Source organism: Carassius gibelio, chromosome A15 (assembly GCF_023724105.1).
Source record: "Carassius gibelio isolate Cgi1373 ecotype wild population from Czech Republic chromosome A15, carGib1.2-hapl.c, whole genome shotgun sequence".
NCBI classification, from domain to species: Eukaryota; Metazoa; Chordata; class Actinopteri; order Cypriniformes; family Cyprinidae; genus Carassius; species Carassius gibelio.
The window spans coordinates 20,064,724-20,136,812 of NC_068385.1; the positions used below are offsets into that span (position 1 = coordinate 20,064,724).

The 72,089-nt window shown below is 39.0% G+C and overlaps 4 protein-coding genes across 10 annotated transcripts in view; 1 reads left to right on the forward strand and 3 right to left on the reverse strand.

Annotated features, from left to right (window-relative positions):
* The window catches only part of LOC128028712 (transcription factor Dp-2), a 39,901-nt gene extending 24,136 nt beyond the window's left edge, over positions 1-15,765 (reverse strand). Inside the window, exons 1-3 of the mRNA XM_052616026.1 lie at positions 15,609-15,765; positions 6,181-6,253; positions 868-928 (exon numbers count right to left, since the gene is read on the reverse strand). Coding sequence (XP_052471986.1) covers positions 868-928; positions 6,181-6,195 — 76 coding nt within the window. The 5' untranslated portion in view covers positions 6,196-6,253; positions 15,609-15,765. The remainder of the gene's footprint in view (positions 1-867; positions 929-6,180; positions 6,254-15,608) is intronic.
* Positions 15,766-20,371: 4,606 nt separating this feature from the next.
* Positions 20,372-35,479, reverse strand: LOC128028716 (E3 ubiquitin-protein ligase rififylin). Of its 5 annotated transcripts, none has more exons than XM_052616036.1 (8): positions 35,218-35,479; positions 34,654-34,723; positions 31,400-31,588; positions 26,362-26,736; positions 25,304-25,369; positions 24,556-24,766; positions 24,372-24,395; positions 20,372-23,270 (listed from the first exon to the last, which is right to left on the reverse strand). In XM_052616036.1, exons 3-8 carry the CDS (start codon positions 31,574-31,576, stop codon positions 23,089-23,091), a joined length of 1,035 nt encoding a protein of 344 aa, XP_052471996.1. In that variant the 5' UTR covers positions 31,577-31,588; positions 34,654-34,723; positions 35,218-35,479; the 3' UTR covers positions 20,372-23,088. The 5 variants fall into 5 exon arrangements, with proteins under 5 accessions (XP_052471996.1, XP_052471994.1, XP_052471995.1 ...); XM_052616034.1 differs by having other exon boundaries at positions 31,400-31,585; positions 35,218-35,478; XM_052616035.1 differs by lacking the exon at positions 34,654-34,723 and having other exon boundaries at positions 35,218-35,478.
* Positions 35,480-38,292: 2,813 nt separating this feature from the next.
* Positions 38,293-52,727, reverse strand: LOC128028727 (eukaryotic translation initiation factor 4H). 2 transcript variants are annotated; one of them, XM_052616054.1, is made up of 8 exons: positions 52,563-52,727; positions 45,167-45,360; positions 44,893-44,957; positions 44,296-44,389; positions 43,016-43,087; positions 42,020-42,178; positions 40,617-40,732; positions 38,293-39,534 (listed from the first exon to the last, which is right to left on the reverse strand). In XM_052616054.1, the coding sequence occupies exons 1-8, from the start codon at positions 52,712-52,714 to the stop codon at positions 39,529-39,531; spliced, it is 858 nt and encodes a 285-aa protein (XP_052472014.1). In that variant the 5' UTR covers positions 52,715-52,727; the 3' UTR covers positions 38,293-39,528. The 2 variants fall into 2 exon arrangements, with proteins under 2 accessions (XP_052472014.1, XP_052472013.1); XM_052616053.1 differs by lacking the exon at positions 38,293-39,534 and having other exon boundaries at positions 40,578-40,732.
* Positions 52,728-58,996: 6,269 nt separating this feature from the next.
* Positions 58,997-61,957, forward strand: LOC128028735 (uncharacterized protein C11orf87 homolog). 2 transcript variants are annotated; one of them, XM_052616064.1, is made up of 2 exons: positions 58,997-59,213; positions 59,679-61,957. In XM_052616064.1, the coding sequence occupies exon 2, from the start codon at positions 59,792-59,794 to the stop codon at positions 60,212-60,214; it is 423 nt and encodes a 140-aa protein (XP_052472024.1). In that variant the 5' UTR covers positions 58,997-59,213; positions 59,679-59,791; the 3' UTR covers positions 60,215-61,957. The 2 variants fall into 2 exon arrangements, with proteins under 2 accessions (XP_052472024.1, XP_052472023.1); XM_052616063.1 differs by having other exon boundaries at positions 58,998-59,217.
* The last annotated feature ends 10,132 nt before the right edge of the window (positions 61,958-72,089 follow it).

Below are 72,089 nucleotides of genomic sequence, written 5' to 3' on the forward strand. Positions count from 1 at the left end.
TACACATGCAAAATGAGATGTAGCCTGTACTTCAAAAGGCTATGGTTTAATTGACTAAATATGAGCGCTCTAAGTTTCAAAGCCAGGTGTTGCGCTGCTTTGTTTACTGCGGTTATTGGGAAAATGGCTATATTTCTGCCGGAAAGCACCAACTGCTGTCAGAGACTGAATTAGCATTTTTCAATAAGTCCTTCTGCTCTTTGTTTTACACCGAAACCAGAGACGATGCAGAAAACATGCAGTTGTAAATGTTCAAATGTAAAAAACAAGACAACGAATTATAAAACTCTAAAGATGTAGCCTACTGTACACAAAGATATATTTCTGTTACTAAATGAATATTGTTACTAATGCTTTTTGTTACAAATTTTTTAATATAAAAGTAATATAAAAATTGTTACTTTTGACTATGATTTTGGAAAAATACAAATCAATATTTCACAGTATTCAAACAGTTAGTACTGAGGGAAAGTCTCAACACTGTCACTGTTAATTTGCCATCACGTGACATAATGAAACCTAGGAGTCTCAATCAGTCACTTAATGCTCGTCTGTGTAGTGCAGTTAGACAAGTGATTATTTCTTGAATGTCTATTGTTCAATGCCCGGACCCCTCTTTTTCACTTTGAATGCAGATGTTTGAAGACACTGGTATGAAGTGCATAACAGTTTACCTCCTTATAGTAATTGAATGCATTTTATTTTACTGCCAAACTGAAAAATGAAAGCATAAGTAAATGGTTTACTGCACTATGAACCTGCACTTGAAGAACCAGCCCTTGTACTGAGATAATTCATTAACTTGTTCATTTCTGATCTTATATTTATTTGCAGACACATCTGTGTGAAGTATTTGTTATATTTTACCTTTGGAGAGGTTTTGGTTCAGAAAAGCCTTCAGATCTCCACACAGAGCTGCTGCGCCAACCTGAGAGGAGAAGAAAGTAGGCAAGAGTTCAGATGAACTGAAGTATTAGTTTGAAATAAACAGGGACTCCAGAAAGTGTGTGTATAGTTAAGTCCAATGTTTAAATGTCACTGTATTTGGTAGCAAAATATCAAACCTATTAGTTATTTACTTCAAAGAAAGACAACACCTTTTAAGTAACACAAAAACATGATCACTTAATATGCGTTCATGTTTAATTTCCCAAGTTCAATGAAGGAAGAACACTGTCTAAGTAAGCTCCAACTCATGAGAGATGATTTCAGGGACGGTGTCTGTGAGACAATAAGGGTGTGCAAGATATCCCCGAGCCCTACAATAATATTGTAATTGTTGTTTAAATGATATGTGATTTGACATGGAGTATACTGCAATAACAACATGCCCACATGCACTATGAGATGTAGCGTAGACAACTGCACAAGTGCACACTTCTACTCTGTGATTTAGTTTATTAAAATACTTCTAGAATGTAATCCATCAGCTGCTTGAACGAATCGATTGAATGAATGACTCACTCACGCAATCATCATTTTCCTCAAATCACTTCAAATATCAGAAGCCTATTCAAGTTTTTTTTATTTAATTTACTCTTTTTTTTTATTTAATTTTTAACTAGATAAATGCGTTTGAAACTACATTTATTCTCCTGCATTAAACGGTGTCTGTAAATGCCACTTCAGATGCAGATTCTGTGCCACCTCTGCATTACAGTCACACATTTTGTGGATACGGATTTCATTTATCAGCTATCTGAACTCATTGATTAAATATTAGAATCTGACACAAAAGCTGATGCATACATTTAATTAGGGTAGAAAGAAAAATGGTTTTGGTATTGTTATTGGTATTGTTATTGGTTGGCAATAGCCAAATTTAACAGATATTCTGTTCAGATATTCTGAATAAAAGTGTCTGAAACCTTAAATTACACAATAATGCACATCCCCACATTGTATAAACCATCAAACCACGTGGCATCTGCAGACAAATGATGTTAGGCATGTTCTCAACTAACTGTGGATGAAGTCAGTTCTCCCCGCAGGTGTCTAGCAGAGTCACCTTGAGTAGTTCACCACATTAATAAACAAGATCCACGTGTTGATTCTTTTCTTTTCTTTTTGAACAGCACATGAAATCTATTGTTTTATCTTTTTAATCCAACACACATTTTTTGATTAAGTTTTTCAAATTACAAACTTGCATCCAAGGAGAAACGTAGAGTTTTTTTTTTTCTTATAATTTGCACATTTGTCTGAAGTGTCAGTACTGTGAGGCTGACAGGCAAACTGTATTTGGTTTCTGAACTGATAGTGTGATATCTCACTGCAGCAGCTGCTTCTGCAATAGCTCACAACTTTAGAGAAACTCCAAGCTCCAGCATATAGGACACATTTGACTTCATCCACCTTTTCCTCAAGGCAGAAGTAAGCCTATGGGTGAGACTTCCTTTTCATTAGCCGCTACAGGTAAATAACGAGGAGAATAATGTGCAGAAAACGGTAAAACTGTTTGCAGTATAAACCAGTGTGTTCTTAATATAGATAACAGATTCAAATAATATGATAGGACACATCAATTGTCAATATCAAGCAGCAAACAAACTTTTTTGTACAGCTAAAAATAGCTGGAAGCAAATGAGACCGGAAGCTACACCCATAGAATTGACAAATGCGACGCCTATTTTAACGTCAGGGAAAAGGTGGATAAAGCAGAGAGTTCCGGTCCTTGATTCTGATTGGCTGAGCCACGTTCAAAGCGGTTGTAATTACCTTTACAAACACACACCTTTGTTTACTTCTGTGTGTTGCTCAGCAACCAATCTGTTGGAACCACAACTGTTTCTGAGGAACTACATTGTTTGGTGGAAGAACACGGTTTTTATTCAGATCGTTCCACTTCATTTGCTCCGTTTTATTGTGTGAAACCTTACTTTGTGTATGGAATAATCGTTTTATAAAAGCAATAAGCCAAACAATGGTCCTTAGCAGTTATACAATCACCATAAACCACAGCTTTTTGGGGCTTATTGCTTTATTAAACTGGCTAAATCCAAAATTTTTTGAATGATTTCGTTACCATGTATGTGGCACCATTAAAACAGTCGGTCGGAGGGCTACATCAAATCAGTAGTGTTAGCCAGTGAAAGACTGCCCAAATCTATAGCATGAAAGGCTTTAAACGGACAAGTAAACAGATGTCATTGGAGTTTACCGAGACGTCTATTCAAAGGGGTCGGAGGTCATGGAGCATGTCACCATGATTTAATCAACAGGACATCACTGAGGCATTTAAACCAAATGAGAAATGTTCTCTCAGGGAGCACTAGATAAAGGTCAGACACAGTTTCATACAGGTCGCTACAGTTCCTTGTAAAATCTGAGTGAGATCTGGAAATGTTTTGGAAAGGAAACCTTAATCAATGATCTGATAAACTGTTCTAGCGCCTCACATCTCATGCATCACACGTAGTTTAACAGAAGCAGATTCTCCTAACAGCAGGGCTCTAATTTGTGACTAAATGGATGCATTTTGCAAACCTTTTCTCTACCAGACTGAAGTGTGTTAGACATCACACATGTGCCACTATGGCTGGGTGGTATGATGGTATATATCGTTACTGCGGTACAAAATGTCAACTGTAACAGATTATTTTTATTCTGTGTAGAGCCCGACCAATATGGGCTTTTGAGAGCTGATTCCATTACCGATATTAGCAGGTAAAAAAAAAAAAGGTTGATATCAATATATAAGCCAATATTCTTTGTGTGTATATTACAACACAGTATCAGTCAAACATTTGGACACTTTCCCATACATGTGTCCAAACTTTTGACTGGTATTATACAGAATTATATAAATATTATGCGTGTTGCGTGCGGTTAGGACAGTTAAGACGATTATACTCTCTCCAAGAACGCACAATAGCTGAGATAAGACTGTTATCTGAAAAGGCTCAATATACGATCACACAGATTTAATAAACTGTGCATCAGTATCTCTTTCCTTTGTGCTTTGAACTTCTCTATACAGAGCTGCGCGCTGTAACTCAATGTTGCTTCAAGCGCATCATTCTGGGCACGGGATGCACATAAGCACTTTGTGCCTCTCTCTATTGGAGCTTTTCATATTATATAATACTTTTGCGCAATGACAGTTTCTTGTTTTGTCCTATAACTCAATTAACAATCTAATGTATAGCACAGTAATGGAGGCAGATAGGACTCCTCTATCTATCATATGTTGCTGCCTTCATTGTCCCATAAAAGTCCTACACTATACGTGTCAATCGATGGTCAGTTCAGCACTGGAGTTTGACACGGAGTATAAAAAAAAGAATGTAAAATAAATGCAAAAAATTATTCAGAAACACCTTATTTCAAATGTAATTGCGCCTGCAATTTGCATTTAATATTGATCAGTTGGGGGCAGTTAATCTAAAAGATGAGTGTTTTAATTTAACCGTCACCCGGTCCCGTATACGGGACACCTACATTTACTTCACTATTACAATTAGATCTGTGCAAGTTTGAATCGTGCACTATAAAGTCTATGTTCAAAAATGTGAGTGACAGTTAAGGGGTTAAATAAATAACTTCCCAAAAAAAAAAATCAGACAAGGTGAAGTACTTTTCATTTCTAACGTATGAGTTTATTTATTATATAAAGTTCATTTTGTCAATTTTCTAAATAACTACATGTATAAATAACTATATTGTGAAATATATATAAATGATTATTGTTAAATAAAATGAGTCATACCGTGAATCAGAATCATGCCGACACCCCTATTTACCACTACCTATGTGACTAACATAACACGTCTATTTCTATTGCATGATTTATTGCCATTACATGGCAGACGGGAGCGAAACAGCGCCACTCGTTTAAAATGCACCACTCTGACATATATTAGCTTGGCACAAAATACAGCGCAGTGCGACCTTACAGCAAATGCATCTCAATCATGTGACCATAATTAAACAGTACTGTGAGAACCAGTATGAAGTTGGACTGGGCGATATGGCCAAAATCAGTCGATATCGATTATTATCACAATACATTTCAAATCTTTCAAGTTTAAAAGGCAGATGTTTCGCTCCTAAGTGAAAGCTGTAGAAACCAGACTGGTAATTGTTGTTTTAAACTACTCTTTAAGGTCAGAACATGAAAAACACTTCACGTTTTTGAATTATTATTTTCCAGTCATTTGTCATTAACATAATGAATATATTAATAGAAATAAAAAATCTTAGTTTCTGTATGAGTGATATTTTTCCAATCATGGAACAGCTTTGTGCTGCTCTTGATGATGTGTATCTTCAGCACAGTTTGCAGTGCAGTCTGCAATATTTCCTTCTTGTCTCACAAATACACATTTGTGACCTGTGTTGGCAAAATGAGTCGGAAAGAGCAAATTAAAAAAATTGTTCTCTTCATTTTCACTTTCTACATTAAAATGCCTTCAATAATAATAATAATAATAATAATAATAATAATAATAATAATAATAATATAGCTTCTTGTAATCTGGACAAAAAATGGCTGAGCTAAAGCTGTTTGAAGGCGATAGAGTCAAAGTCAATTTTGAGAAAAATCGAGTTAAAGTTCTCTGAAGATGCCAAAACAAAATCACCAAGCAACTTTGCATATTTATTTTCTTAATAATAATTACTATATTATTAAAGCACAATATAGCTGTTTTTTTTTATCTTTGTTATTAAGAATAAGTACAGACTGTTCCCCAAACATTAACTAAATGTTCATGTAAGACGAAACCGATCATGTTTGTGTGAATCTCGCCGAGACATATTTTGTAATAATGTACTTTATAGGGAAATCGTGCGCTGTTGGAGAAATGCGTCTTATTCAAGCGATTTGCAAATTTCAGTCAGAGTTTCCATAAGCATGGGTTTGAGTTTCCATACAGTATTTTACTTGTTCAGACTCAGGTCATGCAGAATTCACTATGAATATTCACAAAGCTGGAATGATTTGCAATAGCATTATTAATATCACAAAGTGATAATTGTGTTAGTATTAGTGCTATATGAGAGCAGAATTCAGCACCTCAAAAGCCCATTTTCAGAAGAACTCTTCTGCTTTTTTTTGACAACAGTGGAAACAAAGTGGTTTTAACATGTGGACACGCGCCCTGTAACAGACTTGACAAAGACCTGAATGTCCTTTTAATTATATAACTTAATGTTCACATGTTACCAAAATGCACTCACCGTGTTGGCCATCATACTGACGATGACGGGCTGTTTCTGGTCAGATCCCCTCACGCTCCGAGCTGCACGGCCCCTGTGGACACACACACACACACACACACACACACACACACACACACACACACACATAAAGGTGGTCAGGTATGTGTGCACTGTGGCAAACACACACATTCAGCCTGTCCTCGTGGCCATGAAGAAGACTGTTAGAGGAGAGGTGAGCTCTGGATGATGATGATGATGATGATGAGCAGAGATGACAAAGACAGAGAGGATGGAGGAAGAAGATGGAGAAGTTTTTCCCCACTGGAAAGTGTGTGTGTGTGTGTTCTATATAGTACTGTGGCCTCATGGGACAGTAAAGTGTCCATCAGAGGCACTACTTCATTGGAAGTAGTACGACATCCAGGTACATTGTTTGGAGATTTCACTTCAGTCATGAGTATTGAGGGTGGGAGAGAGCTCTGTTCATTCACTCCCCTCCACCTACAACTCCTGCTGACACGGAGACTCGAACCGACGACCTTCAGGGTAACTAGTCCAAGTCTCTAGCCATTAGGCAGTGTATATGACAATACTTTTATCAAATGAACTGCCAGTGAAGTGTCTCTCTGAGTTCATGAGTAATCTCCATACAGCGAGACGGAAGCTGCTGAAAACATGAGCAAGTGAAACATAACCCGTTCATTCACACAGAGACACACCTCAGTCCTCAAGGGGGATCAGATGGATGCGTTATTATCTGACCAGCTGGCTATAAACATGTTGATAACTTAACTTCAGGAAGATTCAAACTACTTCACTCCATCAATATAGATGCTACTTCTATTATATTATATTTTCTCACTAACACGGCCCCTTAAAAACTTGGTGCTTAAAGAAAGTTTGGAGTTTCCCAGTCGTAATTACAACACCGTGGTAGCATCAATCTGCGTTCAACAACTTGAATACAGAACGTACTGAGCATGCTTGTGTAGTCTTATTGCTAAATATTGCAGTGTTACACCAACATACTGGAAGCATTTCTTGGCACCACTAGAAACCTTCTACACTAGAGTTCTTATGTGTGTAGATAAGGGCTACCTGTGATTCTCTAATGATCCCAAAGACATTGATAGAGGCTCAGGTGTGTTTGATCAGGGTTGGAGGGCAAGATCTTAATAGCCCTGGTGTAGATGAACGCAACACAGTTGCCAAAATAAACCTCTTCAACACCATTCACTTTTTTTGACCCTATATAGACATTGCATTATATATGACTTGCATAACCGTGACAAATGTTTATGCAAACACATTGGCGAAAGTAAACCAATGTTTGCAAGTGCGCAAAGGTCACACCACAAATTGAAGGTCAACCACTGTGAAGGCGCTTTGATGTTTCTGTAATCATGCTAGATGCACTCACTGGTCACCTTCATGCAAAACAAGTGTGGTTTCCGTCCATACCCGTGCACAACAATAATATATCTGATGCATGGCTCCATAAATCTCCTTTAAGCCTTGTGTCCAATAAGTATGCTAATGCCTGCGCCCATATGATGAGTGTGTGTCTTTGTGGCCGAGCTGGAGAGGCGTAGAGAGACAGCTGGTGAGCCTGGCTGTGGTGGAGGGGCTGAGGCAGAAAGGACCGTGCAGATCAATAGAAGAGGGGGGGGATCTAGCCCTGCCGCCCACCGCCCCAGTCCCACAATACCCCCTACAGCCCCCCGCCTGAGCCACATAGAAAGGCCTTTTGTCCCACGAGGGAGAAGCCCGACACAGGAACCAGAGAGAAGCTTCAAAGTGGCTGGAGGTCTCTGCTTTTCTGGGTCATTTGGCCTCCCCCAATCTTATTTCTCTTTTCCTGGGGGAGGGACAGGCCACCCAGTAAATGTAAGGGAACTTGGGTCACCGTGGCTCCGCACATTGCTCTGGTGACATGACACTAAAGAGACGACTTGTTGCTGAGTAAGAGTAGACGGGAGTGGAGAGGGGCAGAGTTCACTTACGCACTGTAAATCAACTCATGCTTTTACCCGTTTTGTGGGATGTTCCTCTTGAGATCTCGGGCAACTTATTGAGGATCTTCCTCAATGTGCTTTATCACCCTCCATTTAATGAAACGCACATGCCTGTTCTCAATCAGAACAAATGGTTTGTTTGTCTAATTTGTGGTGCTTGCGAAAAAAAAGCTTGACCGTTTATAATACTCATACTGGAGTTCAAATTGTTCAAATGTTTAACCCTAAGTATTGAACTTAAGTATAGACAAGAACGATGCTGCAAATCAAGTGGCGCGCTGATGAGAGCTGTGCTTTTTGCTTTTCTAAGCAATCTAACTTCCACATATCTAAAGACACACAAAACACAAGAAATCCTACTCTATCATATCCGATACACACTTTTCTAAAGTTAATTATTTTAGATTTTTCTGGTTAACCACTGTATCAACACCATGACCATCTCTCCTCCCACTAGTGGGCGGTGTCATGTTACAAAAGTTACTACAGTACTCAAGGTTCCATAATAGTTTCCATATTTTGTGATAGAAGTCATATTGTGACAAACGTATAGACTTAATCCCACAGGATTTTTTTTTTTATCAACTTCAAATTTGGAACATAACTTAATTATATATATATACTTTTTTTTTTTTACTCCAAACAGTTCATCATTTACAACAATTTAAGGATTGTGCATTTCAAAAAGGATTTCTTAATTGGAAAATTGAGCAAATAATATTAAAGAGACTTAAGATGGGCTTCTTTGACTTGGGCCAACAAACAGCCATCTAGAAAGCACCATACAACAGCCTGACAACTGTATACACTACACAGAAAACTTTAGCAACTGCACAGCCCTGGCAACCACCAGTACAGACTACATTTCCTTCAAAATGTAAGTGTTAAGTTCTCAATGCACCACAATTGCCTCAAACCCATAATCAGATGTAACAGCGTTTACACATGTTTGAAAATGGCACTGTAATTGCTTCATGTTGATCTTTTACAAGCTCTGATCACTAGGTTGGATTAGGTATTCGTCCAAACTATCAGTCAAACGACTCTCGTCCTATCTAATTGAACTTTCTGCATTGCTGTGCTGTTTTCTGCACAGTCATGTTGTGGTTTCCACATGTTTGAACGCGCAGCAGCTAAACGGTTATGTGCAGGGCAGCGTGATGCACTGAAAGCAGAACACTAAACAGATGAGGCGGCATTTAAATGTAAACATGCATATGCATCATTGCTCTGCGGTGTTGAGATGCATCACTGAGAAAGCACACAAATGCCACACAAAACACAAATATGGATTGCATTCTGAATGTAAAATTCTCACCGTCACCGTTAGGGTCCTTTTACTTAGTAATAAACTATGACCAGGCTGATCAATCAGATCAAGACCTTGCAGCATTACCCTATGTGTCAAGTGTACAGTGTCAAGTTCTGCATGGGCAGTATATAAACATCTGCATTATATGCTTATCATCCTTCAGTGGATCTCTGCTAGCAGAAAACTGCAGTTCTTCCCATCTTTAGACAGTCACCCTCCCTGACTCCTCTCTATTGTCATCCTCTTCCGTCCCTCGGCTGGCCTGCCATAAATCCCCAAGCTCTTCATCCGTCAGCCTGACCTCTGATTCTCCCGTCTTTCATCCTCCTTTCTCTCTCTGCTCGTCACTCTCTTCTCTTCCTTCTCTCAAACTCTGTCATCGATAGACTGAAAAGCACTGACCTGGAAGCGGTGATCCAGTCTGAGACTCACGCAGTAGTGGGGGGCCTAAAGAAACAGGCTGGCTTTGATAGTTTTAGGGTAGTTTAGGGGGATGGGGTCATCGACTCAAGAGTATGAGGTTTATGAAGCACAACAGATCACACTTTTGCTGTACTCCAGGTTGCATACATGTTCCTAAACATCTGTTACTCAACAGGACACAATGGTGCAGGATAAATATATACAATTTTTTTTTCTTCCTTAAAATAAAGAACGTTTCTATCAAACGATACCAACCTCTTGCCTCACCTTGCTACAGTTTTGGGAGTTAGGAGTCATTATTTTTGTGTACGTCACACCTTCAGGGTCAAAAATGCCTTTTGGGCTTAAAAACAAAGATGTTCCAATGCTGTTTAGTGCTAAGTTGAGGAAAAACACAGTTTTTGCATTGCTTCCTTCTAGAAGTCGACCGATATATCGGGCCGATATTTGTCATATTATATATATATATATATATATATATATCGGCAGATATCCGTGTTTAGTAGCTTAACTTGCTCTATTCTTTTATTTTTTATTCTATCTGTTTTCTTTTTATTTATTATATTATTTAAAATCCCATGCTACGTGTACTGTGTTAACCTAACTGAGACTTGTTATAGCACTTATATATCATTGCTCTTTTTGTTGTTTTTGATTGCTTTCACTGTCTTCATCTGTAAGTCGCTTTAGATAAAAGCGTCTGCTAAATGAATAAATGTAAATGTAAATGTAATGTAGTAGTGCCGATTTAAAGAAAGACACATCCGCGGGCAGCCGTGTGGTTTTTTTTATTGCTTGATTAATACATTTAATAATTGATCAGTTTATTGATTTGTTTGGTTAACTTTGGATTTTTTTTATACTGTGCACAAAATTAAGATTTGAGAGATGGTTCAAGTCAGTGTTCAATAAATGATGAAGATAAGTTTAGAAATGTTGTGCATCCACTTATTAGTGTGACATTTTAGCATGCAAATGAAGGGGAAAACTTCAAGATATCAGCCGACCCTGACCTCTAAACATCAGTTATAGAAAAACCCATATCGGTCTCTCTCTACTTCCTTCTGATCCCAACATTAGGAAAGAGAGGATGAAGTTTATTTTTAATGATGTTCCAGATCGCGTCAGTAAGAACTCTGTAGATTCATTTACAAACAAGGCACAATTTTATCCATTTTTATTTGTATGTTTTTTTCAGAAAGACTGAAACTAAAAGACAATGCTGTGTGAATATATTGATTCAGACAGTAATGTCACATGACAAGTGTGAGTAAAGTAGATTTTATTATGTGGACACTGTTGTCTTGTCTGTTATTAGATAGCTCGTATGGTACTGTGTATTTGGACTGGTCCTGTCACGTCAGGACACTTTTACAGGGTGGGTTTGGGCTATAAACTTCAAATGCCTGTCCAGACCTGCAGAGTCCTGCTCAAGGACTGGGCTTCACACTGCAACAGCCCTCGCTCTTCAAGGACTGGGAAAGTGCAAGTCACAATATGTTGTGCTGACGGTATTACATGGGTTTAATTAGTGGTTTACTGTTCAAGTGAGTTCAGTTACGAGATCTGCCGAGCTCTAATCCACCAGCACAAGCCGCATGTTTCACAGATCCCCTTTACAGGACTTCCCAATGGTGTGGTGGGGGTCTGGTGTCCTCGAAGACAGACGTCCTCCGTGACCCCTTCCATCTGTCACTCGCGCGTCTCCATGGCAACAGCGAGGTCATCCGCCATTTATTGTGGGACGGGGACTGAGAGGAGCACAGCGGCTAAGCAAGATGATATTAACGTCCCGAGTACAAAATAAGTTTGACAGCGCAGATCTACATCCCCCATCAGTCCTTCTGTCAAAGCTGTAAGAGCAGCGCTCTCCAGGAGGCCTCCGCGGCTGATTAGCGTGGGCTCCGCAGAGGACAAGAGGAGGAGGAGGAGGAGGAGGAGGGTGACATTTGGTCTTCTGAGGGAGCGTTTGTGTGCCTGAAATACAAACAGCCCGGCTCATGCTGTCATGTAAGGTCACTGAAAAGAGGAAGCACTCACAAATACACTGTGTGCCGCTATATTCACCGCACAGGTTAGCCCCCACGAAACACCGCCTCTATTCTTGAACACAAAGAACTACAGGTGTACAACTACACGATAGCTGCACAGCATCACTGAAGACTTCCTCTAAGGTCAGTGTTTGTCAAGTCTACTACTGTAATAGGAAAAGGAAATAATACATCAAAATAAAAAATAATACTACCCATAATTCATAAATGAGATAAAATATTGTATTTTAAACATCTGCACTGTTCAAATACAGTAACTTGATTTTTTATTCATGTCAAACATTGCATATTTCAGATGCCGAGGATTCCTATAACAGGAAATGCAGGAAGTTCTAGGCTAATTAGTGTCTCCTTCATACAAACACAGTGTTCGTTAAACTTGTAACGTTCTGACAGAAACATATCGACTGCTTATGTGTTTATCTCTTGGATGAAACATGCAGGAGAAGTTCTGCAGAATGTTCAAGATGCTCTTTTCCACACAACAAAATCAAAGCGTGACCACAGGCGGTCAAAGATGCAAGCACATCTGTTGAAGCCATTTGATTCACAACTAATTACATTGAAATGTATTTATGTCCATGATGGATCTCTATGAGTTCCCACATTCAAAGTTCTCCTTTCTGTGGCCCACAGAAAAAAAAAAGTCACACGGGTGTGTAACAACATGGGTGGGTACACAGACTTTCATCAGATTTGGAGAAATGTAGCATTACATAATTTACCCACTAATGGATCCTCTGCAGTGAATGGGTGCCGTCAGAATGATAAAAACAAACAGCTGATACAAACATTTCATCAGTTAACATCCTGAGAAGCCAAAAGCTGCATGTTTGTAAGAAACAAATCCATCTTTATGACATTTTTAAACTCAAACCGTTGCTTCTGACTAAAATACTCTTTCCAATAATATTGCCTTCTCCAGCGAACCAAGAGAAAAATATACACAGATCAAGAACCGTTTACAAGCAAAAACAGGCTGAACCAGTTCAAGACAAATATGTGGGTAGAGTCTGACATGAGAGGACAACGGACAGACTTTTTCACTGGAAGAAGCATTATTATGGATTATAGCTGGAAGCCATGGTTTGGTATTGAAAACTCACTGATGGATTTGTTCCTCAGAAACATGAAACATGTTCATATTCAGAAACCAATGAAACAGAAACTAAACAGAGCGTTGAAACAGGAAGTGAAGTAAACAGAAGAGAGGGTCAAAATAAGGGTCCACATGACAGACATCCCAGTTAGTTCTGATCCCCCGACTGGACGAGAGTGTTTCTGTCCATGTTTCACCTGTGAGCTGTAGACGGGCTGTCCGTCAGTGCCGTTTGTTACGACACAAGCTGAAATCAGTTTAACTTTGAGCACCACTTTAGTAAGCTCAGCTGACCAGCAATGCATCGATGCCATGACAGAGGTTTCACTTTCCTTGGACATGACCACCTTTTTCATGAATATGACTCGACCTGAAGGATCTGTTTAGGATTGTTAAACGCAAATCTATGAAGCCTTTGCTCAGATTAGCATGTTACACATGCGTTATAATTACTAACTTATTTGATATTCAGTACACATAGACGAAGTGTAAAACGAGAAGGGCATAACCTTACATAAACACGCAAATATCGCGGTATCGCATTTAAAATGGCATCATGCTAGATTTCTCCAAATCTGTTCTGATGAAGAAACAATCTCAAATATACTGTAAATACACACATACAGATACATGTTTGAAAACATACAGCTTTGTCATGAATGATGACCACAGAAATAACCAACAGGTTTTTTTTCAACATGTGCCTTTGAATCAAAAGGACTGAGATCCACCGCCTCACTGCTCAACTAGTGAAGCTACACATGAAACTAAATGTAAAAATAAATTCTGACATGAAAAAGTGACTCAATCCAAAGTTGGAATAACTTCCTGTGAATAAATGCATCCTTGAAGCGATCCAGAAACCTGACGCTGTGTCTCCAGCTTCCTAGAATGGAAAGTGCAGTGCTGCAACACTAATGGAGGCGGTTAAGTTTAGTCTTCCAACACACACACACACACACACACACACACCGGCGGAGGAGCGCGGACTGTACGAGCGTCCCGTGGGACACGTTACAGTGACACTGAACACACACCAGAGAGAAAGACAGCTGGGAAATGGCACCAAAACGGATCGGCGGTGTGTTTTCTCCGTCCTTCCACTCTCTTTTGTGCGTGTGCAAATGCAAACACACAAAGACGTGACAGCCGCGTCACAACAGAGATCAATACATCTGAACTTCACACTCAAGATGCACGGCTGCTTCACTAGCTGACGTTGAGTTTCTCTCCAGCAGAGATGCAACCACAGACAGAAAAACAAACACACAAAAGCCTCCACTCCTCACACACACACAGGAGAAGTTGTTTGAGGTGCTGAATGGCACGGGGACACCTGTCACAAAAGCTGTGAGCTCTGGGACGGGGGTCTCTATGCCTCCTCCTCCTCTCCTCTGGAAGGATTAAATATCCCGAGCGTTTGTGCGGGACAACAGATGTCTGCCTGGCCAGATCTCTGCACACCAAGCCAACAAAACCCCCACGGCTCTCCAGTCCACGCACTAAACACATCTCTGCTTCAGCCTCTTCTTGCATATTTCCTTCAATGTTTACGTCACAACCGAGTGAACAAGCCTCAGGTGTTTCTACACAAAACAGTGCAATGCACTACAAAAACAGACCGTCTCAAAGGAGAAAGAAACCACAGACAACAGAGTGTTCAAAAATGCTAAATATTCTCAGAAAAGTAACTAAAGTAAATGGTACTGCTATATTGTGTTTCTGGACCTGTACATTGCTAGTACCGTGTTTTTAAATACATGTTACCATGGCAAAATTATGTTTTGTTTACATTTAACCTATCAATAAGATGATTTTTAGTACAGTATGGTGCATGGCACATGATTATTGAAGTGTCTCATCACCTGACACATCACTTTACCATGGTACTCCTCTTTAGTTTCACAGTTTGGGAGATTATTTAGAGGATTCTCACCGCACTGTCGTTATATTTGATTGTTTTACTCATAAACACACGTTCAAATGTCTCACTGACAGGTAACTGTTATATAAACACTGAGGTAAAACCGCCCTGACATTTTCGCCTAAAGGCAAAGGTTTTATGACGCACCTGACTATACCTAAAACCTTCATTTGAAACGATGTTAGAAAAAATAATAATCATTATGAAGTACTTCTCATCGAAACGCGACGATGTTCTCGCCTGAACCGAGTTTTCGGGGCAGCGGAAATGTGCAGAAATCTGCAAAACAAGCCCGAAGCACCACAGACAGACACTTCACACGCTTTTGAGCTTCGGACGGGAGAACTACATACTATTCTCTACAGTTTATTAGTTGATATTATACTTCTTCACATAAATGTTTCCAGCAAACTACATGCTGCAGTCAAAAGACAACGCTTTGGGGGTTGTTAACTGTCAATTCCTCAAACCTAATTATGAAAGTGAATAACAAAAGTACTTTCTAAGACACGTAAACACTTGTCAGAATATGTCTACAACGCACTTAATCATGATATTCTTCAAGTTCAGCGTGTTTTTAGTCACACATTAGTAACTTATCTCGAACAGGGGAGCACCTTACCTTAAACTTCGGGGCAGAAAGCGTCGAGCTGCTCCGTCAAAGTGAAAACAAACCGTTCGTGAGTGATGATGATAACCGCTCGGCAGCGCGCACTTCCTGACTGCCGCTCAACTCCGCACACAAGCTTGGCGGTGGCACGCAGCCGCCGCCTCTGATTGGTCACACCTGCCAGTGACGTCAGACGCCGGGCGGAAAGGTGATTGGCTGTCCTGAGGGAAATGTAAAGTAGGCGTGCATAAACGATGCTTGCTGTGCTGGTTAACGAGAGGAATATAAAGTAAGTTCAAGGCTTTACACTGACTTTAATTAGTGCACGCAGACAAAAGAACACAATGGGAGTTGCTGTGCTGTTTTTGTGGCGTGGTGCGACTTCGGTTCGCCATCTGGAAGGAATCATGTGTTGATGACGTATATTAATGTGACATTTAAATTTTAAATATGCGTTTGGTGAAAAACGCTAAAGACGCACTTATAAAGCTCCTCGAGGACATTCCCCGGTTTAGCTGAAGAGTGGACCGCGACAGCTGTTTAAAAGTTACTCAGTTATTATTGAAACAAGCCAAGGGCGATTTCCTGTGGAAAGTTTTTGTTTCTATCGAAGACATCGAAAGCTCATTACCACACTGCGCATAATTACACATAACACAGTGACTGGAAGGAAGACGATGTGACAACAGCTTTACATCCCTAAAATGTGGCCTTAAAAAAGTTTAGTTGCTTATCAGCCATGTCCCTGGATCAAATAACACGAATCATAAACCTTTATGACTTTATAGGTCACACTTATATGAATTATATGAGTTTAAATGTGACCAGGGCTTGCTGAAACAGTCTGAGATATACAGAATACACTATTGCATTGTTTGTAAGTTTCTCTCTAGATAGATAGATAGATAGATAGATAGATAGATAGATAGATAGAAAACAATTTACATAGAAATATACAAAAAAATCCCAACTTAAAGTCAAAGTGTCAGTTGCTCATTTGAATGTGCAAGAACTACACAACTGCAGATTGAATTGGATAAGAAAGAGTCAGGACCCGGCCACACCTGCTCTCTGCACATCTGCACAAGCTGTTAAACAGCACCACACATGCATGCCATGACACTGAAAAACAAACACTGTCAGCACTGTCGATGCACAGTCCACATCTCGCAGGAAACTTGAGATAAAACTTTCGGAAGATCACTGATTTTTCATTTAACACTTTTATCTGAATTAGCAGGGGGCCATCTGTGAGGTTCACTCGTGTCTGAAAGCGTGGCACTTGAAGAACAGCGAATGAATGAGAAGGCAAAGCCTCATGGGACGAGCTCACAGCAGCACATCCTCTCACACGGGGCTGGAGAGGATTTCCTGTGAAGACAAACCCTGATCTTACAGGGCGTACACCCTCGATTCGGAGCGGGCTGACATCTAGCACCTCTTGAACTTACAGAAGCCATCTGACACGGTTTTCATGTGACTGGTCAGTCTATGACTGTCACTGTTTCTAAAAGTCTTCTTTAGCGCCGTCACTCATGTTTATACACATTATACACACACACACACACACACACACACACACATGTATCCTGCTATATTTCGACTTCGTTGCATTCACAGCACAAGCTGCAGACCAGTTTCCCAGAACAACGCTTACATCAGATGTAAATAAAGAAGTTGTGGTTGAAACATGCCGTCTTTGATCTTTTTGACCTGAAACCAAAGAAGAAACAGTTGCTGCAAAACATTACATCAGCCACACTATTAAAAATAATAATCTTAATAGAGCAGCAAGAGGAAATGATCAGGGTCAAGTATGTTCTCAGTGGAGAAAATCAGCATTTGGCAAATATAAAAGGACACAATGTATGGATATTCCTGTTTTAATGGACAATCTCTTTAGTGGATGGTTGAAACTGAATATGACGGGTATGTGTAAATCACTTTTATATTGTATATATATCATACTTCCAGCTGTATTTTCTCAATGCAACGTATAACATCCAAGTGAGAGATATAACACCTACATGTAAAATATATATATATATATATACCTTCTTCCCATTGACCCCAGAACAGGGACATCAGCAGCTCCATTCATTTCAGGCTGCAAAGCAACTAAATGTGATTAATAAAAGAAAGCTGGTGATTCTTTTCTATATACTCTTTTAGTTATGTGACTCAATGTTGTAGTGAATTACTGTTCTGTTATTGAAACTGAGTCTTGCGGTGACATATAACATGATCTGTATGTGACGATGAAGCACCTTTATCCGTAGATAACTTTGATATGATGTCATTCTGTTAAACATTTAAACATATGTAGAACTGGATGTGATAACATGTCAGATGACACGTTACACGTTCCTTATATCACATGCTCTTCGTGGGATATCTGCTTGATTTTTGAGCCTGGTGACAAATCCTGACCTCTGACTAGACTTGACTTGATCCTCTTGCCCAGCAAGTTAGAGAATAAAGCACATCAGCAGTGAGTTAAAAGAATAGTTCTCTTAAAAATGGCTGTTTTGTCATCATCTACACACCCTCACTTCATCCCAAATCCCCATGACTTTCTATTCTTTAGGACACAATAGGAGAAATTCTGAACACAGCCTTGCAATTTCCAGAAGCGTCACAAAATCACAAAAACGTATTGTAAAAGGGGTCTAAAGGGCCCTAAACACCACCCGTCATAGATTAAATGTGGATTTGATGGTTTTCATGTCATCCTTTTTGAAAATGTTGAAATGCAAGATAAGTGACCTCTGAACCTACATTAAACAAACAACAGCTTGACAGTTCATGCTACTGTTAGCATTCTGCAGCAGAGCAGTGATAAAGAGAGGAAGTGAGAGACATCTGTACAACAGGACAGAAAATAGGGCTTGTGTACTACATTATAGACTAATCAAGTGCAGCATACCGCCATGTGAGAAAATACAGAGGCATAAAAACATCAACAACAGCACCAGTGTCCCAGTTCCTCATCTTATGAGTCAGAACAGTCTGCAATTAATACATCTGTATGTCCCTTCAGATGCACTGCAGTCAGGGGCGTAGCAAGCTTTTCAAAAGTGTGGGGGATGGATGTGGTTTGTTTATAAAAAATAAAAAAAAAAGATGAATACAGTGACAGAGGGGTACAAAATGCAGGGCTTAAAGTTCTCCGGCACTTTGCCGGAATTTCCGGCTTGCAGCGTTTGGCTGGGAAAAAAATAATCCTACATTTAAAAAAAAAAAAAAAAAAAAAAAAAAAACCAGAAAGGGGAAAAAAAACGCCCACATAAAGCGTTTTCTCTGGTGGTATAATTAATGTAACAATTTACTGTTTTTAAACATTACAATAATTAGCACTTTTCTTTCATAGTTTTTCAACAGGTATGCAAACAGCTATAATAACAGTATACCAATAATAGCAATTAGCATTAGTCTAAAAAACAAAATATAATACCGAAAACACTCGACATGTCAACAAAACAATAACAGAACATCTTCCCAAACACATTTCAAGCTTATTTAAAAACCTCGAAAGCATAAACACTCATTCAAAATACCTGGAAAAGGGAGATGTAAATAACCATAACCATAATTTCCCGCCTCCTGAGCACGAGATGACCAATAACACCCCGAGAGGCGGGACTTAAGGCAGAGCAGCCAATTATCAGCCGGTCACACTCAAAGAAAGTGTCAGAGAGGGAGGGGGAGGAGGCAGCCGCAGCGAGCGCAGACACCGAGCGTCCAGAGAAACGGAGGAACGACTGTAGTAAGGCGTTTGTGCAAAACTGCGGAAAAACTGCAGAAAACGTGCGGGTGTTGAACCCTCTCACCGGGAAAAGTGTGGGTGTTAAAACACCCACATCCCCCACGGGTGCGACGCCCCTGACTGCAGTAATGCATTTACCTTTAGTATAAAGTGTTTATAGGTTTGCACAGTGCTGTAGCTCAATCTGCTGCAAGATGTGGTGTATCTTGGAGATGCAGTTCAGCTCTCTTATGGATCTCAGTTGATTCTGAATCCAGACTGACTTCGCAGGACTCCTTGTTCAAGGAAAGAAGAAAAAATCCTAATGCGTTTAAGACTTTTGCATAGCACTAAATTTCAGAAATATGAAATATTAGATTTGACAAAGCTCTTAAAAGTCTTATTTTGCTGATCTGAACTACTGAGGCAGAGATCTGATATGGCAATGGCACCACATCACTTGTGGATAATGATAATAATAATCAAATAAGATCACGTGCACGGTCACAGTTGGTTGTAGTTCATTCTTTATCCACACGAGGTCACTGTGAGCCTTGATGTTCAGAAGATCTCTTTCATTCAGAATCGGACTTCTGCTTTATATTAATAAATAGTTAGGATTAAAATAAAACAAAAACAATGTTAGGATCGGATCTAAGCAGTTAAAATGTCTTCAGATTATTTAATAGATTTAACTTGAATGCAATAATTTTGCAATAATAAAACTTTTCTAACGGAATAAAAATCTGTGCTTTAGACTAAAGCTAATCTAATAATTCACAATTCACTTTGTTTTTTTCTCCACACAAAATGTATTTTGTTTGAAAATGAACAAAAATGCCACATTGCTAGCAGGACTAGTGTTTCAAGGTTGAAGGGCCTGTGTCGAACAGTTTACTTGCTTTATAACGCAATAACAACACCAGTCTCGCGAGAGTCCTGTCCTCTGGAGATCTGATGTCACAGAAACACGAACGAGCCGCGGGCGCGCGCAAACCGCTTCCACAAACAAAACAACCAGACAAACATGTTGGAAATATATTTTAATACAAAAAATATATATATTTTACAACAAACAACAGCAATTCAATGGATGTAAAATATATTTTCAGTTCTAAATAAGACACTGAGGCTGGTTCAGACTGTTCCCTCTTCATCTTCACATATCAAACATTAACAGCACTGACAGCATTGATGATTCCTTGAACGACTATCAAAGCAAATCTATTTCACAGTGACACTAAATCATGTTTAAAGTCATCCAAAGTCTTTCATTTCAGCAATGTTTGTTTTTTATTAGCTCCTCTTGCTGTTGAGATTTAAATGCATTTGTTTTTTGAAGAGCCACACTTTATTTATTATTATTACTACATTCATATTACTTTTCTCTTTGGTGATGGCGATTCCTGGAAAACTCTTAAGGCAACCCCGAGGAAGAAAAAGTTGGCAAGTTGTCAAGCCTTGGAAAACGAACAAACATACATACAGTGTTGGGGAAAGTTACTTTTAAAAGTAATGCATTACGATATTGGATTACTCGCTTCAGTAACCGACTTACTGTACACACACATGATGAAATGCGATTAAATGCATGAAGGATATTTGTGTTATTAAAGATAATCATTACATGTTTTGCATGTTCTAAAATTGAATCCCACTGTTTTTATGCATTTAAAGAAATAATGAATGCTTCAGGTCAAGTGAATGCATCATGTTCTCATTCAGTCTAGATCTACAGCAGCATCGTGTTCACACAGCGCTTCTGCTCTCACTCCAGATTTACATTTACAGGAGCTGCTCATATAACTAGGATATCATCAAACAGTTGATTTATTCTCCTCTCTATTAATGTGTTGGACACAGAGCTCTGTGAACAGCCAACCTCTTTTGCAATGACCTTTTGTGTCTTGTCCTCCTTGTGCTGGTGTCAATGGTCATATTTTGGACAACTGTCAAGTCAGCAGTCTTCCCCATGATTGTGTAGCCTACAGAACTACACTGAGAGACCATTTAAAGGCTCTGCAGGTGTTTTGAGTTAATTAACTGATTAGAGTGTGACACCAGGTGTCTTCAATATTGAACCTTTTCACAATATTCAAATTTTCTGAGAACTGAATTTGGGATTTTCCTTAGTTGTCAGTTATAAACATCAAAATTAAAAGAAATAAACATCTGAAATATATCAGTCTGTTTGTAATGAATAAATATAATAAACAAGTTTCACTTTTTGAATGGAATTAACTGAAATAAATCAACTTTTTGATGATATTCTAATTATATGACCAGCACCTGTATATTTATTTAGTCATTTAGCAGACGCTTTTATGCAAAGTGACTTACAAATGAGTACCACAGAAGCAATCAAAACTAACACAAAGAGCAATGATATAGAAGTGCTATAACAAGTCTCAGTTAGCTTAACACAGTACACGTAACAAGGGCTTTTAAATAATAAATAAATAAAAAGAAAACAGAACAGAAAAAGTTTTTTTTTTTAAAGAATAGAGTTAGAATAGTGAGTGTTAAAGTTAGAGGGTCAAATAAAGATGGGTTTTTAGATCAGTTTTGAACATTTAATTTAAAAGTCTGTAAAATGACTTTGTGCTTCTTTGTGATGGCACAATCAAGAGGATTTCTCTCAACATGGCGACCGGAGAGATGCCAGGCATCCATGGGAAAACAAAGTAATTGCAGATATTTCCTTAGAAAATAAAACATAAGTAACCTGATTTTATACTGTGTGTATAAAATAAAAAAATAAAAATGATTCACCCTAATGTCATTCCAAGCCTGTATTTTTAAAAGGAGATATGAGAATGTTCAAGTTTCCCGCTTCTATAGAATTAAAGCAGATGGTGATTTAAACTACAAAGCTCCACAAAAGAACAAATAATAATGATAATTCTTATAAAAGTCCACAGGACCTGTACGCTGCTGAATCCCAAGTCTTCAGAAATCATTCCACCTCATATTTAAAATCTCATTTGCAGTCAGATATATTCATTTCCTACATGATTAGTCGCAAAACATGCCTCACATGTGTCAAGCCTCACGTACAAGGCATTTCCGTTATCAACACGTGCCTGAATGAAGTTTATGAAGTATATTCTGTGTGTGTGTGTGTTTCTTAACAGTGAGTAAATCAGGAAGCATGAGATTGGTGTGACATGAGAGTGAAATATTCCTGTGAGGTACTGATGTTAAAGACTCCTAAGAACAGCACTAGTCAATGCTGGTGAAGTTGAAACGCTTGAAGGAAGAGAGGCGCTGGTGTTTATCACCAGGCCTTTACTGGTCCAGAGAGGCGCTGGTGAAGTGAAGAAGAGGGTGGAGGTATGTTCACCTCATATCTCCTCCGCTGATGAGGCTAAAGTGCTGCTAATGCAACTCCTGCAGGAAACTGAAACACCCCCTTCACACTGCTGCTCTACTTACTTTTCACACCAAAAACAAAGGTTGGATCAAGGTTTGTCTGCATGAAAACATATTCTTGACAGTCATGACTTGGATTGGGCCTGAGATCTGGAGAGATTGATCAGGATAAGTCGGACAGGGCTGGAATGAGAAGCTTCCAGAAGGCACACTTTAAAAGTCACTTGAAGAGAATTAAACTGAAGCCAGTACAGTTATCGCTCGAGAGATCTTATTTGCTATTGTGTAAAGTGCCACAGGATAACCGTGCATGAATTAAAGGCCACCTGACGGTTTTCTACAGTATCTATTGCTCAGGGAAGGATTGTGGGATGCTCAGGATCTGAACACGTGCACTGCTCGCACCACGTACTGTCTGCAGATGGGACACTCGCTCATGCGCTTGCCGCACTTTGTGCACGTGACCATGTGACCACACTCCAGAAGAACACAGTCGATGGGCGAGTCCATACAGATCTTACACAGACTCTCGTCCACGGCCGTCCCAGCGCCAGCGTCTGCACACAACACCACACACCAATCACAGTCAGCAGCATGTTTGTCAGGACATTACAAACACAATTTATACGTTTACTTGAAAACCTCTTTAGTTTTGTTATTATGTAATTGTGATATTTTTGCGAGTGAGTTAAGTCAAAATGCCCTCTTTTCAAAAAACAAAAACAAAAAAAACCTAGTTTGGCATAGTCTTTTATTATGTCTTTAAAATAATAAAAATAATAATTCATTCAGGGTTAGGGATCGTCGTTAAAATCATGTGGCACAACCAACATGCAAAAATGCAGTGCATACAAAATAAATGACTACATTACACACACCTACACCTACACACACAGACACACACACACACAATGGGGCTGACGAATGCTTGAATCTGATTGGCTGACAAATGCTTGAATCTGATTGGCTGACGAATGCTTGAATCTGATTGACTGACGAATGCTTGACTCTGATTGGCTGACGAATGCTTGACTCTGATTGGCTGACGAATTCTTGACTCTGATTGGCTGACGAATGTTCTAAGGCGTGCGATTATTTTCAAGGAGACGCACAGCTGAAGTAGTTCCAGACAGGTCTCGACCGCATTACATTTTTACTTCGCCAAGCCTTTGAGTGCAGAAGAACCAAACACACAAATACACTGAGCAAGCTAATTAATATAATAAACAAGGTAAAAACTAATTATTTAAATTTGTCACAAAATAACAGTGTATTATTATTAAAAACTCGTACTCTCTTCCCCCAGCTCTCTCTCTCTCACACACACAACACACACACACACACTCAGGCATGCACAAACACACACGCACGCACACACACACACAAACGCACACACGCACGCACACACACACACAAACACAGGCATGCACGCACGCACACGCAGTCACACACACACACACAGAAACGTGTCATCAGCAATGCTCTGATGATTTTATCATTAAAGCTCAATAACTTCGTAGACAGTTAATGTCTGTCTACACTGGACGGGACAATGCGACCGTTGCTAATCTATTGAATTTCGTGTCAGTACGCCATGAGGCACTGAATATTAATGAAAACTATTAACTTCTCTTTGAGGTCATAAGAAAGCAACCCACCTGTGCCTTCTGTGGCGTTAGACACTGTAAAAACAAAACACAGTCCATGTTAATGTCATCAACAGTAATACTACAGCTTTCTGCTTTACTTCAGACGCTGTGGTCATGTCTGCCCAGGGCACGAACTGAACCACATCACTCCCCAAAAACATGTCAAGCCTACAGGTCACACCAGACTCTTTACCCATGTTCTGCAGCTCCTTCTGGTCGTGGTACAGACGCGTCACTCTCTCCATCAGCTCCCATTTCTCACAGCAGCCCTTATAGTCCACGAAGTTCCTGGCCAGGATCTCCTTCAGCTGCCGGACGCTCAGATCCTCGATGTCCTCCACTGATCGGAGGTCAGAGAGAGACGCCCGTCGCCCCGGAGCCAGCACTTCCTCCGAGTCTGAGGACTGACACAGAGACAGACAGCACGCAAACATCAGAGACCCATCATTATCGTCATTCTTTTCACTTTAGTGATTTAAAACAGGTTTAACCCCAACCACAGCACTCTTTCTTTTTTCTTTTTTGTAATGCGCGTCACAAGATCTGTTGCTACTTCCATTTATTGTGGCTTTCCACACTAGCACTGCTAGCTCCATCAGTGCTGAGTTGAGACTTGAGACATTCTCTCAAGATCAGACTGAAATGACCGAGGAGCGAATCGTTCATTTGAGCCACAGCTTTCAAACGAATGTCTCGTTTGCTTCAGTCTCTGAGAATGGATTAATCCAGATCTTTCTCTAGTTGACAGAATGGTTTATTGATGAACGAGTGTGAAAGAGTAGACTCGAAGCAGCGGTAATTCATCCCAGCCTGCAGCCAGGCTTCTTCCCACGCTCAGAGCAGCTAAACTGACTCATGAATCACCAAGAGGACAAATCTTTCACTGCAGATGAGAGACAGAGACTCCCAGACAGCGCAGCAGCAAGAAGAAGAGGAGGTACCTGCGACTCCTGCTCCTCCTGCAGCTCAGCGGCCGTCTCGCCTTCAGCTGTCACCTCAGCCAAGCTCTAAGGGTCAAAGGTCACAGTCAACAGTTTAACACCGCTGCGGTCTCGGTCTAACTCACTCTGTAGTGTTCTTAAGAGACAGTCTGTGTCAAAAGTGACTCGAGATGAATCATTTTAAAGCTGTGTGAACCAAACCAAGAAGAGTTAAAAGGGTTTCAAAAATAGACAAACGGTTTCCAAAAAAAATAATGTTTTCAACATTGGTAATAATAAGAAGTGTTTCTTGATCAAATCAACACATTCAGTGAAACTAATGATGCTGGAAATTCAGGAATAAATTACTACAATCCATTCACATAGAAAATGGTTATTTTAAATTGTAATAATCTCTCACAATGTTACTGCTTTTACCGGCACGATACGATACGATATCGATTCTCATTACCAGCGATACAAAGCATGGATTTAATATACTGACACCCATGCCTTTTCTTTCTGAACCGTTTATGTTAAGACACATAACCGACACATAGCGCCTAACCGACTGTGTTCACTAGGATATTCGGCAAAACGTGCGATTTTGATGTAATTTTGTCTGTATTTATTCTGTTTTTGTCTGTATTGGAAGAGAGCTCAATGTAGTATTTGCACGGTGTGGCTGTCTGTGTGCGCGCGCGCTTCAGATGTGTGCGCTAAAGACTTCACACGGTTCCTCAAACAATCCCGAGCATCTTTTATGCTCACCTTGTGCCTTCAGGCAGTCCTTATACATGAAACATGAGTTTGAGAGAGAATGCATGCGTTGGCGGTAATGCATAGACGGACATTATGTGAAAATCTGGACCGTGCCAAATAAGGTTCCTATTTACATTGCAGACATCGATATTTTACGTGTGACATCGATGCATAGTATCGTCATCTTTACACCCTTAGCTTTTACTGTATTCCTTAATCAAATAGATCAAATAAAAAACAACATTTAATTATTCCAAACTACTGACCAAGTAGTAAGTGATGTGGGACAGTTAGTCTGACACTGATCGAGTGTTTACCTGTGCATCTTCCGCTGCTCGAGTCCGAGGTCCCAGTTCTGTGGTGCTGTTGTCCGCCAGCGGGCTCACGGTTATGACGGGGGTGTCAGGGGGACCCTGTGTGCTCACTGGGGGTGGAGGAATGTGTGTGTCAGATGAAGGCGTCTGCTGGCTGAGGACCAGCTCCACCAGCTCCTCTTTCTCGCGGCACATCTGCGTGGGGATCCCGTGCAGGTGGAGGTAGTCCCTCAGATCCTTCACCTTGAGCTTCATCAGCTCGGCGCGCTCGAACAGGATCCCCCGGAAGCGCTGGCACGTGGGGCACAGCCATGGCTGGAGGTCCTGCTGCGTGGAGCAGCGGCTGCAGAAGCTTTTCTTGCAGTCCATGCACATGTGCTGCAATGAACAATGGGAGGGTGAGTTTTACAGCAGGTTAAGACTGGAGCACAATGTCTAATCCTCCGTAAGGAGTGTGTAACGCTATCAAGAACACTGCATTTTACAACGGACCAAGACAGCTGGGTCAGAAGCTACACTCATCTACATCATCCTCTGTTTACATCATTATATACGACAAACACAGAGTTGTACTGGATACTGTACCAAAGGAGTCTGGGAAGCTTCTTCAGGAAATATAAACATGTGACTCAAGTGTTCTGGAGGTCACAATGCCATTCAGTCAGAGCTGTTGCGCAATGGACTGTGCACATGTTCAGGATACGCAACAGCTGCTGGCTCAAGTCCCGATCTCACTACTATTTACTGCACCAAATCCTGAAAAACTAATGCTCCTCGAAATCATTCTCTCTCATTCAATATTTAACTTTAAAGGTGCAGAAAGTGATTTCTGAGAAACGCTGTTGATGACCAAAACAAACACACTCCTACTAAATAATAAAAACACCTCTATCTTGATAACTCCGCCCCCTCATGGACACGCCTCTTACTGGTGATTGGCTACAACTTTGTTTTGGTGCTTCCAATTTACTTTCAGCAGCTTTTCTCAGAAATCGCTTACTGTTTCAGGCCATGACTAGGGTCAGCCAACACTGGTCTTTTTGTGGTTTTTGCCACCAGTTGTTTCATGTTGGTTTGGTGCGTAACAGCCTTTACGTACTGTAGGTGAAATGTTTTCTGAGCTCTAATCCTGTGGAAGCAATCCATCATTGGAACATTCCGGCTTCATTAATAGAAAACGGTTTTAATCAGCAAATTACTGGTGAAGCACTACACCACCCACAATCCTCCTGAATGCAAAAAGAAGTAAAAATATGCCATTGATTTTCTCAACAATAGGGGAACAGATTTTTTTAATGATAACCTACAGAACACACCATTAAAGACAAACCTACTGTGAGTTCCAAGGTTGTTGATCAATTATTTTGCTGAAGCTACATTATTTCATTATTTCAGAAGCCATAAGAAAAAACTACATTACCCATGATTCCACAAAGAGATCTCCAACAATGGAGTATATCACAATAATTAAATGTCTGTGTATAATTTGGAACACATTTAAAATACATAATTAACATTTAAATCAATAGTTTTATAGTTCTCCTTTGTTTTTATTTTGTCATTTGCGATGCTTCATGGGACAGTAGTTTGTTCCCTCATTTAATCCATTAACTACAGTGCTGAACCTTCATCTTCTTGTCCACTTTTGACATACTTCTTTAAACCAAAGTTTGTAATGTTGTGATTCATGTAATGTAGTAGCTTATAATGAGTTATGGGATGAATAGCTAATTGATTTTGCCGATTTTCAAATACTTTCTTCAAATCAACTGCTGTAGTATTAGTTAATTGTGGAACTAGTTGATTTTGTTTAAGGCTTGGAAACTTTGTGAAATACGTATTGACGCAAGAATAAGCTTCTGCTGAAAAGCCGTGTGGTCACTACTGAGCTCTATTCAGATAACAATACTGGATGTGCTTTGTAGATGTCCTACCCACTAGTGTGCATTCAGACATCAAAAACTTCCAACCTGATAACGTCAAAAAACACCTGCTTGGGAAACCAGATCCCAATGTGACTCTACTCTTGCGTCAGGAGTGTGTGCAGGAATGGCATGAACGTGACCGCAGCACTACAGTAAGGAAGCGGTTCAATGGCTGTGGCATCAACATGCAGCGTCATGCTGCCATTCGAGCCACAGTTTACAAAGAGCATTCTGGGTACTTCTCCTCGCGAGGCAGACAGGTATCACGCTGGATGTGAACGCTCACACAATGCATCATGGGTGTATGGCAGCTTGACAATGTTAATAATGGTTTCTCAGCGACGTGAGGATAATGCATCAAGATGGCTCCATTTGTTCCCATATTTGACAGCACTGTCTAGAATTTAAAGCGCAGCATTATTTTACATTTAGCAGATGCTTTGCTCCCAAATATCAAAAACATACTGGACTTTTAGAGTTTCTCTCTGGCCGTCTTCTGTTGTACAGTGTATTCAGGACAGAAAGGCCCTACAGTGCTTTAAGATGCTGCCTTAGTAAGCCGCTCACAAGGTGTAGGAGATGTGTGTCTAGCAAATTCTCAGTAGGTTAAGACAGTTGTGGTTTTTAATAACACTGAACACAGGGGAATCTACAGTGAGCACAGCCTTATGATCTCCAGCAACACGGCCAGTTAGAACGGGAATAAACTCGACCTGAATAACTGAACCTTCACATGTGAACATCTAGACCTGTTGTGTGTTGCAACTGGATTCAACTTCAAATTTGATTACTAATAGATGTTCATTCAGTATGTTATCAGTGTGATTTATGTGTGCTAACAGGATAGAAGATAATCTGAAAATGAACATTATGTCATCGTTTACCTTGTTCTACACCTGTATGACTTCATTTCTTCTGAGTAACCTAAAATAAGACACTAAAAAATGGTTTAAATCTTTTCGGACAAATACAATTCTACACACAGTGTAAATATCTTCTTTAATGCTGGACAGAAAAGTGTAAAGGATGTGGTAAAAGATTAGTACACAGTTTTTCACAGGGCTTTTCTGCCTGGCAAAGCTTCAAGGTTTCAGATTCAGTGATGCAGTAATACTGAAGTAATGAGTCCACAGAGTATTCCTATCACTCTGTGGACACTTTACTTGTTTTTCTGTGTTTGACCTGTGCTGCAGTGTGGAATTAAACCACAACACGGTATTCTCTTTCTCCATCTCTGTCACCGATGGGAGTTTTGGTTCCTGGCCATTGTCGCTTTTGGCTTGCTTAGTTGGGGACCCTTCATTTCTGGGAACATTGTTGACTCGACTGTACAGACATTATAGAAAGATAACTGAACTGAGCTGGACGATGACGTCACTGGTTTAACAATGAACTGACTTCAGCTGATAAACGGACTGTTTTCTATTGTCCTCACTCGTTTTTCCTGTTTGACACTCAAGCTGCTTTGACACAATCTGTATCGTATAAAGCACTATATAAATAAAGATGTGTGTATGACTAATATCACCGGCGTTTAAACTGACATTTTGTAACCGACTAAAAAGTAAGAAACCTTCAAAAGACATTGAGTGTATGTGGTCCATTTGAAATACTTAATCAAATAGTCAGCGTGCTTCAGAAAGACAATCCTTTTTTTTTGTAATAAAGTAAGAATAGATAAATGACAATCAACATCACAAACAAATACAATAACAAGACAACTAAAATGAACGGTTAATTACTTTTTTTCAGGGAGGTAAACACTATACACAATCTATTAAAATAACTGTTTAGGTTGCTGTTTCTAAGACCTCATGCACGGATCTAACTGTTACACTTAAGTTTTGTTTCTCAACTGCTTACGTGAATACTCATCAAGACGGGTATTTTGACATCTGTTTGAATGTATATGGCAAACGCAACACAACATCTTTCTGTAGTGGTGCACTCGCTCTGTGTAGGTGCTTTGGGTGTGAACTCACAGAGAGTGCACATGAACTGAATTGAGCACCTGTGCAAATGATACATTTCGTCACTTTGCTGTGCGTGTGGTTATGAAAACGTAATCTTTGCGTGTGTTTTTAAGCACTGCAGTTTATAACAACTGATTTCAGGCCGTTGAAACACAACCAACAGAGCTATATGCGCACACTGTCTCTGTCTCTGTGTGAGAGGAGTAATCATCTGCTAACAGGGTTTGTGTAGCCACTTTATTGGCTTTGAACGAGTGCATAAACACTTACATGCGTCCAAATGCAAGAATCCTCATAAACACATTCATTTAGGTCTTAAGGCAATGTAAACGGTTGCGAGAGAAAGCACATCTGTAACAGTATATTGGATCCGGACTTAGATTCGGTCTTAAAGAGGAAGCTGTCCAATATACGTCTTGTCTGACATTCATGAAAATCTCTCACTGCTCTTGACTAAATCACTTTTGTAACTAGAACAAGAAAAAAAAATAATAATAATGCTAATGATCATATGTATATACTGTGTGTGTGTGTGTGTGTGTGTGTGTGTGTGTGTATATATATATATATATATATATATATAGATTAATTATTATTATTTTGTGTTCCTGTGGCTCAGTGGTAGAGCATTGCTTCATCAGCGCAAAAGGTTGTGGGGTCGATTCCCAGGGAACACGTTAGGTAAAAGATGTTAGCATGAATGCATCAAATCACTTTGGATAAAAGCGTCTGCTAAATGCATACATTTATTTTAAATTTAATTATAATTTATTTTCTTGTATTAGTTTGATATTGACATTGGTGACAAGACTTATGAAACTTCCAGGGTATTAAATCTTAATTTAAAAAAACTTTAAATAACTATATCAAGATATATATCGTTATCGAGATATAAGATTTTGGTCATATCGCCCACTCCTAGTCACCGCTGTAAACAAAGCAGCGCTGCGATTATAAACACTAATGTGCACTGTTCGGCATCTGAAAGCAGTCACCTGTCAGTACTCTGTATACCGGTACTAAAGTATCAATTTAACTACTGATGTACTACTGAAGTACCAGTACTTTTGACATCACTACTCCAAACATTCACAAGCTCTTGCTATAACAAGGTTACACTAACGTTAGTATAGAAGTGATTACCTTCCTGGCTATGCTGTCGAAGCGGCCTCCACAAGCCTTGCAGGTGTGTTCTGGAGCGGTGGGAGATGGGTAACTGCTGAAGCCCGAGTTGGTGAAGGCCTGGTGACGTGTGCTGCTCCTGCTGTGGTCCACGGTGGGGTCATCCAGACAGAGCCAGCCGCAGCAGCTGGCCCACATGCTCCACTCCTACTGCCAGAGATACAGAAACAGATCAGGTCTTCAAACACGATCAATCGTACAAGACCGCTCTGCTCTAATCAATACCCCTGGAGGTGAAAAAGTTGTTCCAGCGTGAGTCAGGATGGCCAGTAAGCTCTCAGCTGGAGAAGTAGCACTTCCATCATTTATTTAAAGGCTGTGTGCCGTCTAAACACAGGAGCTGTGCAATACTCCAACTAGGATGACACTGTATCATTCTGTCTCTCTCTCTCTCACACACACACACACACACACACACACACAAACACACACACACACACAGGCTGATCCAGTAGCTCTACCATGGTTACACCTCTCACGGTCGGGCAGTGTTTGGGTGAGCTGATAAGATGAATGAATCAGTCAGGATGATAAACCATCAGACGTCCAAATACTACCATCATAGACTTATTACTCCAGCAAGGGATGCTGGTACAAAACAGGCTTGACTAAAACACACATGCAAAAATAGCACTGAAATTAAAAACCTGTACGATTAGCATTCACACGGTACAATAAAGTTACTGTCCACATTAAAGCAGCCTCTTAGATTTGTAGTCTTAATGTGCATGGTTTGTCTTTCTAAAGTTTCATTAATCTTGCTCGACCTCAGAAAAGCATCAGATGGAAGTCTCTAGACATTGCATTCGAGTGTCTCGAGTCACAAAGGTCACGTTCTACCAAACTGTGCCAAGTGAAAGAGCACAAAACAAATGTGACTACAATACGCCGACACTGGTGTTATTATTTTTAGAGTGCACATTAGCTTTCTTTTCCGTCAACTGGTTAAAAAAACTGGTTGTGGTGTTACGCAATTCTCTATTTCTGTCGAGAAGAAAGAAAGGAAGTCAAACAGTACTTGCATGATTTCAAACAGTCATTCTTGATTTCTGCATTATTATTATTATTAATATTAATATATATAGCACACGTTTCAAAGATGTAATATTTCATTCTAAACATTTGCTTGCACCTACATTTTCATCTGGACTAAAAAATGCCAGTCCAGAAAATATGGTATCTAGATATGAGTTACTATTCTTAATTATTTGCAGTAACAGTTGTTTTATCTTACATTTTTATTGTGTTTTGTCTAATCGTACTTAAATGTTCGTGCTTCCTTTAGTTATTTGGAAAAGAAAGTTATTATTACGCTTGTTTTAAGAGGACAGGACGCCACTCTTTTCAACCCGTTTTTGTAATGCAGTTCATTACCACGATAACACAGTATACACACTTCAGCAATACTGTCTCAAAACAACATCAAGAGTTGAGACCTTCAGTTTCATTCATTTGCAACCTAAATCTAATCATCCTCAGTGCTGACGGCAAACACTAGAGTGAAAGTGCTGGAGCAGACTGGTGTCTGATGAAAAGAAAAGAGTTTGATTGTGTTTTCATGATCAGTCATGGCCTACGGTCAGTCATGGATGATCAAACGGTCATCAAAAATACAAGATATGAGAAATCAAGAATTTAATGAACATGCATATATTTATCAGAATGTGCCTCACTAATATAAAATTCATTTTTGGTTGAGTAATGACTAATAAAATGGCATTTGATTTCGAAATAAAATTGACAGAACTCTGACTACGCTTCGAAAGCAACAGCACAAAGTTGGTTGTGATTACCGGATGACAGATGCGCAACAAATGACGTTTAGTGAATAAACAGAATGGACTAAAAGAGCGATAATTGATGTCATCCCTGCTCTAATATACAACATATTCTAGATTTTAAAAGTCTGTCATTGACTCTATATCTACAAAATCTTCCATTTTTAGAAAAGAAACCCAAACTAGCATTTACATTGAAAAAGAAAACCCCATCCAGTTCAGATTACTCTGCGTCAGCAAACATGGCAGCACGTGCAGAACGCTCTCACTGACCAGCGGACTGGACACATTAAACACCCAAACCCTTCACCAAGAGCTGCACGGAGACCAGACAACACACACACACACACACACACACACACACACGAGACCGTTGGAGGACGCTCCAGAAGAGGCCGGAGGGAGATGGTAATGAGCCATTAGCTCTGATGAAGGATATGAATAATCTGCACAGCTTTAAAGGTGTACGTTACACACATTCACTGTGATGAGCCCGTAACAATCTTCTGCATTTAAACAGGATGTTTAATATAGTTTACTAGATTGTTGAATCTGGGTTTAGATTTTTATATGCACTAGAGTTTAAGTTCAGCATCTGACAGAGAAACCAACCTGCAAATAAATAACACTGTAACAGACCAGACTGACCTTCTCTGAGGGAAATGCCAACGTTTGTAAAGCAGCAAAAGCATATGAATTAAAAACACCTTGAGAAATATTGGTCACGGGGAAAGAGTTCTAGCTGACATCAGCAGCAAGACATAATGACATCATCATCATGACTTAACATTTTAAAACTTTAAAAAAAGTTAAAATTCTAAATGTTTAAAGTTTGAAATTCTAGTTTAGAACACACGTGCCTTCATGTTGGTTTTGAAAAACTCTGAGGAAAGTTTTAGTTTTATGACTCTACAAATGCAATGTGGTGTTTCTATCAAGTGAAAAGATGTAGCTAATACATATTTTTTATTTTACAGCTTAAATACATGTAAGTGAACATATCTCATCATTATCACTTAAGCAACATATTTACAAATATCATGAATTATTAATTCATTAATATCCTTTTTTTTAAGGAGCCAAACTATTTAATGTCATTTTATAACTTGAACTAAGCTTGCCGTGTCATAAAAGGTTCAAATTATCTGATAATTTAAAGTTTGAGTTCCCATGACATAATTTCAGTTTTATGCTGTTGTTTTTGTTGTTTCAGTTGCACCACATGATTTGACAGGCAGACAAAAAGCTGTTTGCTCATTTTCTCTCTCTCTATCTCTGAATAATATCTAAATGGACTTTAATTCAGCAAATAAAACATGTCCATCTTAATCATATTTAAATGAATAGCTGTCAGTATATTATTGCATGTATGAAATAGCATTTCAATTCTAGATTTAGGATAAAATAGTGTGAGATCAGTTTAATTGGTGTCCTCACCTTGAAAATGAGTCAATGACTTGTGACGTGTGAGGATCAGAGACAGATAGAAAACTCAAGACATTGACATCTATAAAGAGAAACCAAATCAAGTAACATGTCTGAGTAACATTTACTGCGCTTGGAGTAAAACACACTAAGAAGCAAAGCAGTGTGCTGCTGATCACATCTTCCTCATACAATGACTCTTCTAAAGCTTCCTCTTTAAAACAAGAAAACTCTTGTTGACCAAAACATCGTGTAGAAGAAAGGCAAAACGAGCACGCGCATATAAACGCGTCACACTTAATACAGAACTGAAATTATTCAGTATATACGAGCATCATTTCAGGATTATTATATACAGCTGAGATGACTTGTATAGACATTTAAAGTTTAGGAGCATATTACAGAGTATTAGTGCAGTCACACAGAGCTGAACGAGTTCAAGGCGAAAAGTAGTGACGAAGATAACATTAAAGCGTTAAAAACTCTGGAGAGATATATTAATGTGAGTGAGAGTTAAATAAAGTGCGCTTAATTTCTACTCCGTTTATTCATTTTACAGGACGTCATTAAACTCACCTCAACTGAAACGACGTGAAGCGCCCGCAAACCGCAGAAACGGTCAAAACTGTGAACGGATCAATAATCCTCCCGAGGAGTTACAGAAACCAGGAAGAGACTTGAGAAACAAAGCACCCGCTCTTAATTTAATGGCTGAACTTGGTCGAGTTTACACAGGTTTGATGTTCTGGATTAACTTCAGCAGAGAAGCTCCGGTTTGCAAGGTAAGTCGTCAGTAGGAGCGCGCGCACGTCGACTAGTTCAAAACACGAGAACGCGCACGTTGACGCATTCAGTTCTGAACCACTAGCCATTGAATACAAATCAAATTAGTATTATTATATGGTTGTCTTTATGAATTTTCTTTGTTAAAATAAGTTGTGTATATAATATATATATATAGCCTTAGCAACTTACCAGGCTTAAATGCATTAATATTTGATACATAATAAAAATATAACAAACAATCAGTTTTATTTTCTCTTTATTATCTTCTGTGCATGTGTGTGTGTGCAAATAACAACTTGTAACTATAAAAGTTAATATATATTAACATAGGCAACTTCCTGTGACCTGAGAAAGTGAATTTAAATCATATAATTTTAAGGCAGAAGGCAGCGCCCTCTGCTGAAATAAAACATAATGTTCAAGGGACTGTGCATGAACTGTGTGAAAACCCCAAGACAGCATGTTAAATCCACTGTGGAGAACCTACCTTGTTTTCTGTTCCCTTTGCTTGAGTGATAGATGATCTTTTATCAGTCCCTTCGGTTCATAATCATAGTAGAGCTTAGTGTGTAAAGAAGTGAACACTCGTTCCCTCATTCACTTCAAACTAAAGGAGACTCACTGAAGTCCCTACAGATTTAAATCATTTTCATTCTTTCACACCACAATTTAAAACTTAGAATTAACAATAAAGCAAGCATTGAATTGTTTTTTTGTTTTTGTTTTTCATCAAAGCATTAGTGTGATCCAGATATATTGACCACAGTCATGTTGCTCAGGGGTCAAAGTTGATCAGTTATGGTGCATTACGTTCACCGTGAAAAGAAAAACATATGCAACGGTGGATCTTGCAAAACCTTTACAGGTCATATTTCCCCACCAAACCTAATGGTTGAAAAATGTGCTGGGCACAACTCAATTTGCATTGAGACATTATTTTCATAAACTCAAAACACTCCAATATTACTATTAATGTGAGAAAATGTTTTTTATTTTCAAAATTAAAAGCCTCATTAATTCAAATGTAAATATTTACAAATTCAGGGATATACAGGTGCTGGTCATTTAATTAGAATATCATCAAAAAGTTCATTTCACCAATTCCATTAAAAAAGTGAAACTTGTTTATTATATTTATTCATTACACACAGACTGATATATTTTAAATGTTTCTTTTAATTTTGATGTTTATAACTGATAACTAAGGAAAATCTGAATTCAGTATCTCAGAAAATTAGACTATTGTGAAAAGGTTGAATATTGAAGACACCTGGTGCCACACTCTAATCAGTTAATTAACTCAAAACACCTGCAGAGCCTTTAAATGGTCTCTCAGTCTAGTTCTGTAGACTACACAATCATGGGGAAGACTGCTGAGTTGACAGTTGTCCAAAAGACGACCATTGACACCTTGCACAAGGAGGACAAGACACAAAAGGTCATTGCAAAAGAGGCTGGCTGTTCACAGAGCTCTGTGTCCAAGCACATTAATAGAGAGGAGAAGGGAAAGAAAAGATGTGGTAGAAAAAAAAAAACATTGTGTAAAAGCAATAGGGATAACCGCACCCTAGAGAGGATTGTGAAACAAAGCCCATTCAAAAATGTGGGGGAGATTCACAAAGAGTGGACTGCAGCTGGAGTCAGTGCTTCAAGAACCACTACACACAGACGTATGAAAGACATGGGTTCCAGCTGTCGGATTCTTAATTGGCCACCAAACCCGCCTGTCCTCAGGGGCGGAGTGGCAATCGGGATGATCGGGACTTTTCCCACAGACTGATCGACTCCATGCCACACCACATTACTGCAGTAATTCAGGCAAAAGGAGCCCCAACTAAGTATTGAGTGCTGTACATGCTCATGCTTTTCATTTGGCCAAGATTTCTAAAAATCCTTTCTTTGTATTGGTCTTAAGTTATATTCTAATTTTCTGAGATACTGAATTTGGGATTTTCCTTATTTGTCAGTTATAATCATCAAAATTAAAAGAAATCAAAATATAACTATATCAGTCTGTGTGTAATGAATGGATATAATATACAAGTTTCACTTTTTGAATGGAATTGGTGAAATAAATCAACTTTTTGATGATATTCTAATTATATGACCAGCACCTGTGTGTATATAAATAGATAGATAGGTGTAAAAATGTATTAGATTTTTCTCACACAACAGTACTAGACCTTAGTCAGGGTAGACAGCATATTGAGTTTTTACAAACAAGGCTCTGAGGAACAGACTTACAGTCTGAGATCACCTCGTTTTCCAAACACAACTTCCAGAGTTCTGAGGAGTTTTTGTCTACTGAAAGGTTTTTTTTAGAGGCATGTTTTGTCAGTTAAACTATTACGGTGTGATCATTAAATGCGGTCTTATTTTAATTCCTGCTAAAGTAAATACGGCACTGCTGTCACTGAGGTCTGTATGAGCCCATGTCCTTATCGAAAAATGTACAGTGCAATAAATAACACTACGATTATTTTTAGGGTGAAACATAAGTGACGCATTTAAAAATGAAAATTGTCATCATTTACTTTCTTTTGTTAAATAACCTGTAGCTGTTGTGTGTTGCGCTCTGGGTATACAGCAACACACAAAGCGCTGTATAAATGCTTCATACATTCCCATAAGATTTTGTTGATATCTTCTGACTTCTACTCAATGGATAAACATAAGAAGTCGATGACTAACGTCAACTGTTCTGGTAAGATTCATGAGATATCTCTCGTGTTCAACAGAAGGAGAACCTCATTCAGAACAAGTAGAGCATGACTATAAATGATGACTGTTTTCATTCTTGGGTGAATCAGTCCCTAAACTGTCCATTTCTGCCATGCATGTAGATCATGACACCCAAAACCAGGGTCTCCTCAAATCAAATCTTTTATTCTTTACATATGCAAAACAATCACTCATCACGTGTCTCTCATGTTGAGAATAAAGACTTCCTGTGTTAACCCAACAAAGATAAGACTGCGTGTCTTGCAATGACAAGATCTGTGACCGTGTTCTCGAAGCTTACGACACAACTCCTGCGTGAAACCAACTGCTAGCTAGAATTTTTCGTCTTCAGTCCTTCAAACACCATAGAGCTTCACGGGACACAGAATAGATTCATCCTGTTGTCCTAATTCAACACATTCATTTCAAACACTGCAAGGTGATACAATTTATTGCCATAAACAGTGTAGGAAAATGAAAAGAAAAACAGCGGACCTCTATTATACAGTAGGAAAACAAATTCAGTAGAATGCGAAGAGAAGGTTTGTGACATGTATTTCGATGAGGATCTACACTGGATGAAACTATAGCGCCTGGTGTGTGTGTGGAAATGTGCAAGCAGTTCATTTTGTTCAAGAAGCTTCATGTGGAAAGGCAGTACTGATGCGGTTATGGATCATAGTTTCACTATTGTTTTTTTTTTGAGTGTGGAAAAGAAACACATTGCCGTCAAGCTGTGGATGTGTCTGTAGACTGTAGACCCTTGTGTCACCAACCAAACCTATCACGCATGCTCTTCTAAATGAACGAAACATGTGGCACATTGTTCCCGAAAGCTCTGGATGAGCCAGGATTTGGTCAGGGTGGGAAAATCTTTCGTGAAGACGAGGCAAGAATTCAAAAAAGTACTTTTTCACTTTGAAATCGTTTAATAATTAAGAATCATGCTCAACGTTTTAATCCTCAAATACAGAAAAGAAATTTAAAGAGCAAAATATAAAAAGGACATTCGAATTCAAAAAAAAAAAAAAAAAAACCCACAAAAGATACTTTGGGAAGGGAAAGAGATGCTGAAGTCCTTAAACGCATTCAACCTGGAGATGCCGTCCTCCAAGTTTGGGTTCTTTGAGGCGTGTGGGAGGAGCCAGAGAGGACAGGCAGAGGCGGAGTTAAGACTGTGCCCCTCCCCCTTCCCAGAGACCCCACCTCCACTTGCTTTTTTAAGCCAATCGGATGAGGGCTCGTTCAGATTCGAGAGGAGAGCAGCACCTCGTGCCCCTGCCTGCATTTCACTGAAGTCTTTGAAAGATTTTATGGTGATCAAAGCCAGTAGGATCCAGTTTAGCCTTCCGGAAAAATGCAGCCACACTGACACAGATACTAATTCTTCAGAGAACGGAAACATAAAACAAGAACAAAATGGTTACACAGGGTCCACTGTAGGAGACGGTCAAATTTTGCACATGAACATTTTGACAAAGCAACAGCAGAATCAATTCGACTCGAACGGGAAGATCGCAAAGTGTAGATCTAAGACGCAGGGCTCCCAAACCTAACAGCTGGACTACGTTGTGCTTTATCGCCAAATTACACACACCATGAGGACAAGCACCACATGTACAATCCAGTGTGCGTTCGAAGGTACGTGAATCGGCGGAGCTCGTGCCATTGCTGGAAATCACACCAAAGAGAAAAATCTTCATAGAGGTGCAGTCCGTCAAAAATCCAAAAGAACAAAATACAAAATCCAATCAACCTAATACTGCTTTTCGTGAACGCTATTATGAAAGTCAACCGTGGAAACGTTAGCTAGCTGCCCCGCAAGAAAAGCGCACAAACCAAATCAGTGTCGTCGTTATTCGCGTGATAAAAGGGCTTGATGCGTGTAGTTTAGCCTACAGCTATAAAACAAGCCAGAAAACAAACAAAAACATTTAAAATCAGTTTTCCATTCCATTTAAGAGAGCAGTCTTAAAAAAAAAAAAAAAGAAAAAGAAAAAACCTTCGGATCTCACCAAGGATGTGAAAGACCTTTCCCCTGTCGAAAACTACAGTACAGAGCAGGCACTAATTACAGGGAAGCAAAGGTGGACATGAAACCATTGTTGAACAGTTTTGCCATGCATTCACGAGCTGCTCATTGGTGTGTGCTAGTGTCATGATCATGTTCACGATCGATTGATGTGGGTGTGGTCTTATTGTATTTTTTTCCCATTGAATAAATATATAGTCACGCGATCTGAATTCGCAGGGACTCTGTTCATCTCTAACAGGTTAAGAATGACGACAGAGGGCTTATCGCGTTCCTGTTGGCATGATACGTTTTATCGTCGTTGTTTCTCATCCCGGACCTCGCCCTTCCCTCCCCGTGTATCCCTCCCCTTCATTCTCTCCTCCCTCCTTTCCTTTCTTCCTTGTGGAGCGCCGAGGGAGGCTGCAGTCTCTTAGTGTTTGTCTTTGGGAATTACCTCCTCCCTGGGTTTGGCGCCCCCAAAGATGGCCGAGTTGGGGTTGGCCACTTGGTTGAGGGGAGCTGCCACTGTACGCGGCTTCAGCTGTAGCCTCGGTCTCTGCGCTCTTTCCTCTGGGGAAAAAATGAGAAATAGAGACATTAGATGTTATCGTATAATTTATGCAAGAGTCAAAAACATCATTTAAAGTCAACGTGAAATGGTATGTGCAACCCGTTTTACTTCAGAAATTGTAGTCAACTGGGAATTGACTGGATCGAAAAAAATAAAATAAAAATATTATATATATATATATATATAAGCCTCTAACTGAATCCATTTCTTATTTGGCATTAAATTGTAACATTAATAGATTTCAGTTGCATTTTATCCTTAAACAATACTAAAATAGTCGTTTGGCTTATTAAAAATTGGTGATATTAAAAATTAAGGCCAATAATTACACTTATATAAGTGATATGGTACAGATCTAGTTAACATCAAGCAAATTGTTGATATTAACAAACTGTTTTACTTTGGTGTACATTGCAAAGATTATTATTTTTTTTTTAATAACCAATTACATGCAGAAAACCAACCCTTTACACACACCTTGGCAACAGATTGGTCATTGGCTAATAAATGTTAAATGTATATGGAAGCTTTTTTTTTTTTTTTTTTTTACAAAGATTCATTCACATATAATATGATTTGAAAGCACAACTAAAAAAAAAATTATAATAAATCAAGCATTTACTATGTTAGAACTAATGTGCTGGTCGTGTTTCAATAAAACTATTAAAATACTACTACTGCTGCTGTATAAATCAGACCTAAGGTCTGATAAGCTGCTCATGAATATTAACTACATTATCTGCCTCGCTTGAATGGATTCGCTGAAATCAAGCCATGGATGGAATAGGATGAGCATTAGCCAATGAGATCAAATTTTGAGCATTAGCTCCGCCCACTAAAGAAAGAACCAGCCAGCAGTGTCTTCTCATTGCTCTTAAAGACTACATTCTGAATGATCTCAGTTATTTTAAAAGTCTGCAAGACTCTGTAAGGATGTTAAGTGACCAGTGTTCAAGTGCAGGTGAATGAAAAACTTACTCTTAGCCTCTAAAGCCCAAAGTATAGTTTGTTTTTGTATGTGTATGTTAGTCTATGCTTTCAGACAAGCCTTTCAAAGTGTATTTGATAGCAAGCACTCGACACTTGAGCTCTAGAAACCAGTTTAGTAGCCAATGGCTAACATTAGACATTACGTTGCCTACACTGGAACTTTTTCCTAATATGAGAGTGATGTTCTTCCACTGTAGAGGTTTGAGCAGACATCTGTATTGAGATTTCATGTTGACTTTAAAGCACATGTATAAAAGGTATCTTTTTGTTTTTCAGCATGAATAAATGTGTGACACCGTCGGAGGGTTCTCTGAAGTCTGTCGGGCCTCCTCGAGGAGGTCCATCTCTGAAGCGTCCCATGCCTGGTCCTCCTCCTCCTCCTCCCGCCCCCCTTCTGTCACCAGGGCGACCGCCTCCTCGACTCCTCCCACCCATGAAGTCTTCATCTCTAAATCCTGTCAGTAAAAAGAAAGCGTGTGAGTAACTGGTCCATCATGCTCCCACACCAAAACACTGATCCGGGATAGGCTCTGGCCGATATTTCAAAGTGCTTAAGCTTTGCAGGAGTGTGTTAAGTCTGATCCCAGATCAGTGTTTATCTGGGAGGACGTCTGACTGCAGAAGCAGGGAGACTCCACTGATGACATCACTGATGACATGACTGATGGCAATGAGACGGAGGAGTCCCCGAGAGATCAATGTTCAGAAAATTAACTTAAAATACATGAAAAAGCCAAAACACAGATATGAAAGATCACTGCTTTCCATAAAGTCTTAATGAAATATTATTATCAACAAGGTTTCAAGCACTATTTTGACTGCTTCCTCGGTTTATAAAAATGAACGAAAAACATTTAATGTAACAGGTTCACAAAAACAAAGTGATTTCATTAACATTATTACTTTTAAATTAAACTAATATGATGAGAATGACTTCCGCTAATGCATAACTTTACAGTGCATACTTGGTAGTGAATATATCACAATGATAGCGCAAATAATAATAATAATTCCATTTATTTATTGTATTGTAATATTCAATGCAAAAAAAAAAAAATTATAAATTAAAATATCTTGTCCTAAAACTTTTTTATTTTCTTCACGCCCCCTTTGCTGACTACGATTTCATGGACTAGATTTATTGTAAATATGTTTTCGGTTCATTTTTTACAAAAAGAGGAATGTCTGAGGTCATATAGCACAGATGTGTCTTCAGACCTTTTGCTAAAATTATTTTCTAGAGCCAACACCCCAAGTTGGTTTGGGGTTTTTGCCCAATTCACACTTCGCACCTCCTCCAGACTGGTCGAAGTCGTCTCTGGAGTCACGTCCCCCTCCTCGGGCCCCACGTGAGCCACCACGGCCTGAAAGGGACAGGGGCGGTTTAATAGGGGCAACAATTCAAAGCTGAGATCAGGGTGAAGGAACCAATCAGATCATCTCCTAACAGGAAGACAGCAGCGGGACAGGGACAGGAAAGCCCTCCGATTGTGAGAGGGGAAGGAAGAGGAGCTAGAAAAGAGGTTTCTACTGAGGGATGAAAAAAACTGTACGAAAAAAGTACCAAAATATCTGAAGATGAAATATGTAGGTGAACAATGACTGTGAGAAGCCAGGCTTAAAGAGACAGTTCCCCCGAAACATCAATTCTGTCATCATTTCCTCACCCTCAAGCGGAGTTTCTCTCTTCTGCTAAACCTAAAATAAAAACTATTCTGAAGAGTGTAGAAACCAAACAGCCTCCATTAGTATGGAGAAAAACACCACTGAAGTCAATCTGATTACTCCCAAAGCTGGAACAAACGGTGGGTGAGTAAATAACACGACTTTCATTTTGGGGTGAACTATCCCTTTAAGAAATGCTTCGTGTGTGTAGCATGAGAAGTGTATGAAATATTTACAGCCATATGCAATACAACCAAAGCAGAACAGCTCAGAATAAGAGACAGAAGACGTAAAAAAGAGCACAAACTAATATTGAGCACTGCTAAGGGCTTGGCAGTAGGACCGAAATCATACAGAATGCACATTAAACAACTATATGGTATTGCAATTTTTAGGGTAATTCAGTAAATTTTTTGTTTTACAAATGAATTACTACATCATATTTTCTCTAAAATAAGTGATAAAATCGAAAAAAGGTCAAATAGCGGCTCGTACAAACAACAACCTCAAAACGGATATTAACCTGATAACTTGAAATCTGATAAAAAGAGCTATGTACATTGTAAAATTACTTGATCTACACATCAGTGTAAGTTGATTAGCAATCGTGAACATTTACTGAACTTAAAAAACAAAAACTCTTGAGTTGAAGATATTGCCATCCGACTATTAAAATCAAACGAAAGAAATTACTTGAGGTAAAACAACCTGATACAACTGTAAACACCAGACAAGCGCGCCGTCGATCCCTAGCATTGCTCATTTCTGAAACTATAAAGAGCACAATATCTGGAAGGACAAGACTTACAGCACACTATATCAACAGACTAAAATGTGAGTAAAGCGCAGTAACAGATAAAAGAACGACGGAGATGTTTGGAGACACTGGCACACACACACACAGTACCTCTGTCGTCTTTCCGGAAGCCGAAGCCTCCGGCGCCACGTTCCTGCTTTCGGCCCTCTGCGATGTCCACCCTCAAAGACCGGTCCCCTAGCAGCTGATGAAGGACACACACACACACACACACACACAATCAAACAGTACACTAGTCTTCAAACGTTTGGGGTTCGTAAGATTGTGTTAAAGAGTTCTGAACGAACACCTTGCATTTAATTTGATTAAAAATACTAATACTAGTGTGAAATAACATTCAAAATAACTTTATTTAAAAATGCATCCAGTCTCGCATCACACGATCCTCCAGAAAACATCTCAGAAAAAAGTTCTGGAAATCTTTTCTAACAATTTAACAAATCTTTCCACTTGCAGAATAAAAGCTAAGATCTTAGGGAGCACAAACTTCTGAACATGCGGTGTCAGATGAAGTATTAAACAGCTGTCAAGCTTTTCTACTGTACATGTATGGTGTTTAATGAATATTTCACTTTTACCAGCTTCAGAAACATATGTTGGTGTGATCCCAGTCAGAATGTCAAGGCATAACCCCATCAATCATCTCCTCCTTTAAATGAATGAATGTAGTGGAATTAAGTGACTTACAGCGCCATCATACGTCAACGCCTCTTTGAGAGATTCCAGGTCATCAAACTCTACATAACAGAAACCTGAAGCAAGAAAACAAACAGTTAATCCTTCAGCAAACGCTGTTCTTCAAAACATTCATTCAGGTCATCGCTTTCCCTGAGATCGAACCCATGACCTTGCGATTGCTTGAGCCAGGGAAAGATAAGCTAGCCACACACTCTGAGGTCTGATTCGGGTCAAAGTGGAGTAGTTTCTGGGCGATGTTCCTCATTGATCATGCACTGCGCACCTTTGAACTTGTCTGTCTCTTTGTCTCGCACTAGTCGAACGCTCCTGATGCTCAGGTCTTTGAAGATGGCGTCTATGTCTCCTTGCACTGTGTTGAAGGGCAGGTTGCCGACGTACGCCGTGTAGGGCGGCTCTGTGGGAAGGTCCTTCTGCTTTCGGGGTCCACCTGGGCCTCCGCCGCCGCCGCCTCGGGGTCTACGGTCCAAAAACAAACAACATGATCAGCTCTACACCTTCTAGAAATAAAAACACACGGGTAAAAGATTGATCTAGAGGAGCAGGACTCGAACGCTGCAAATAAAAGACACACACTGACCAATAACGCCCATCATGACCACTTCTGAGAGTCTGAATCAGACTCAGATGCTCACATTCATCTGTGGTACTAAAACCTTTAATCAAATTTAATTACAATACCAAGACACTACAGGCTAATCAAATTAAATCAGTACCATCAAAACCCCTTTTTTCTCCCTTACAGATGTGGTATATATTAACTTAAAGTGTGTTTTTAAGGTTCCTTGGAGATGAAAAAGTGAATAAATAATTATGAAATTCTATAAATGTTAATGTAAACATTAAATGTAAAAAAAAAAAAAAGTAATGGAAACACTTTATATATGAAACAGAAACCACCAGAATTTGACGGTTGAAATCATTGAATCATTCACTCAACCAATTCATAAAAAAAAAAAAAAAAAAAAAAACACAGATCTGTTCTTTAGTTTGGAACTATTTTTATCTGTGAAAGACAAAAAAATAAAATAAAAACAATATTTGTCAAAAAAATAACTGAACAGTTTATTAAAAAGTATCAGTATCACTTTAGTAATTGTGCTGATATTCTAGAAAACAGCACACTCCTTGTGATATTGCACGTAAAAAAAAAAATATATATATATATATATTTTTTTTGATGGCACTTAGCCCCAGGTCCCTATTAATTTCCAGGGCTCAATGCTATGAATTTTTTCTAAAACGGTTAACATTTTTACTTGCCCAGTCAAAAAAAAAAAAAAAGGGTTTGTCATCATCGTTTCTGACCCAGTAATCCTGCATTCTAAGATTAATATGATATCAAAATGTTACATATCAGTTCGATTTTACAGTTCTCAATTCTAATTTCAACACCATAGCAAAAACTACTACATCCTAACAAATATAAAAGTTCAAACAAGAAGCGAAAATCAGAATAAGAACAAATAAACAAATGACAAGCAACAGCACAAGTAAATGCAGAACAGAGAGATATGAGATGTTCAGCTCAAAATTACTAATAAAATGTCAAATAAAATTGCATATTCTTCACTGTATATATTAGATTTAAGGTTATTCAGTCAATAGCAGTGAAATAATTATGCTCTTTTACATAGTCTTGATTTTGTTTTGGGGGTGTACTAGAACAAGCTCTCGTGCTAGGTTGTTCAATAAACTTTTTTCCCTCTTATATTTTACATAATTATAACACCTCCCTCCCCATTCTGAACGTCTGAATAGTTCCTGTATCAAATTAAGACCCGCATTCTGAAAAACAAAATGTGCTGTGATCGGACCGGTATGTGCTGTGATTGGTTAGGCGCCGGACCGTTGCGTGCTGTGATTGGTTAGGCGCCGGACCGGTGTGTGCTGTGATTGGTTAGGCGCCGGACCGGTGTGTGCTGTGATTGGTTAGCCGCCGTGCCGGTGTGTGCTGTGATCGGTTAGCCGCCGTGCCGGTGTGTGCTGTGATCGGTTAGCCGCCGTGCCGGTGTGTGCTGTGATCGGTTAGCCGCCGGACCGGTGTGTGCTGTGATCGGTTAGCCGCCGTGCCGGTGTGTGCTGTGATCGGTTAACCGCCGGACCGGTATGTGCTGTGATTGGTTAGGCGCCGTGCCGGTGTGTGCTGTGATCGGTTAGGCGCCGTGCCGGTGTGTGCTGTGATCGGTTAGGCGCCGGACCGGTGTGTGCTGTGATTGGTTAGCCGCCGTGCCGGTGTGTGCTGTGATCGGTTAGCCGCCGTGCCGGTGTGTGCTGTGATCGGTTAGCCGCCGTGCCGGTGTGTGCTGTGATCGGTTAGCCGCCGTGCCGGTGTGTGCTGTGATCGGTTAGCCGCCGTGCCGGTGTGTGCTGTGATCGGTTAGCCGCCGTGCCGGTATGTGCTGTGATTGGTTAGCCGCCGTGCCGGTGTGTGCTGTGATCGGTTAGCCGCCGTGCCGGTGTGTGCTGTGATCGGTTAGCCGCCGTGCCGGTATGTGCTGTGATCGGTTAGCCGCCGTGCCGGTGTGTGCTGTGATCGGTTAGCCGCCGTGCCGGTGTGTGCTGTGATCGGTTAGCCGCCGTGCCGGTGTGTGCTGTGATCGGTTAGGCGCCGGGCCGGTGTGTGCTGTGATCGGTTAGCCGCCGTGCCGGTGTGTGCTGTGATCGGTTAGCCGCCGTGCCGGTGTGTGCTGTGATCGGTTAGGCGCCGTGCCGGTGTGTGCTGTGATCGGTTAGCCGCCGGACCGGTGTGTGCTGTGATCGGTTAGGCGCCGGACCGGTGTGTGCTGTGATCGGTTAGCCGCCGTGCCGGTGTGTGCTGTGATCGGTTAGCCGCCGTGCCGGTGTGTGCTGTGATCGGTTAGCCGCCGTGCCGGTGTGTGCTGTGATCGGTTAGCCGCCGGGCCGGTGTGTGCTGTGATCGGTTAGCCGCCGGGCCGGTGTGTGCTGTGATCGGTTAGCCGCCGGGCCGGTGTGTGCTGTGATTGGTTAGCCGCCGGGCCGGTGTGTGCTGTGATCGGTTAACCACCGGACCGGTGTGTGCTGTGATCAGTTGGCCGCCGGGCCGGTGTGTGCTGTGATTGGTTAGCCGCCGTGCCGGTGTGTGCTGTGATCGGTTAGCCGCCGTGCCGGTGTGTGCTGTGATTGGTTAGCCGCCGTGCCGGTGTGTGCTGTGATCGGTTAGCCGCCGGGCCGGTGTGTGCTGTGATCGGTTAGCCGCCGGGCCGGTGTGTGCTGTGATTGGTTAGCCGCCGGGCCGGTGTGTGCTGTGATTGGTTAACCACCGGACCGGTGTGTGCTGTGATCAGTTGGCCGCCGGGCCGGTGTGTGCTGTGATTGGTTAGCCGCCGGGCCGGTGTGTGCTGTGATTGGTTAACCACCGGACCGGTGTGTGCTGTGATTGGTTAGCCGCCGGGCCGGTGTGTGCTGTGATTGGTTAACCACCGGACCGGTGTGTGCTGTGATCAGTTGGCCGCCGGGCCGGTGTGTGCTGTGATTGGTTAGCCGTGCCGGTGTGTGCTGTGATTGGTTAGCCGCCGGGCCGGTGTGTGCTGTGATCGGTTAGCCGCCGGGCCGGTATGTGCTGTGATTGGTTAGCCGCCGGGCCGGTGTGTGCTGTGATCGGTTAGCCGCCGGGCCGGTGTGTGCTGTGATTGGTTAGCCGCCGGGCCGGTGTGTGCTGTGATTGGTTAGCCGCCGTGCTATTAATAGTCTTTCTTGTTCTGTCCTATCTATGACATGTTGTTGCCTTCATTACTGTGCTATAGATTTAAAAGCAACGTCTTTTAGATTTCTATATAAATGTATATACTTGTTTTTTCAATAATGTATTTTACAACAATACAATGAGCAATATAACATTTTACCAGATTTGAGACTTATTCACTTTTATTTGTAAATAAAATTTCAATAGATTTGATAAAATTATTGTGCTCCTGTGATTTTTCTAGAATCTAGAGTATCTTTTGCTGCTGAATTATCTACCAACCTAGTTTATAATAATATTTTTGTAATCGTTTATGATTATATATTTTTTAACTTGTTATTTTTCATTAAAATGAAGTTGTGTATATTTAATAGATTGTGATTAACACAAGAATGATGGTCAGGTCAACACAGAGATTGATTTAATTCTAGATTGTAAAAATCTAGTATCGGATTGGTATCGGTAGATACTCAGAATCTTCGGTATCGGATAGGTTCTGAAAAAATGGTATCGTTGCATCCCTAAAGACAAGTATGAAGTAATCTGTGCTGAATAGAGAACAGTTGAAACATCTGGGGCCTCATTTATATAATGCTGCGTAGAAACGGTCATACATTTGATCTAAGAATAATTCAAGTGTATATGTGATTAAGAAAAAGTAAAAAAAAAAAGTGCAGATCCCTATTTTCCATGTGAAACCAAAAAGTCACAAATTATCTTGTAAATGCCCCCAATTTATGTCTTAAACATATAAAAGAGCTCCAGTCAACATCCACATCCTATGGCTTTTATTTCACAGTACCTGCAGTGGGGTTGTGACAGTGAGGAGATTTTCCCACCATTTAATAAACGTGTTACAACACCTGTAATACCAGTATCACTGGGGGTGGGGTTTGTTGGGGGTTTCCCTCTTTTCCTCACAGGCATTTAAAAAATATTTCGATTTATATATATATATGTGTGTGTGTGTGTGTGTGTGTGTGTGTGTGTTCATCTTCAGTCCTCTCTTCACAGCAGTTCGGTCAGTGTACTGTTTGAGTGCATGCATTACTCCGGGATATTGGTTTGTTTGAACTCAGAGGGAGTGTCAGCCACATTAAAAAAAGTTAACAGCTTAAGTCATTTGTGGATTAATGCGTATTAGATATGTGAACTGTTTAAAACAATTCAGTTCGATTTGGTGAACTGAATGATTCGTTCGTGAACCGGAAATCCAGACTGCTTTGTTTTGAACTCTCTTAAATATCTTAAACTGTGTTCCAAAGATAAACGGAGGTTTTACGGGTTTGAAACAACATGAGGGTAAGTTATTAATTACATAATTTTGCTATCTGGGTGAGCTAACCCTGCTAATTCATCTTGAAATTTTATGAACTCAAATGATAACCATGAAAACGTTCATTTTTAACTATTAAACCTTAACCATGTAAAAATGTAACTTTAATTTTAAAATAGCAGTTTGGTATAATGCAATTCTTATTTTCTGTCCACAGCCCTTTAATTTTTGGCTCTTGCCTCTTCATAAGAAAAAGTTTGTGCACCTCTGGCTTAGACCCTGATGAGGATCTCAGCACTTTTCCACATCGATTGGACGTTGACTCTGTCAAAGTTGGTAATGGATTTGAGCGCATGTTTTATAAATGAGACCACGGAAACTAAAAATTATCAATATATGAAGTTCATTTGCAAAAACATAACTCAGTTGTTTAAAATTTCCAAAAATCATGTTTTTAATTTCATGTTTTAATTGTGATTTATTGTGTTAGTGTTTTTTTTGTTTTTTTTAACTAGTCCAAATAGCCCAGCTGAAGTTTGAATGAGATTTCTGAAAATGCGCAATGAAACACACATGATTTATGAGAACTGACTTGAGGATGTGCAATCACTTCTGTTAGTCTGCACACTGGACAGTTATGAGTTAATGCCAATAGTCTTAAAGTTCCCAAATATGATATTGGCTTGGCTCACACATTAGTCTACCGCCGGTCACAAAGTACTGAACAGATGCAAAAAGTGCCTTTGACAGAACGATTACAGAAAGCACCTTCTCAATGTATTTTGTGTCTGTATGTAACAGTAGATCAAATCATCTGCAGGGATCCAGTGTGCAGGGGACATTCCTCAGGGGTCAGACCAGAGCGTATAGCATGACCAGCGGGGCGTTTTCACACCTGTGCTGTCCGCAGCAGATGATCCATGACTGCGCCTGGCACGGAAACATTCATCATCAACCCCAAAACTGACATCAAGTGCTGTGACGGTGGGGACCAGACGGAAATACCACACTGCACTGATACACACACGATAGGGCTGATATCAGGAGACGTAATCGACAGAGCTCCACACTCGGAGCAATACACAAATATCTGTCCAGTGTGTTACTTCTTTTTCTTTCTCTTTTTCGTGCTCCACTGTGAATAAAAGAGCTAGCTTTCTGAAAACACCCGCAAGCTCGAAGTTTAGCAATAGTGTGTCTGCAGTTGAGTTTCCTATTCACAGAAATGTCTAATATTTCAAGTCTGTGTTCATTTACGTGCCAGAGAGAGAGAGAGAGAGAGTGAGAGAGAGAGATCTTTTATGTGTGAATTACCACCTCGGTCTTCGTTTTGTTTCTCTGTTAGCAGTGAAGCTTCAGACGCAGTCAGTGTCTCTGTTTGCTATGAATGTGTGTGTGTGTGTGTGAGCTACAGCGATGACAGAGCATTGATTTAGAAAGCTTTCATTTTTACATATGCATGTCAAGTGTGTGTTGATTTGTGCATTGATAACCTATCAACAATTTAAAGATGAATAAATTAGTATATTAGAATGAGTCTGTTAATATTTATGGGCTTAAACACAAGATGCAAACCTGTTAAACTGTTATGGAGGCCCTTCCTAATGCAGAGGTCAACTGCCTTATAGTTAACAATGGCCCTATAGTACACAGTGTTTAAAAGCAGCTGTTTTACTCCGTTCTGCTGAGTGCAGACCCTTATTGTGAGATGAATTGTATTTGTTTTAAATAAATCTTATGTAAGATCTTTCCTGTCACTTTTGATCAATTTAATGCATCCCTCCTGATCAAAAGCATTAATATCAAAAATATAATCGCAGGCCTCAGTATTATTTCACAATACCAGAGCATCGCTGTTCTTCTGTAATATTACACACTCGTTCAAAAGTTTCGGTTTAGTCAAGGTTTCCAACATTGATAATCAGAAACATTTCTTGAGCAGCAAACATACATCACAACAGAAAAAGATTACATCAACCTGCAAATAAATTTCACCTTATTACGGTTTATACTGTATTTTTGTTCAAATGTATATGACATTGCTGAGCATAAGAGACCTTTCCTTCCTTTAAAAACAAACTCTCATTACGAACTTCAGTTTGTGCGTGGTATGGTGCATTATGGCCTGAATGCAAGATCTCCACACATCAAATAAGCACGCGCTTTCTGTTTCTATATTCAGTAAATGATAAACGCCACGCATGTGTGTGAGAAACAGCACACCTGTGTGCAAATACAGCCATCTGCTCGATCTGAGGCTCGGAAACATCATGAACTCAGTTTATCAGACTGATATTGGCTCATACTGCAGCAGTGCAGTGGGCTTCAGAACAGCAGGAGATACAGACGGGAGTGAAAGCCCTGCTCGAGGCCCAAACACGCTGCTGCATGACCACAAAAACACGCTTTGACATCACTAACTAAATACTATAACAGAGATCAGCGAGCAGGAACGTGTTATATAACGTCCGCGGGCACTGAGATGCTGATTCGGCCGCGAGACATGAAGCCCATGTGGGCTGAGTTTCGTGCCCGGCCTTCATTCATCTCAGCGGGAGCGCGCCGCTGCTGCGTGGCCTACACCCGCTCGATCTCCCGCAAACACGCGCGCACCCGCGGCCTCCCGTCAGACACGCTCAAACGCACGCTTCACCTCGCCTCTCGTGCGGGCTTGCTTACCCTCTTCCCCCGCCGAAGCTCCCGTAAGCCCGATCCCGGTCATCGTAGTTATCGTAATCCGCCATTGACGAAGATGCTGTCCAGAGAAAGCAGCAGTCTGACTCTGAAGGACCCCGAGATATACGGCTGCGAGCTTTGGCTGTCTTCCGCATGCCTGAGACGTGTCCGTAGGAGATTTATAAAATACATTTGAGTAATGATCGCGTAAACAGGTCTGAAATATCAAAATATGATGTTTGTATATTTGTTTTGTTATATGGATCCAAATATATATTTTTTAATGTGAATAATGGACGGGTTTTTAATCGGGCAACATCGAGTAGACTCGACTTACGATCTTTAATGTGTGTTACCAGCTAAATCTTTTGGAGAAGCATAGGTGGGGATTTTGATTCAGAGTTTAGAATCTTTTAAATGAGTTCACCAAAACGATTCATTCATAGACGAGTGCTTGCGATGGGCGCGTGAGTAGTCGAGTAGCCAGCGAATCAAAGTGATTCACGATTCATGTTCGATTCGATTCAGGAAAGGTTTTGAAATGAGTATTACATTAAAAAAAAAATGTTATTCGCGCGTCCAACCAAAACGTTTCAGGCACATTTCCATGGACCATAACATGGAGCTAAAAATAATATTTCTTTTAGTTTTTTCATAATTTTAAATCACCATTTAGATTTTCTTTGCAGTTCACTATAGCCCTGTAGGGCAACAAATTAATTTTTAAAAGGCAAATATTCCATATATTTCTCAATGAATATAAATCACTTAGAAGTACAATTCTTATAATTAGATAAGAATAAGTAACAATGCTAAAGTAGTTTTAGGATAAATGTAAGCCACACTGCTGGACACTGATATTATAAATAATTATAACAAATAAAAATGACTATAATTATGTTTTAATACACCGCATTTGCTGAAAATATATCATTGGTAAGAAGATGGCCTTCAGGTAGCTGTGAAATTCACAGTGAAGAGAACGAGCCGTACATTAGCCTTGTAAATAGCTGTGATATCTATGTCGTCTCCTCTCATTGCAAAGACAAACAGACAGCGAAACCACTTCCATCTAGCCATCGTGATTATCATCATTACTATTATTAGTTCACTAATCCAAATCTATGGCACCAACCATGTAAAACTCCTTTGTACAGACATCTATCTATCTGAGATTGGCATGAAACCTCCACTGGATGGAGACAGAGTCTGATCTTCCAAACGTTTGTTAACGTGGTGGGTGGAGCAAAACAACTTTCCCTCCCACGTCATGAACTCCTCCACCTGTAACCTCCATTTACATTGAGAGTCACAGAATTACAGCATAAATCTGCTCCACACAGACAGAGGGAGCATCACCTGACTCTGTATTTAAAGGGCACACTTACAGGTGTTGTGTCCTCCACATTGATAACTGATAGCAGAAGAGCCTGAACACTCTCATGAACTCAGAGCATTTCATTATACACTTAAAAATAAAGGTGAACTTTTGAGATTGATGAGGGGACAGTAAAAGCAGCATGCAGAGAATGCTATAGAGAGTCATGTCACTGCTGTGCGGGGATGGAAACTCCTGAAATGTTAAGAAAACTGAAGGTGAAAAAAAAATTATATCAGTATCAGAATTTGTCACTATGCTATCAAAGAGCTAGCATTTAATACTATGGTTTCATATGAATTATTATTATTATTGTTTATTTATATATCACATTTAAAATGACCCAAAGGTTGAGCAAAGTGCAGTACAGAACTTTAGAAACAATACATAAAATAGAAATTACAATCCGCAAAGTAAAATACACATCAACTTATTCAAAAGCTCGGTCCCCTCTATGTTTTATCTTAGACCTGTAAACAGAGAGTAATCAAAGAACGAAGAAGTGAATTTCAATGGTCAAAACGTGTGTTGCTGAACGCATAAATAACTGTTTCAGAGTTCTTCAAGTAGAGAAAAGATTATCTAAAAGTAATCTGTTTATCGAAACGAAGAACCCCGTGCAAATAAAACACCAAGGTTACCGCACCCTGAGTAACATGAGAACTTAAAAATCCTAGATCCAGATCACCACAGTCATAAAAATCATGTTTTTTGTGAAAGCCCTGAGTTCAGATCCTGTAAGAGTGCTAGTAGAACCTCAGTATGAACACGAGTCTTTACATGTTTAAGTGGGAGGTACAAGTGGGTGTCATCAGCAAATATAAATGAAACAGTACTCCATTTTTGGAAAACATGGATCCCTATTGCAGCATGTATAAAGAGAAAAGTATTGGAGCAAGGATCGATCCCTGCAGAACACCACAGGAAAGATGTGACTGAAACCATTTTAAAACGGTACCCTGAATGCCAACATAATCTAGAAATTAACATTTTGTGATCGACCAAATCAAATGCTGAACTAAGATCTAAAAGGACCAAGGCAACAGCATTCCCATTATCGGTAGCCAACACATTATTTGTAACTTTCAATAAAACAGATTCAGTACTATGTAATTTTCTATAACCTCACTGAAAGTTTTCGTATAATGAATTTGAAGTCAGAAAAGTCTGTAGTTGAGTGAGAATGAACTTTCCTAAAAAAAAAAAAAAAAAAAAAAAAAAAATCTATTAGATTTATATTATATTACATTTTTATATCTACATTAACATAATAATAAAACATGACTCCCGCATTCTGCTCAGTTTAATTCTGAATGGCGCACAACCCTGATCTATTAAAAGTTTTGACACATTGGACTGAATTTATGTGATCTTAAAAAAAATAAAACATTTCTGAAGGCCTATGCTTCATTAAAAATGGAACTGGAAGAGATTGACTGGATAGGAAAAGCATTCAGCGAATGAATGTCCAGGATAAATGTTTACTCTGTGAACAGAAAAGCCCTCAATGTGTAGTTTTAATCTACATAACATACTATTAACCTACCTGAAATCATAATATATATATATATATATATATATATATATATATATATAAAGCTATTCACATTTTACAGAACATGCCTGCAAATATAGAAGTGCTTAAAAGTGCTGTCTACCATTAACATCATATACAGCAGTCCATAACCATATTCAAGGCATCATTTTAATTCTGAACCATTAGTGCTATTACTTATTGCTTCAGTCTCCATCTCATAAAAAGACACATTTTTGACTATATGTCAAAGCAGGTTATTCTGGAGGATAGGACAACACTTATGTCCTTGAAGTTGTTCTTTTAATAATGAGAAAGAACCAAATTACCTATCACAGCTATGCTGATGATACCCAGATTTACCTAGCCTTATCTACAAATGACTACAGCCCAATTGACTCCCTCTGCAAATGCATTGATGAAATTAATAGTTGGATGTTGCAGAACTATCTTCCGTTAAATAAGGAAAAAACTAATTGCATTTGGAAACAAAGATTAAGTTTTCAAGGTGAATGCATACCTAGACTCTAGGGGTCTAACAACAAAAAATCAAGTCAGGAATCTTGGTGTGATTCTGGAGACAGACCTTAGTTTCAGTAGTCATGTCAAAGCAGTAACTAAATCAGCATACTATCATTTAAAAAACATAGCAAGAATTAGATGTTTTGTTTCCAGTCAAGACTTGGAGAAACTAGTACATGCCTTTATCACCAGCAGGGTGGACTATTGTAATGGGCTCCTCACTGGCCTTCCCAAAAAGACCATAAGACAGCTGCAGCTCATCCAGAACGCTGCTGCCAGGATTCTGACTAGAGCCAGAAAATCTGAGCATATCATACCAGTCCTCAGGTCCTTACACTGGCTTCCAGTTACATTTAGGATTGATTTTAAAGTACTTTTACTCGTATATAAGTCACTAAATGACCTAGGACCGAAATATATTGCAGATATTCACTGAATATAAGCCTAACAGAGCACTCAGATCACTAGGATCAAGTCCGTTAGAAATACCAAGGGTTCACACAAAACAAGGGGAGTCCTCCTTTAGTTACTATGCTGCCCGCAGCTGGAATCATCTTCCAGAAGAGATCAGACGTGCTAAAACACTAGTCACATTTAAATCTAGACTCAAAACGCATCTTTTTAGCTGTGCATTTGTTGAATGAGCACTGTGCAATGTCCGACCTGATTGCACTATATATTACCAGCTTCACTTATTAATAACCAGTTTGACTTTATTTTTTTCAGATGTCTACAGAAGCTCTTCTAGAGAATTAAAAGAGGTTTAGATGTTGATGTTTTATTTGAAAATGTTTGGTCACCATTATTGTGATCAGTGTTTGCTTTAGTTGGGTGGTTTGACTCTTGGATTAGTAAGTCTATGGTTCTTGTAATAATATGACTTCTTTGATGTACATTGTTGTACTGTGCCTTCTGGGATTTAACTGTTTTAAATTAATTTAAAAAAAGTACATTTTTAATAATTTTAAACGTTTTAAAATTGCTTGTTTTATTTTTGTTATTATTTTTCTTTACTATTATTTTCATTTATTTTATGTAAACCACTTTGAATTACCATTATGGATGAAATGTGCTATATAAATAAACTTTCCTCGCCTTGCCTTTAAAGTCTTTCAAAAATTAAGGGGTTCGTCAACCGTGCCGACCCCAAAATCTCCACAATATTCGGATCTCTGGATCTGACTGGAGTACCCTGTTCAATTCACAGTCAGTCTGAGATTTAAGTTTGCTATTTTATTGTGCACCAGGGTGAAATTCTACACTGTAATGCTGAAATTATTAGCTTGGTCACTGCACCGATTATCAGAGGGACTGGATTCTGAAAGATTAATCGACAGACGATGCTGAGCAGGTGGAGCAGTAATGGAGGTCACTTTGCACGTTTATGGAGCACAGTACACATGATGTAGTAATTAATCTCTACAGGGATTGGGCAGGTCTTTGGAATAGATTAGTGGCCAATTAAAGTGCTATGTCTAGTAGTACATGAGGGACAGTCGTGTATGACGGTATGTGGATTTTATTAACAAACTTTACCTGAAGGTTAACACCTTCTGAGCATATGGCCAGGAATGTGAGGCTCCCGAGGGCCAACATATTTATTTCTCATTACAGAAGGTTAAACATTTTACCTGATAACTGAAAGCTGGAGAGAATTTGTACATAGCTGAATTTCACACAATAAATCAATACAAATAAATAAATAAATACATTTTGAACCTTGATTTTCAGAGGAATAATAAGACTTATTTTAAGATTTATTCACATAAATACAGTACAAACTGTCAGTTTGAGAGCTACAGGTGTGGATCCTCTTCATCTTAGAGGTCAGGGTGAAGGTCTCTGAGGGGTTTAATGCTCTTGCTCGTATTACCCCTGCACACTGTAATTTTATTTGATAGTATTGTGCCCTTTTTCAAAACCCATCCTAAAAGTCAATGTCCTGCAAGTGACAAAGACCTTCTGTCTTTGCTGTTAGTGTCATCTGGATAACCACTAAGGTCTACATTTTGAGGATAAACTTCAAAATAAGTAAACTGGCTTCCTAGCCGCAAAATTGGTATTGAAATAGATTTGGACAACAAAACATGTTGAACTGGAATTGGAAAAGTATGCACAATATGGAAAAATATTGACATCAACATTTTGAAAGTAAAGTGAAAGTGTAATTTTATAATTTAAAAGTGCATATAAAATATTGAGCTATAAACAATCGTCACCAATCAATTTACTAATAAGAGATGTCATGGTAGGTTGCAATCAGACAGCCTATTATTCAAAAATAGACACACACAAAAAAGAATTTGTGAAACCTTATTCATATGTGTGTGTGGCATCACTGATTATCATTTCACAGCATGCTTAAGAGCATAAAATACTGAAAACAAATGTAGCTATCATTAAAAAATGCATTCCATTCCGTAGATTTGAATTCAAATGAGAATTCTACATTCTGTTTGCAGCAAATGAATCGGAATTTATAAGGCATTCTGAAGTCAGTTATGAACGGCGCACGTGCAGCCCAGCTGGAAATGGAAGTCTAGTTCAATCACGCGCTGCTTGTGCTGTTGTGTGCTTCATCACGTGGTTACGGGAATAATGATGGCGTTCTCATTTGCGCACAAAAACGCTTGGAAGTCTGTTTAGCTAACAAAACAGGAACGGCACTCAGGTTAAATTCGTGACAATAAACTGACAGCAATCATTCACTATTAAAAACAGTCAACACTATGTGTTTAATGAAGTGTTAGTACAACAATCTAAGAGCCTAGACGCCAGCCTGTCCCATTCACCTGAGCAACCTTACGCTTTCAGTATCATTGCTATCAGTTTTAGACTATTAGATATACAATGCAAATACTTCATGCAAAGTTTTGTTTAAAAAAATGATTCCATCGTTAGATGGTTAATTCTTTATTTCTAATGCTAAATAAAGTTTGTCGCATCTAATTCCCCAAATGCGTAAAGTTATCATAACTGCGGGTGCAGTTCTCTGGTAGCATGGAGGGGACGGGTGTTGACAAACCCCATACATTCGACTCACAAAGCATGCATAGTCCTCTAAACACACAGTGTGCTGAAAGAGGTTGCTGGAGCGTGGTTTGTCAGAGGAGGTACGTCATTGCGAGCAGCGGCGATTGGCTGGATCCCGCTCCTTTTTCTCCAGAATTTGCGACACGAGCGGTCTTCGCCTCCGGAGCAGCGACATCCCACAGTAGAGGCAGGTAAACTAGCGCTCTTATCTAGATCTTCGCATGCTCTTTTGATTGACGAGGCTAGCTGTTTCTTTCTGTCGTTTATGTGCTGCTTCACTGGTTTCTTAAGACAGCTGCTGCTGCTGCTCTGAGGGAATGCGCAGTTCAGGAATGAATGCTGAAGCTTGAGAGATGAATGCTTTTTGTAAATGGAAAAGGCTTGGGGCGAAAGGAGCACGGGCTGAGGGAATATAACGCGACATTGTTTTGCGCACATAAGTTCGCGACCAGCGCGCGCGCCCTTCAGAGATGCGCGAGATAGATCAGTTTTGTTCTTAAACGGATCGTGTGTGTATGCGTCAGAGGTGTGGATTTGAAAGTGGTTTAAAGGACGGGTTCTACGTCAGACTGTAACGTGACTAGAAATGCAATTGATCTCTCTGCGCACATGCTCCTCTCTAACGCTGGATTGCTCTTTGGATCTATTTTAGGTGGACTTATTTCCCTCAAGAGAAATGAATGCAATATAGCGCGTGGACATTTCTGTTCGCTTTCGTCTCCTCAATTCTTCCCTGCAATACAGACACTGCCCGACCCGGACTAAATGAGTTCCCGGACCTCGGAGAGACTGGCGCTTTCTATTCCCCACTGTGCCTTGAACGGAACCGCTCGGAGCAGCAATGGCACGTGCTTGGACCCGGTGGACCAGCTGTTCCAGGCGTCCTCCTCCACCGCCGTGCTCTTCGTGCTCATCGCCATGATCATCGGGATAATATTCGTGTCCGTCACGACCTTCCACTTTCACAAAAGCAAGATGAAAAAGCGCAAGATCCAGAAAGCCCAGGAGGAATACGAGCGCGACAACTGCAGTCCCAAAGCGGCCAAAGGCAAGCCGGTGGTCCGGCAGTGCATCATGGTGAGACCCCCCGCGGGAGCGCGCACGGCAGATCCTGGCGTGACAGAGGACATGAGACACTCGGGACAGACCAGGGATGAGGACTTGTTGGAATCGGTCGCTGTGTCTTGATAACGCAGTGGCAGCCTTTGGAGGACGCTGTAAATAACCTCTGTATTCTTATGATATCACCTACGGAATATACCTATTCTTCGTATAAGACTTGATGAGTTTTCATAGAGGATCCCGGAGGAGGCTTTCTTTACTGGTTTTTGAGGAGGACTGAGGAATGCTGACGGAATTTAAATCATAATTGTTATTCAATCATAAAGAGATCGAAAGAGATGAAAATGTAATAAATGAATCTATCAGGATTTTGTTGATGGGAATCAAATCAGAATTTCATAAAGATGAAATTTATTGGGGGGGGGGGGGGGGGGGGGATCTAATAATAAATTGAAAATGATCTTATTGAATATTAATGGATTTTATATTAAAATTAGGAGTCAATGCCAATGAGATCAAACAGAAACCCTTGATGAATTAAATAAACACGTGCATTCATTGGCATTAATCAGTTCATCCAGTAGGACTTCAGTGAATACTTATCATCTTATTGATGGCATCAAATGAAAATGTTCTAAAAAATAAAATAAAAAGTAAACAATTCCAGGGTGGAGGGGGAATCAGTTCATTAATCTAAAAGTATATTACTGAATATTAATGGGATTTCTATCATAACTCAATCCAATTGTGACTAAACAGGAGTCCTCTCTGAATCAAATAAGATATAGAATTATATAAGATATATAGAATTACAATTCTGGGGGAAAAAAGTCACTGATCATTCAACCCAATAATGGATTTCTATTATAATTTGGAGCAAAAACAAACAACTAAGAATCAAATTCAGTAGGATTTTACTGAATCATAATTTGGAACCAATCCAAACAAAGGGATCAAATGTGAACCGTCTAAGAATCAAAGAACATCCTTCCGGATGAACTGAGGTGCCCGTTCTTTCTCTCAAGCCTCTCTTAGCGAATGTTTTTCAGAATTTCAGTAAATCCAGTTGGATTGTGTTTTATACCATTAGGATTGTCTATAAATTATGATAGATGTGCCATTAGCGTTTGGAGGACAAATTATGGACATGCTGCCAGTACTTGAAAGTTTATTACTCCGTGGTGAAGGAATAATGAGGTTCTCTTGTATAAAGTCTGTACAGACGCTGTCCAGTGCTGAAATAAGGACAGAGATGGCGGTCTTCTTCATGTAGAACTTCAACACTATTCCCAACAATTTCCTTTGTTTTGGGGTTCAGAAACTCTTAGGTGTTAATCTTTCAGGCAACATTGTTGTTGTTTTTTCCGACAAATATTGGGATTTTCCTTTATCTCAGTTGCTTTTTTAAGATAGAAGTGCAATTGGTGCCATTCTGGCTTGGCATGAATAGGTTTAGTGTTTTAACCCCTTTATCCCCGAGACTGTTAATGTGCAACTGCAGCTGCTAGTGGTAGTATAGCCTATACTTGTTTTGTTCATGACACTGTATAATCATAGGAAAACTTATGTAACTTAGGCGTTTCAGTTTTGTGTTACAGCTCTGTATTAATGCTCTCTTTTTGCATTTTTGCTCTAGATTAATATAACACTAATGTCGAGTATTATATTTTCATCATTATATGCTAGTGTAACAATTAGAAATAAGAGTACATTTTAAAAGTCATTTCATATATTTCCTTGACGTTGTGTTGAACCGGAAATGAAAGTTATAGACCAAAATCACATATTATAACAGATCGCAGTTTGAACTTTTGTTTTTATTTTGTTCCGTGCATTTGATTTTGAATTACTAATAAAGTATTGTGCAAATTGGTGTGTGGTTATTAGGATTCAGATGCACTCTGGATTGAAAACATCACCTCTGTGGTTAGGCCCTGCTGAAAACCAGCCTAAAGTGGTTTCTGCTCGTAGCTTAGATTAGACAACTAAGCAGGTTTCATGCTGATCCGCTTTTCCCAAAAGCAACATAAGCATGCAGATAGAAACATTTGTATGAATTATCTTAGAAATATGTGTCCAAAAAGCATCATAACTTATGAAATATTTGGAAATCACTGTAGCTCTATGAGTTTTCTCTGTGAATTTACATTTATTCATATCTGTTTATTTTAAAACAATATTTAAATGTAATGCAGATATTAAATGAATGCATTAAATTAATAAAATAAGATTGGTGTAGATGCTGTCTGGTACAAACAAATGACCTTGCCTATAGGACTTTATAAATGAAATTCGGTGTAGGTGAATTTAAGATTAAAATGTTCTAATGGCTTTGGACGCTGATGAAAAACTGGTCATATATCATCAAAACATTCGCCTTCATCGCCTTCATTCAATCTTCATCCTCTTAACAACCCCTTCATCTTCTTCTTCTCAGTCATTGGACTGCTGTCTCCACTGACCCAGGATGCTCTTTCCTCCATCCATCCACCCATCCGTCCATCTCTCCATCCATCCCTCATCCCTCCATCCATCCACCCATCCATTCCTCCATCCATCCCTCCCTCCATCCATCCACAGGGTCATCCATTCAGAATAGTAAAACAAACCATCACTCATAGTCTATCTTGACGGAATTCACTTTTCTAGTTAAAATGACAGTTCTGTGAATTTCTTTTGTTTTCAACCGTTGTAAATTCAGGAAATGAATTGGAATGTAAAAGTCACTCTCAGTTCAGTCCTGAATGGTGGACAATGAAACCCAATGCTGCTGTTGGCATGTTCCTGACGGAGGTGTAGGATGTGAAACACAGGAGTAACGCGCGTGCAGCTGTCAGCCGTCTAAACCGTACTTCAGAGCCGAATCCAATCACCCTTCACAAATCAAATAATCCATCTACTGTGTGTTAAAAGGCTAATTGCTTGACTGCGGCACTATCTACTTTGTGTGGGACATGAACAATACTGACAGAGGAGCACCGCTGGCTAGAGAACATAATCTCCTCTCCTCTCGTCTCGTCACTGCTCACTGTTCTGCTTTCTTCTTGAACTGAATGTTGTGGTTAGATTGTGTGATACCTCTTACAAAAGAGAAAAGAACAAACAGAAGATGTGGGAGATCTTTGCGCCTCCCCTGCAGCCAATCAGAGAGCGTTTGAATAAATACACCTGTGTGTTCCTCACTGAGCCAAACTAGTGCCCACTACACAGCCCACTCTCCTCTCTATGTGTCAGTGTGTGTGGGCTGCGCTCCGTACACGTAACGGCTCTCTCAGCCCACGGCACATTACTGAGTCAATTTATTATTCGCTATGATTAAGAAGATCATGGCTGGATGACTGTAATAAATCTGAAAGTTTATAAAATGTTTTCTTTTTGCTGAATCCATATGTCTTCTGTATGAAAGCTACATCATCCCACATAGTGGAAGTGTTTGGTGATTTATCACGGTGATCTTCAAACCCCACGTCATAACACAACGTTATTACAGACGCACATCTATATCAAAATGTCAAGGTCGGTAAAGGTTTTTCCTGAATTAATCTATCACCACATTTGGCTTGGATGGAGTATAGGAGCATTGAGAATAGAAGGAATGCTCATATAACCACAGCTCTCAGCATTAAAGGGGTCATATGACGTTGCTAAAAGGATTTGGTGTATTTGGTGTAATGCAATTTGTTTAAAAGTCGTGGCCCAGTGGTTAGAGAGTTTGACTCTGAACCCTGGGGTTGTGGGTTCGAATCTTGGGTAGGTTAAATGTAGAGCTTGAATTTTGAGTATGTGTCACCATACTTGGCTGAATGTCACTTTCACTTTTTTTTTTTTTTATGCAGTTACAGGTTATAAAAACACATATTTTTTTACATAGCCCTACTGTACATTATTATTGCTCCTCTTTTTCCCTGCCTTTCTGAAATGTGCCGTTTTTCACAAAGCTCCTTGTTCTGAAAAGCGAGGTGTGCCCTGATTGGCCAGATATCCAGTGCATTATGACTGGCTGAATTCCTCAAGCGTGTGATGGAAATGTTACACCACTTACCATACTGTGATGCCGTCTCCCGCACTGAAAAAAGCAATAAGTAAATTTACTTAATTTTTATTTGGCAAGTTTTTGCACAAGCATTTTTCAAGTTAATTTAATACATTTGGAAATTAAGTAAATCTTCTTAACCAAGTTAAGTAAAAAAAAAAAAAACTAATAAGTACATGTAACTTGACATGGGTAAATTTAAATGAAAGCATGAAGCAGACACTTTTATCCAAAGCGTCTTACAGTGCATTCAGGCTAACAATTTACACCTATCATGTGTTACCAGGGAATCGAACCCCCAACCTTACGCTTGCTAATGCAATGTTCTACCACTGAGCTACAGGAACACTTCAAGATTTTGTGAAAAATAAGTGAAAATTTCACTTACTTACTTTTTTATTTTGGAAAAGTTTTTACACTAATAAAAACAAGACATTCTAGAAATTTCTAAATGTAAAATAATTTTTTTCAAAACAGTTTTAACAAATGAGGGTAAATAAGTCTCTCACTTCAGTCTCTTTAAACCAGTTTACAGCAAAGACAGCACGAAGGACTGGATGCACATGATAAATATTCTGCAATTAAGAAAACAGACAAAAGAAATTGCACTGTAAAACCCGATAAGTAAACTTTACTCAAACCGTTTGAGTAAATAGATTGCCTTGATTTAAACCATGTAAGTTTTAAAACAGCATCACCAGCTCCACTTATTAATAACCAGACTGACTTTATTTCAGACTTTATTTTAAAAAAATTACATTTAGAAATTTCTAGAATCTCTGTTTCAGGTTTTTTATTAGTATAAAAACTTTTCCAAAATATTTAAAAGAACAACTGATTTTACTTAATTATATCAGATTTGTAAGATTTGTATTTTTCACCAGATCTTGAAGTGTTACTGTAGCTCAGTGGTAGAACATTGCATTAGCAAGCGTAAGGTTGGGGGTTCGATTCCCTGGGAACACATGATAGGTGAAAATTGTTAGCCTGAATCCACTGTAAGTTGCTTTGGATAAAAGTGGCTGCTAAATGCATTAATTTAATATTATTTACAACAATAAAAGTTACGCCTTCTTTCTTTGCGTGAACATTTGGGCAGTTTTATGCAAATCTTCCCATATAGGGACGTAGACATGGGGGCATGTTAAAACGCATTTTTGGGGTGCATGGACGAGGGTTCATAAAGAAGATCTGTAAAGTTGCAAAGACTAAAATCTCAAATCAAAAGAGATATTCTTGTTCCAAGTTAAGACTTTGCCATGCCCCCCTAAAAGAGAGACAGGGCATAGAGGACCTACATTAATGTACAGTATTTGAAAAATAAGTGTTTTTTGAACATAAAAGCATGTCAACATATTATGTTACACCAAATACACAAAATAATGATCTTTAAAAAAGCATCATATGACCCCTTTAACTTTTATAAAGAATATCTCTTTGGATTTGAACTTTACAGATCTTCTTCATGCACCAAGAGCTTGTATGACCCCTTTAAGGCCTGTTTGTTTGTTGTTTTTTGTTGTTGGCCTGACGATACAGCAGTTTGGCACATATAACTGACTAACTTAAAAAAAATAATAATAATATAATAATAATAATAATAATAATAATAATAATAATAATATATATATATATATATATATATATATATATATATATATATATATCAATGAACTAACAAACTAACAAAACTTACAACTTTTTAAGATCTATTGACAGTATACACATATATATATATATATATATATATATATATATATATATATATATATATATATATATATAATAAATTCATACCTCAAACATGAATCATGAACTACTACAACTAAATAATACACAAATATGCATTTGCATGCCCAGACATAAAACACAAGCAGATGGTCATGACCATAGCTTAAAGATACTTAATAACAAAAGTTAATAAAAGTGATATTTTATACTAAAAGTAATAAACATTATTCAACATTCAAAAACAAGGAAACAAAATGTAAACTTGCACGGAAACTTAATCTAAACTTGATATATCTACATTTACCTGCTGTATATCTATCTGTCCATTATGTCCAAATGAAAGTCTGCTGATGAAATATTAACATACAGCATTTCAGCTGTGTGAAAATAAATGATATCATTCTGTATCTGAAACCAGCTGCTTCGCTACTTAGAAAATGGTTTCACAGAAAGAGTTTCTCGTGAAAATACTTCCAATTAAACTGATTTCAGACTGATTTCCAGAGCACAATAATGTCATGTCTAATAACCCAGAACAAATTCAAGTGAGCTTTAGAGATAAGCAAGTAAATATTTTATAACATCAATCTTACAGTAGAAATGGACTTATGAGTAAAAACAAAAACAAAAAAACAATTGGCAAACATTTACAAATTAGCTTACTTCTCTCAGATGCATTCTTATTCTTTTCACCAATAGAAAACAGCACACACAGGGTATTATTTTATTAAGTGCAGCAAAGGAGCTTAGATTTAAACTGCCTTCAAAACCAGCTACTGTTGATGAACATATCCTGTGTTACACACAGAGCTGGGTCCATCACTTCCACACTGTATTCAGTTACTGTTTACCGTGATTGCTGTGATTGCAAATTTACTGTCACTTCATCAATTTAATTTGTTATTACTGAATTAATGTATTAATTTAATAAATAAATGAATAAATAAATAAAATGTTTTTTTGGGGCTAAATGCCATAAATTGCGATTTAACTCTTTAATTAATTGATTAGAACAGTTCTACTTTATCTTCATCTAACTTGCACCAATCATTGCACATGGAAATGAAGCTGAGAAAATTTCCAGTCTGACGAAAGACACAAAATAATGCCAAGAGTTTATCAAAATATTGGAAATTCTTGATAAGCAGAGACACCATGACCACAGGATGTTCAAAAAATATTAAAATTAATGATCCCTGAAGCGATGATATAAGCACAGCTAGCATGATATGATGAAACCATCCCTTAGCGCTGACATTCGTGACTGATATACTTGATATGCTTCACTCCCAAACACATTTCATCTTGCTGGAGGGAAACTAAATGAGAGAAGGCATAATTACCCAGCAAGACAAGGCAGCATGTCTCCTGACTACTGTGGCGATCTGTCAGTGTCAACAGTATTGGTGTTGTCCTCTCTCTGTCGCACTGGGAGTATGGCTGTATATGGCTGGCTGTGCATTCAAGCTAATTAATCAACCAACGCTTTTACGTTTAGCATTTACTAACCCAAATGCTAAAGAGCTGCAGCTCACCATCTAATGTAACCTAGCCTTTTCTCTTCAACACTGACATGAAAGAAAAGTGGTTAGTGCTGAGAGACGCTGAGCGTCCCGTCCTCAGAGATGAACACCAGATCTGCTTCCTCAGTCGGCCCGCATTGATCCTGCTGGGGCTATATTTAGATCTCTTTGACTTATGGTACAGCGGGTTATTGCTTTTCGCTGTGTACAGATTTAAAAGTTTCACATCAGTATACCATTGCTTTTACATGTAGGGAAGACCTGGACTGGCTGGCATGAGGAAGTCGGCACCAAACAAAGAACATGTGTATAAATGTGTTTTCTCTAGCAGTAGCTTCATTGGTTAGATTAGGAAATGTTCTATTTGATTGTCCAAACAAAAAGTCCAATATCATATTTTTGTAATGGATAATGGACATGATAAAATCACAGTGGGATACATTAAGGCAAGTGTCAACTATAGCAAGGTATATGTAAACGAAAGGGCTACATTTTGGGTAAGGGGGATACTTTTGATTGCATGTTTTAGAAACACCCAGCAGTTTGAAAACACCCACAAAGTCATAAACGCCCACTTTTGCTCTGCAGAGACCTACAGTGAGTCCCACTGACACTGAACAAGACAAACACAAGAAGAGGGAGGAGCTAATGAGTTACCATGGCAACTAATGAGGGAAGCTATGATAACACACAGGATGGTGTTCAAGTCATGTCGGTCAGATCATATTCATGAGTTGAATGCATATGAACATTATTATGATTGGGAAGCTCAGAATTTTCTTTAAGTCCCAAGTTTCCCAGCTGGGAGCGTGACAGTGATGTCAGATGCAGCGGATGCAGCCAAAGACAAGAGATACGCAGTGTCAATAGAGCATCACAGTCCCGCCCACAGCTTCTGCATTGACATTTGGGGTATAAGCCATAAAAACCTAACCATACATGGTAGACTTAAAACCAGCTACGGCTGTACTAAGCGATAGTATATGCTCATATATAAATGCAAAAGGATCATGCGGCACTAACCTTGTTTTGATATAAATGCCTTTTAATCGCGATGTCATGGATAAGTACTTCATTACTCACAATCCTGAACAATCCCACAATCCCACAGTGTCGCATCTGATTGGTGGAGCCATAGACAGTAGGTGCAGCTCGTGTAACCATCTGGTTAAACCCCGCGAAGGTCCGTGAAGACTGAAGATCATTAATAAAAATTAAATACCTGTGTTGCGTTATTGCATGGTAGACTTATCAGTGCAATCATGATCTCCTTGGCTGCCATGAGAGTTTTGCAGGGAGGTCGGTAACTTTAGTTAGCATTATCGTCCACTTTAGCTAGGCTTCTGTAGCCTTCATATGAAATGAGTCATATCAAGCATTTTATAATGCCACTGTCAAAACAATATTTAGCCTAGGCATACCTTTTTGTGCATTTACTGAACATTTTTGTAATTGCAACGACATGTGTTGACTGAGCGATGATTGCAGTCAGGTAAAAAGCACTGCACCATGTTGCTGACGTTATCTTAATCACTTTCACACACGCACACAATATAAAATACACGATTATAAATATAAAAATCAATACACAATAACTATATAAAACACTATTTATTTACACGATTAATACTGAAAGAACTGCTATTACTGCACATTCACTATATAAAATAAAATTCACTGGAGGAAAAAGTTTGCGCGAGCGGCCGTCATCAGATTTTGAAATCGCTCAAAAGGCTCGTTCGGGTTGTGGCTCCAGTCGAATTCAATGGGGCGCGGTGGTTTATGGGATGAGTGGTTCCTTGCGCTAGAAATGAAAATATGTACACAGTCTTGTACCTTTGACTTTTTTTGGGGATTTCTCTTATTTTTTCACTCGAAATGATATGTTATATGCTTATGAGATCAGCCGTAGCTGGTTATCATCACACATGCTCTAAAACTCTTTAGAGACAGATTTTTCCTGAAAGTCAATGGGAGAAATGAATGGGAAATTTACTTCCGGCACCAGAGCTCTCTCGGGCTGTGGGCGGGATTGTGATGCACTATTGACAGTAAATTTATAAAAAAAAAAAAAAAAAAAAAAAAAAAAAAAAAAAATATATATATATATATATATATATATATATATATATATATATATATATATATATTTTTTTTTTTTTTTTTATGTACAGTAAAACTATGGTACATATACAAAATATTATATTATTGTATAATTACCATAGAATATATAATGATTCAGCAAAACACGATGCACATTCTTTATTCATGATTTTGTTAAATATTAAGAATCCAAAAACCAACTTGAGCGAAATCGATGTAGAGATGTTTTTTATTCTGAAATGAAACTTCTGTTTACACATTTTGTCGACTGAAATTACAGTTTTTGCCAAGAAATGTCAATTTATTTGTATTATAATTATAATTATAATTATTATTATTTTTTTTTTTTTTGCAGTAAATAATCCTGTATTGACTAAGTTTGCATTCAATTTAGCAGTTTTCTGATTTCCCCACCAAAACCAGACTTTTGGTCTTACACTATTTTGAAAACCCATAAGAACATGAATTATTACATATTTAAATTATGATTATTAAAAAATAGAGGAGTCCAAACTTTTTAATATGTACACTGTTAAAAATCGCTGTAAAAATTGCCAAATTTTGACACTAACATGCTGTTTTTCATTAAAATGGTGCATTCTGGGTAATATTCATAGTTTTCGAGAAGGTAGCCTGCTGCTATATATCGTAAATTAACAACGTTCAAAGTCGACACTCAGTGGCTGTGTTTCAAATCACACCCTACTCCCTCATTCACTATTCCCTACATGAGTTTACTAATATAGTCCACCTGACAGAGAGAATGAACACTAATGAGTGAATTCAGACACTGATCAACAGCTGCTGTTAACGAGTAGAATCACTGAAGAAAAAAGAAACAAGACAAACACAAGAAATACAACTGACTTCAGCCACAGTCTTATCAATCAGTCTGGTTTAAAGTGTTGCTGAATTAATATGGAGTCGAGTTGTATGAGCGTATTAAACTTTCTTGAATTTGCACTACAAGATTGAACAGTGACATGACTACCAGACCACAATGATTTAAGAACAGTTCATATCAATCAGTAATACTCAAAGAGAGACATCAACAATCAGCATATGAATCTCAACAATGGTGACAATCAAAAGGTTCATGATGCAATGCATGCTGGGTACCAGCACAGGATAAAACTCATCCTTGACTCCCAGCATGCATTGCGGCATGAATAAATTATGGAGCTGAATTGTTCACTTATTTTTTCCTTGAATTATAGATAATAATTTTGCTTGTATATTTGCTGTTGTCTTAAGTTTTAAGCTACGTTCACACTGCAGGGCTTAATGCCATTCAGACGAAGGTCGCATTTCAAAAGATCGGATACGTATCGGATTTAGGACCACATACCCAAGTGGCCTGGGTCACATTTGAAAAGATCGGATCTGTGTCGTTCAGACTGTCATGAAAAGATCAGATACAGGTCGCATAGGGTCAAAAAAATCGGAATTGGGTCATTTCAGCCGGCAGTGTGAACGTAGCCTTAGTAGCATGTTTTGTGATGTTCTGAAATTATCTGTTTATTTATTTTGTGAATTGTCACCATTGTTGCGATTCATACGCTGACTCTTGATGTGTCTGTCTAAATTACAACAAATGTGTTTTTTTTAATGATATTTTCTTAACAGTCTTTCATGGCTCAGCATTATCTGGTATCAATAAAAAAACGGACACAGGATTGGAGTAGAAATAAGATAATGTTGGTTTTTGTCAGTTTATAAACAACAGTATCAGACTTTTTTCTTCTATGCCAACATTTTTGCTATAACAAGTTCCAAAGAGACTTTGTTATAGCAGACAAAAATAAATAAATAATAATAAATAACTTTAATGATAAAAGTCACGTTCAAGAGCCCAACTAAAGTAAACACTGATCTCCATCATGGTAGTGAAAAAAACACCTAAACGTATTTAACTCTCCATAAGTTCTTCTGTAGACATCTGACAGAAATAAAGTCAGTCTGGTTAGTAATGTGAATCTGGTGAAGCTGTTTTAGTAGTTGTTTAATCAGATCTTGAGAGATTTGATGTATTCTTTTATTCAGTTGATTTCATCTAAGGCTGTGGCTGAAGTCATTTGTAGTTCTTGTGTTTCTCTTTCCTTTAGTGATTATGTTTGTTAATAGCAGGTGTTCATCACTAATGCTCAATCATCTCGTAATCACAGAATTATCTCATTAACTTCACTGATTCAGTTTTACTCAAACACTCTTTTTTGTGGGCTTTAAAGGGTTAAAGATTTAAGATGAAGAGAAAACCGCATGAAACATAATTTAACAGTAATAAACTGTAATTCATTTAAATTAATGGTTGCCAGTAAATAACAGTTTTTTTTTTTTTTGACAGTTAGTTGCCATCAAGTCAAGGAAAAAACAGTAATATACTGTAAAACGTAAAAGTCAGATTTACCAAATGAAAAAAGGTTAATTTGACTAAAATATTTGTGGTTCACCATTGTACTGCTAGAGTAGAGCCTGTGCTTCAGTCAATGATGAGCCACAAATTATGATCTTTTGCTGCTTTATATAAAGAATGTGAATGTTTGCAGTTTTATATTAAGTAATATTCCTTCTTGAATTAAATATGTTCACAGTATCGTATGAATGCTAGTTT

What these genes read in the sequence shown, in the direction of transcription:
- LOC128028716 (XM_052616036.1), bottom strand. Translation starts at nt 31,576, where the DNA reads ATGTGGGCCAGCTGCTGCGGCTGGCTCTGTCTGGATGACCCCACCGTG. An exon ending in GAGCAGCGGAAGATGCACAG is followed by an intron (nt 25,370 to 26,361) that starts GTAAACACTCGA and finishes TTTGACCCTTAG; the next exon opens with AGCTTGGCTGAGGTGACAGC. An exon ending in GAAGGAGCTGCAGAACATGG is followed by an intron (nt 24,396 to 24,555) that starts GTAAAGAGTCTG and finishes TTGTTTTTACAG; the next exon opens with TGTCTAACGCCACAGAAGGC.
- LOC128028727 (XM_052616053.1), bottom strand. Translation starts at nt 52,714, where the DNA reads ATGCGGAAGACAGCCAAAGCTCGCAGCCGTATATCTCGGGGTCCTTCA. An exon ending in CTTCCGGAAAGACGACAGAG is followed by an intron (nt 43,088 to 44,295) that starts GTACTGTGTGTG and finishes TGTCCCTTTCAG; the next exon opens with GCCGTGGTGGCTCACGTGGG. An exon ending in CTTCGACCAGTCTGGAGGAG is followed by an intron (nt 42,179 to 43,015) that starts GTGCGAAGTGTG and finishes TTTTACTGACAG; the next exon opens with GATTTAGAGATGAAGACTTC.
- LOC128028735 (XM_052616064.1), top strand. Translation starts at nt 59,792, where the DNA reads ATGAGTTCCCGGACCTCGGAGAGACTGGCGCTTTCTATTCCCCACTGT.